The sequence below is a fragment of the Aphelocoma coerulescens genome (assembly GCF_041296385.1).
Source record: "Aphelocoma coerulescens isolate FSJ_1873_10779 chromosome Z unlocalized genomic scaffold, UR_Acoe_1.0 ChrZ, whole genome shotgun sequence".
Lineage (NCBI taxonomy): Eukaryota > Metazoa > Chordata > Aves > Passeriformes > Corvidae > Aphelocoma > Aphelocoma coerulescens.
Genome location: NW_027184085.1, coordinates 65,603,181 through 65,675,269, shown reverse-complemented (window position 1 = coordinate 65,675,269; position 72,089 = coordinate 65,603,181). Strand labels below are relative to the sequence as shown.

The window sequence follows — 72,089 nt, the reverse complement described above, 5'->3', positions numbered from 1 at the left end:
CCTTTGGTATTTTACCATCACAAGAGAGTAGTAGAGAAATGAAAATATATAGATGAATATGGTGAAAGTTTAAGAATCATGGGCCAAGTAGTGACCTGAAATCTAATGGAAAGTATTAGGCAACATTTATTATGTGAGCCACTGCCATCTCCTCCAAGAATCAGTTTAACATGCCACATTTACTCTCTTTTCTCAGGAAAGCTTCAACTGGTGATTTGCCCTGAGAGTCAGGATGCTTGAGCTCTGTTGGACCAACAGTTAAATTAATTCCATAGCTGAGGGTACTCCACTGATAATTCCTCTCCTTGCTCCTACCAAATAGGTAACAGTCATTAGACATCCCTTACCAAAAGCACTACTATTTGGTGGGATGGATAAAGAGAATTTTTGGAAGGGCAGCCAAAATCTCAAGTCATCTAGTAGGTAGACAGTTGAGTGGAGTACCTCCCAGTGCTCCTCTTAAGAAATTTTGCTGGTAGTTTCTCAGTTTTGCCATCAGTAACATATTTATATGTGCACCCTTTTAGGTACTATATTTTCATCTTTCTCCCTTCACAGAAGCAAATAAGCAAACAAACTCACTGAAGGCTATTTCCTAAGGAAATTCAGGCCCTGAAACAATGAGGTGAAGAGCAGGTCAGAGGTATTTTTCCTGGGGAGGGTTAGTTCATGGAGCAAGTGAAAGATTGCAACACCTAGAACTATCAGGAAGAATGCATGTTTTTAAACTTGGGTTGCTACAGCTTGGGCAGCCAAAATTCAGTCTGCCTAGTGTGAAGTTAGTTTCAACAGCATGGTTTAGGTTTTTTAAAATATATTTAATTCTAGTTCCTTGACAATCTCACAATGACAATCCAGATACCTAAAAATACTGAAACTTGGACAAACTCCAGTAGTGTCATGGACAATGAAGTTGATACTTGCAGAGACATTTTGCCTAATTTTTCATCTCAGAGATGAATGGAGTTGCTTAAAGAACTTATTCTTTAGCTTAATTTATATTTCTGTGGGTCAAAGTTTGTGTGAGGGACCCACAACCCATCGAATATTAGGTAAAATCTTGCTCCTTTACTGCAATAGAGAAATCAAGGGGCATTCTGAGAAACTATATTTTGGAAATGTTATTTCTACAGATCACTTTCTTATAATGATAATTATGGTATGGTTCAGCTTCTTATAAACTTTTTCTCATCAGGTTTTAATGATTACAGCTTTTGTTAAAATGCTGGAAGTATGGCACAATATGTGAAGAGGTAAGAAATCCAAAATAGTTTTGAGAAGTCTCAATCTTCTACAATAGGAATAAAAGCATAAAATTTATTGAAATTTGGGATGGATTATATTTATTTATTTTCAAGTGAAGAGCTGCCTACGTTAGGAGGAATAATAATGGACAACTGTAGGTTCTAAATGCAAAATAGTATAGCATAAACAAACCAAGTATAGCTAAACAGTAGGGCTGTGGGTCATTTTGCAGTGTAGTTGCTGGAGAAACACCTATAGTAGCATGTAATCTGAGGCAGGATCGTCTATTCAGAGATTATGGAGTATTGGGATCCTCCACTCTATATATTGCACCACAGTAGCTAAACATGTCACTGTTTAATGTATTTCTTTTCATGGGATTAGGAGATGGAGGAATATCCTCCTTTTATGGATCAGAGAATTATTTAGGTTAGAAAGGACCTCTGTGATCATCAAGTCCAACCTTTGATCACCATCTTGTCAATTAGAACATGGCCCAAAATGACATGAGCAGTCTTTTATTGGACACCTACAGGGATGTTAATTCAACCAACTCCCTGGGCAGTCCATTCCAATGCTTAACAACCCTTTCAGTGAAGAAATTCTTCCTGGTGTCCAACCTGAACCTCCTCTAGCACAGTTTGAGGCCATGTCCTCTCATCCTGTCACTGGCTGCCTAGGAGAAGAGCCCAATCCCGCTTGGCTATGTTCTCCTCTCAGGTAGTTATAGACAGTGATAAGATCTCCACTGAGCCTCCTTTTCTCCAGGCTAAACACACCCAGCTCCCGCAGCTGCTCCTCATATGACTTTTTCTCTACACTCTTCAGCAACTTCATTTCCCTTTTTTGAGAGAGCCCAGCACTATAAAGTCTTTCTTGAATGGAGAGGCTCAGAACTGGACATGGTGCAGCCTCACCAATGCTGAATACAGAATGTATATAAATATAAATATAAATATAAATATATAAATCAATCAATAAATAGTATAATATGGATGGCAGAATATAATGAGGGTTTATAGGCCAACTTCAGTAAAAAAATCTATTCTGATGCTCCCTGAATTTGGAGGTCCCTAAACAATTTAAGTGGTTTCCCTTTCTTTGTGGCTTACTCTTTAACTGTCAGGAGGAACTGTTCTTCTGAAAAGCTACATTCAAAAGTTTCAACCCTTTGCTTCAGGTGCTCAGACTTGTGTTCTTTCATTAGTAGAGTCTTCATGATGGAGGGCCTAAATCAACATCCTTACATTGATTACATTATTTCAAATGTACAATAAAGTGTAGATAAACTCACAGAATATGCTGACTTGGAAGGGACCCAAAAGGACCATCAAGTCTAACTCCTAGTCCCGCACAGGACATCCAAGAATCCCACCACGGGCCTGAGAGCATTGTCCAAGTTTACTTTAATGTTTTTAGAAATGTAGTATGGCATTTACTAATAAAATGTGGCTTTATAAGAAAATAGCCAACTCTGTTAATCCTCTGTTGTAAATTGCACTATGACTTCACAAGATCAAAAAAATGTATTATTTAGGACCAAGAATGGAATGATGGTTCTGTTCCAGTCATCCTGAAATGCAGAGATTCCTCTTTGATCTGCACCATTAGGCATCTGAAGACAGTCAAAAAGTTGGGCTGAAAGTGATTGTGTAACTTTCAGTTCTTGTATCGATTTCCATATACCTAGAAGCAGACATTGCCAGGTGTGTCCTTTTCTTCAAGTAAGACTAGATCTTCAACTCTTCCATGGTAAAGATCGTGGGAAATTTGAAATATTTTTTTCCTCTTCACAGGCTATAAGATCTACCAAGAAACTTCTAGATTTTGTTTATTTCTAACGAGCTTTTGTCATTAATGTGATACTGGCCACAAAATGCAATCAACTAAGAAGTAACACTTTTATTATTATTTTTAACCTGATTTTCCCTAATTAATTTAATTGCATATCTATTCCTCTGATATAGGAAAAGAGAAAATAAAATAAACTAAAATCCTTACTCAACACTTAAAATCTGGCTTCTGTAAATTTTCATTCCAAATGAGCAAATTTTCATTCTGATTTATTCAAACAAAGATTCACAACACCCCGAGTATCTAAAAAAAACAAATCAAAAACCAACCAACCAACCAAAACCCCAAATGCTCTAATGCGAGTGAGGAAAACAAAATTAACACGATGTTAAATATATGTGGCCAGAACCGATGTTGTTTGAAAAGGGGGTGCCATGCCAGTCAACCTTCCTCTTCTTGCCAATGACATGGAGAGCTTTCCAAGGGAGGAATCTCCTGCTCAGTTTTGAGGAAAGTCACTTAGTGTTTTTCCCTCCTAAATGATGCCTGGCACTATTGGAGGGCAGATGTAATTTTGTTTTCTTCAGGGCTCAGAAGTTAGAGCCTCCCCTCTTTTCCTCATAAATCTATTTTCAACCTGAGTAATGGCATGACTACACTGAACATTGTACAAAAAAATTATGCAAATATGGCATTTCAGGTGCTTTCAGAGTGTGTGTGATTTTATTCTGGCCAAGATCTCTCACTGAATTGCTGAGCATAATAAACTGCTTTATAAAAAAGATTTTCAGTTAAATAACACAGAGTGAGATGAAGCTTATGAAAGCAGTTGGAAGAGGATAAGAACGACATGAAAAGGTTTGAGGCAGATCAGTAATGACATTTTCTAGACAGCACTTGTGTAATGAAGTGCTCTTGGAACATGCACAACTCAATAAGCATTTCTAATCAATAAGTTAATACAAGGATTAGAAAAATATATTGGAGTGGTCCAACGTCCTCAATTCTACATACCTTTGACATTGTATCTTCATTTTAAGCGTAACTCAGTATATTTAGAGCAATGAGCAGGATGAAAACTTTATATAGCTACACATTGCACAGTGTGTTTCTTCTAAATTTGCTGCTACTTTTCTGACATTGATTACGTCTTATGTTTTACATATTCTGCCTATATATGGATAAGGGCATTAAACTACTCGCTTTATTATTTTGCTAGGTACCCAGATTAAATCAAATTTAAACAAAGTTCATACTAGAAAAAAAAGTCCAGCAGAATAAGATTTTAGTTTCGTCAAACCAAAAACCACTCAGTCTTTTCCTACACAACTCTCAAAAGTGTGATGATCTTTCATGTATTGTAGATATGATGACTATGGGTGCTTCACTGGTTGAGCGCAACTCCCTGAAGGCTCTGTTAAAAATTTCTTGTGAACCTGTATTGCACTACAAAAGTGTATTATCCAAGGAGCTAGGATGGGAAAGACAGGAGTTACCCTACACAAGAAAAAACCTTTTAGAAAGAGAAGTTTAGATTGGAAGGTTTATGATACTTCAGATGTCCTCAATTTTGTTCTTACATCAAGAGAAAATTAAGAAAAAGATAATGATTACAACAAAATGGATGTGACTCCAAGACTGCACCAGTAAAGCAAATGGTAAAAAGGAAGAATTGTCTATGTTGTCTATGTTGTCTATGTTTAGTCTCTGTCACAGAACAAATAATTCCACTGAAACACACAGCCAAGATCAGAACAGAGGTGGAGTTAAGAAACCGAGGATTGCTGTTTCTACCTGCATTGTGCTGAGATGTTCTCAGGCATCTGAAAACATCTCTCACCACTGAGCAGAGTCCCAAAGAGCACACAGAGTTTTAGACAGTCATTTCCTCATCTAGAATGATTTTCTCATTTCATTACTCAAGAAAGATTAAAATGCTTCTCTTTTTTTTTTTTTTTTCTCGCTGCCTATTCAATGAATATTCATTGCGGGAAATAATTTATTTAGAAATTTATTCAGAAATGACAGACTTAATGGCATATCTGTTTTAGGGCTGCTCTAATGAACCTGAGATTGTTTAGAAATTACCATAAACCAGCTGCAAAAAAGTGAGTTAAACTAGATTAAGGACTGTGGACATCTTTTGTAGTTGTGGCCATTGATATACTATGCAGAATTGCTTAAAGGAATGTAACAAAAATGTAGGAGTGTGAAAAAAACCCAATGAGTATTCTTAAGCACGTTGTGTCCCACACATGAGAATGGGTTGAAGGTCACATAACAATCTGCCTTTTGGCACTTCCTAACTCTACCTTACCTTTATGCACAGCTCCTCACAAGTTTTAATTCCACGGGTTTTTTTATATCTATATATATATTGCTACAGAAACATAAGCGTATGTACGTCTGCTTGTTGAAGCAATGTGCAACGGCATCAGAACTCTCGTGGTTCATATAGGTATGGACAGAGACTATTACTATCAGAGATAGTTTGATACTCAGCTGAGGAATGAGCTCACATGTGATGCACAGTGGTTAGGTAACCCAGTTCGTACAGCTGTTGAGGTGTTCTCTTTGACCGATGTACTTCCTGAGAAATAATTTGGAAACATTTTAGAGTGTTTATATAATGTTTCTGGTAGCATATTTCCTAATGTCTCTCTGTAAAATTAATGCACTTGCCTGAGAGTACAGCTTTATAGTCCTTAAGTTACAAAAAAAAGAAGTATGAGTATTAAATGTCAAAACTATTTGCAAGTGGCCTAAATCAGTGTTTCTTCACAAATACTGGTGGTACTTCAAACTCCTTTGTTTCCTAATGAGCTGCAGGCACAGACAGTTAAAGACACATCCTCTTAAAGAAACACGTTACGGACATGGCAGCTTTCCACAGGGGCTGACTGCACACAAACTGCATGGTAACCTATTTATATATTCCATAAATAATTTTTTTACTGGTGCCTACTCTCTACTGTACAAGAAATATCTGTGTTCCTTCTTTTAAGTACTCCCAAACCTACAACAACATGGTTTAAAATGGTGAAATTACTATTTAATGTCCTTAAAGGCCATATTAAAACTAGCCAGCTTTACTGAAGCATTTCAATTACCACTGCTTACCACAGCTTGCAGTAATCACTGTTTGTTTGTTTAATTTGATGGTCCTTAATTGCAGACACCACTGAAAGAACAATCCAGCAAAAAATACACTTTCTGCAATCATTCTTTTTAAGCTAGAGGAAAGAAAGTGGTGGGGAGGAAATTAGTTTAGGTAACTTACTCTGGAGCATTTTCAGAAGAGCTGACATAAAGGAGCCCTAATCTTCTATCTTCTTGGTGTAAACCAGGAGTAACCCCACCATCAGTGGTTACACAAACATGAAACCAATGTACATGAGAATAGAACTAAGAGTCACTGTTTTCAAATTAGAAGACCATTAATCAGCTTTGCTACAGGATGTGTTGTACAGCTCTACTTATGCCGCTATAAAAGAGCCTAACCTCAGTGTCAGTCACAAAAATGTTAGTCATGATTTTCCTGAGATTGTTTTTTCAGCAAAGTAATTCTCTGTGACCAAATTAAAAGAGATACTCCAGCACTCAAGTAGGATGGAACTGTTGGAAATCCTCAACCACTGTAAAATTTCACCCATTTTGAGGCCATGCTGAGTGACTGCAGGGACATGAGCAGGCTACATATGAATGCTTCCATCTCTCATGGCAAAAATTACATGGAGGACCCAAGTCATCTGTTCAGTATTGTACAGAAAATGCTACTTTGAGCTTAATCTGAAAAGGGTAAACCAGATTCAGGTTTTTCAAAAATCACTTCAGGCATCAGCACATTACTTCAGCTTGGGAGCAATGGGACTTTAGGAAAGCAGAAACTGTAGGGAAAAATCCAAAATGGAAGTGCACAAGCCAAGAGGTCTGAAAGGTCAGGTGGTTTGTGACATTGGTGCTTTATATGAAGCAAGTGGACAATATGACTTCTGGTAGAAAGTCAGCCCTTACTAGTAGAGGTATTCCCTGCTGCACTTTATGGCTGGAAAGCCTGGATGTCTATCCTACCTCATCACTTAGGTGAGGCCAGACAGCCAGACTAAATTTTATCTTACCTGCTCCACTTTAATACACTTCAAGAGCTTTATTACATGATGTAAAATACCAGTATGATATACTTCATCAAGACCACCACATCTTCTTGTGGGAATTTTAGAAATAATTTGCATCTGATCAGAATGCTTTGTGCAGAAAAATTGATTAAACCCAATATGACACCAGCAGTAACAACTTTTCTTAGGCAGCTGCACAATATCCATGTGACCACAGAACACTTTAGCCCTTGGATAAACATTTGAGTCTCTGTCAGAAATGGCTCTGGAGAACAGTAACACAAATTTTAAATTCTTTATCCCTATCTGTTGAATTGCTTGAATCTGTGGTGCAGTTTTCAGCAGTCATAGTGAACACCTAGGCTGAGGTGGAAATAAGGAAATTGTTGTGTAGCTGGTTTTGATTAGAGTTGGCAGCCATTTAAAATGAGATGCATCTTCCAGAAGAAAAGACAGTCTTACTCAGGGAAGATACATGTGATACATGAATAAGACCCTTGACTAGTGATGGGCAAATCTACTGAAAAATATTATTCTTGTTACAGGCATTTTCAAACCTTTGAAGATCTCCCTCAATTTCCTTCCTCATCTCAGAGCCAATATGGGGATTTTCAAGTAGAGGTTTTTTTCTGTTCTTCGTACACCACAGCATCCCTGGTTACAGCTGATTATTTATGCCAGAGTGCATAGAACAATCTATTGAGATGATTCAAGAGCCACAAAAAATTGCCTCATATATACCAATTGGGAAGGGAGCCTTTCTAGACTATTTCCCAACTTCCTGCTCTGAGGGCTTCTTGGAATCTGGACCATTTTCTATGCTCTTCCTGCTACATTAAAAACGACCAAAATATTTGAAAATATTTCTGTCTTAAAAAGCAGTGTGCCAAGGAACCCCTGGATTCTTAGACAAATGACCCAATTTATTGTGTTGGATTCCAAACATTTTGAACAATTAATCTCTTTCCTACAGTGATATCACCAGTTATACATACAATTTTTAAATTATTTAAAAGCACTGTTTATGTGCTTTACACTACATGTATAAAAAAAGGACAAGGCTTGTCTCTGGTGTGAGTGGCGTCAACCCTGGTCTCCAACAGTGGAGGAGACCTCATTTTGCCTGCAGTCTGGGCAACCTCGAGCACACGCTGACTGCACCAGCACCTAAGTGGAGGCTGTATAGCTGCACTACAGTGCTGAGCCTGAGAAAATACACCCTGCCTTCTCAGCAAGGCTTATCAGCTTGGGTTGCATGCCTGCTAGCTGCAGCTACATGGCTCCTGCTTTGAGTTTGCATCTAGCTGGCTCAGAGCACAAGAAGAACAAACTTGAACTTGCTTGTAAGTATGTCATGGATGTTCTATATGTCAATTCAGCAGGGGGGAAGCAGAGCATCAGAGTAGCCCCCTCAAAATCTGCAGGAGATGTGATCCTAAGAACATACACAATAAATTTTTAAAAAATTAAAAAAAGGAAAAATGCAGGTGTCCTGGGGAAATTTTTCTTTTGGTAGATGCTACAAAGTTGTTAACCCTTCCATTATCTGATTTCTTCACTAGTCCCCTTCCATTCCTTCTTCCATATTTATGAGTATAAATTGTACTCCTACTAAATGCCAAGTTGCTGTAAGTTGAACAGCTCTGACACTTACACCCACATACACCTGTTTCCTGACCAAGAAATACATGATGTGTAACTTACACCATTGCTAATTTATGATTGAATTTGGCAGTGATTTTATTCATTTATTAAATTTTTAAGTACTCTATACACATGTTCTCTCTGGCTCTGGCCTCCCTCCATCTTAGCCTCCTGCACTGAGATATTAAATGGCTGGATTTGCAGAATCCCAGGTATGACAGGACAGATGCTGCTGCTGCAGTTTAACGATGGGAGACGCACCATTCATGGTTCAATGTATACAGCACAAGACTGGAGAATAACATTGATTTTTTCATACAAGTGGACACCTAATCTGGCCAATTCAGACATGATCAAACAGAAGTTGGCAGGATTAAAAAAGTGGAAATGGGTTTTTGCAACATGTAAAGCAGTGAGCGTGAAAAAATGCAGCCCAAGGAACATCTGGATTGGGCCTGAAACAGGGCAGAGTATGGAGCAAATCTCGTTAAAAACAGAAGATGTGGTGAAAAGATGGGAAAAGACCTGGTCTTCAGCAAAGCCTTTGACACTGTCTCCCACAGCATACTCCTGGAAGAGCTGTCAGCCCACAGCTTGGATAGGTGCACTCTTCACTGGGTTAAGAACTGGCTGGATTTGCTGGGCCCAGAGAGTGGTGGGGAATGGTGCTGCATCCAGTTGGTGGCCAGTCACTAGTGGTGTCCCCCAGGGATCAGTGCTGGGCACTGTCCTGTTTAGTATCTTCATTGATGATCTGGATGAGGGGATTGAGCCCACCATCAGCAATTTGCAGATGACACAGATGGGGACATGTGGTGGTCTGCCGGAGGGGAAGAGGGCTCTGCAGAGGGACTTGCACAGGCTGGGTAGATGGGTTGAGTCCAACAACATGAGGTTTAGTAAGTCCAAGTGCTGAGTCCTGCACTTTGGCCACAACAACCCCCTGCAGCACTACAAGCTGGGGACAGAGTGACTGGACAGTGGCCAGGCAGAAAGGGACATGGGGATACTGGTCAACAGCCAACTGAATATCAGCCAGCAGTGTGCCCAGGTGGCCAAGAAGGCCAATGACATCTGGGACTGTATCAGGAATAATGTGGCCAGCAGGATCAGGGAAGTCAATCTTCCCCTGTTCTTGGTACTGGTGAGACTGTATCTTGAGTGCTGTGCCCATTTCTGGGCCCCTCAGTTTAGGAAGGACACTGAGATGCTCGAACACGTCTGGAGGAGGGCAACAAGGCTGGTGAAAGGTCTAGAACACAAGCCCTGTGAAGAACAGCTGAGGGAGTTGGGATTGTTTAGGCTGGAACAAAGGAGGCTCAGGGGAGACCTTATCACTCTCTACAACTCCCTGAAAGGAGGGTGTAGCCAGGTGGGAGTCAACTCTTCTCCCAGGCAACCACTGACAGAGTGAGAGGAAGGAGTCTTAAGCTGCACCAGGGGAAATTCAGGCTAGACATTAGGAAAAAAATGCTTCACTGGAAGAGTGATTGGGCACTGGAGTTGCTTGCTCAGAGAGGTGGTGGAGTCACTGTCCCTGGAGGTGTTTGAAAAGAGACTGGAAGTGGCACTCAGTGCCACGGTTTAGTTGATCATGTGGTGTTAGGTCACAGGTTGGACTTGATGATCTCAAAGGTCTTTTCCAATCTAGTTAATCCTGTGATGAATCTTAAAATGTCTAATCCAAATCTTAAAATGCAAAATCAAATTTTTTTTTGTAGTGTATAAATAGAAAACAACCTTAGTGTTTTCTTTCTTCAGTGTGCTATCATGCCTACAATTTTCCATTCATATGAGCATAATGTTTCTGGAATGTATCGGTGCAATCTATTTAAAACAATTTTCCAATCAAGCTATATCCTAGAGATGGAAGTTAAGTCTATATTTAAAGAAAAGGATTTAATATTCATCAGTGCATAAAATATAGTAGTTCCTGAAATATATTTTAAACTCAATTGATCAACTTCACCATTAAATCCCTGTCAAACAACCATGAAAATGGATATTTAGCTTTAATTCTTTTTCCATAATTCCATGTGAAATTTGTATATAACAATATGCATATGTTAATACACAAATATAATGCACATTCATTTGTGGGGGCATAAACCTAATGCAGGTCATCAGCGATGATATTCAGTGATGGCTTCTACTGTTTCATCTGCTGTATTTCTGAAAGACATTAAATTGCTTATTACATCTCTTCTGAGTTGAGAAGAGTTATCATGGTCAATAACATGACTGAGGTTCACCTAACCTGTGAAATGTCATATTTCAGACATGGCTTCTTTCCTGCAGGTATGTTTATCATATCTCATTCTTCATCCACTCTGCAGTAAGAGAGATGGATTTGCCTAAACCAGCCTAACACTTTAATGATCCTTCACAAAGTTGTAACGCTCCTCAATTTGATTGCATCAAATCCTGGTCCACTCTTCTGGGCCTAAACCTCAAAATTGTGTCTTCAATATTGATGCCAGCTAAAGATAAGCACAAAAGATGACTTCAGCCCAGAAAGACTTTCCAGGTTTCCCTTCATAGTCAGTGATTCCTTTCTGGGGCACAACCCTCCTTGAGAGACTTTCTCTGTCTTTCCTGATGGTAGAGAAATGGGCCTACTTCAAGCTAAAGCTATCCTTTGGAAATGCCAATGCCAATCAGGAAAATGCAAGGGGTTGAGCAGTTATGCTCGCTAGCACTTCCAGGAAAGTAGTACTGAAAATAGAAAGCTCCTTGACTCTATTGCATACAAGAAACTGAACAAAATAGTGGCTCAGCTCCTCAGCCTTTAAAAAGAGAATACTGGCGGACTAAAATTAAATGCATCAAATAAATATACAGATCATAAATATACAGATTGGATAGGATAAAAAAAGATTTTTTTATATAATTCTGTAAAAAATAATAACATGGCTCATAAAAAAGATGTTTGGCCATTATTGCCGTAGGCCTAGGCCCTAGGATATATCACTGTGTCCTGCACCCATAGGGAGGAGGAGGAGGAGAAGATCTAGCAGGCAGGAATTGTGCAGCAAGATTGATTTATTTAATTATTTTAAAACTCTTTTATAGACTTTTTTCTTCATAGTCTAATTGGACAAGGATCAACCATCCAGGGGTGGTGATTGGCTAAAATCCTAAAACATCCATTGTCAAAATATTTTTCTACTGTACCATAAACAAAACTTTTCAAGGTTGCAAGTGGTTTGGTTGTTTACATAACTCTGCTACCTCTTCTGTGAGAGAGAAAAGTCTCTCACGGACTTTAAAAATAGCAAGAAAATCCTTGCTAGCAGCATTTTTGTATCTACAGGCCATAGTGGCTGAATAAGCCTATGTGATGAACATGTTATATATGGTTATAATAGAGTTACACACTACCGTCTTACTATATCATGCACTAAGTTGATTAAAAAGAGACATGAATGTGTTGGCATGGTCCTGAGCTAGGAAGATTTGCTTAGGCACAGACTAAATTTTGTCACATGTAAGCACTTTGTATGTTAGCCCAGCTCTTCACCTGCATGAAAACTGTCACTGAAGATGCACTTTTGAAGTTCAGGAGTTTCCTTGCTCTTCCTGCCACTGGGAAATAAGATAGTGAAAAGTGATAGGAATAAAAGCAATAGCAGTGGAAGTGATTTGCAAATCTATGAATATCATGAAATATATGTATGACCATTTCCTTAGGCTGGGATTGTCTGCTTGTACTTCATGTTAAGTGCATTGAAACTTTTCTTGTCCAGGCTGTAGGATGAAGGCAACAAAGAGGATGCAGGAAACAGTGCATGAAGCAGACATGGAACCCCTTGGTACTATATATTTAGATGCTGTTTAATAAATTATAAATGACAAAGTTTTTAAAGAGATTAACTCTCCTGCTGCTGGTTTTGCTATTACAAATTCAGTTGGGTTTGGTTCAATTATACTTGGCATGACAAACATTACGAGTGCTTCCATGTGTAAAAACACATGGAGCCTTTAGATATCTTTAAGGAAGAGGTTTCCTTGAGGACAGGACTATGTAATTTGTTTGGATTTTGGTGCTTACAGTATATTAATATTTCCCTGCTCCAGGTCAAAATTTAGCCCTGACATTCTACATTAACCTCTTCTATCCTGTTATCTGATCTATCATAATCCAAATCCTATTGTATCATGAAAAAAGGGAAAGAATTTTTTCAAATTCTTGGCTATTCCTGGTCTCTCTGGCTACAAATTTGTCATTTTCAGAGATCAGACAACCCTATCTGCAGCACCAATGTCCCAAGAAAGTTTGCCAGAGAAGAAACACATTAAAGCTCACTATTTTCAGAATAATAACATTTTCTTCCCTAAAGTTTTGTAACCAGTATTTTTATGCAACCTTACCTTACAATTTGCTCTGACATTTCTATTTAGTGGTGTACAAGTTTGAAAACAAACCAGTGGGAGATCACAAGTCAGAATTATAATTTAATAGGAAAATTAAAATAAATGCAATAGTACAAGAACACTGACAGAGTCAGGATATAACCTGACACCCTGTTAGTCAGGGTGGTGGTACCAGTCCAGTTGAAGTGGTCCTGTTGAAGATCTGTAGAAAAGGGTCTGGTCATCACCTGAAGGTCCAGTAGTATAGTTCTTGTCCTCTGGGTATCCTGCAGATAAGGGCTTCTTGTGCTGTTCCAAACCCCAGATTATATCCAGGTGGGAATGCTTGGCTCCTCCCCTGGGCAGAGCATCTCACAATGGGTTGATGTAATTCTGTGAGTCATGTGGTGGGTCCTTGATTGCCCATTAAACAGAGATAGACCCGGAGGGAGTTGTCAGGGATGAGTCATGGTAGGTGTTCCAGTTTGGCCAAATTTAGAAATATATCCTCTGAGAGAAGGCACAACCACCCCTTCCCCCCCAGGTTCAGGAAAAAATAAATTTTCCTCGAAGGAAAGTGAAGGAGATAAAACTATTTATTTACCAAACACACGGGAAAAGGAAAATAAGGCTAAATAATAAAATGTTTCACTGTGGAGGAAAAAACCTGGGGAAGTGTTAAGAGTCCTCCCTTTGGTCTCCTCGGCGCTGGGGCTTGGGCCAGGGCCAGGCCCTCTGTGCCCGGTGGAAAGTCCTCCCGATGTGCTCTGAGGTTGAAAAGCAGTCCAGTAGAAAAGGGAGAAAATCCGGAATTCCAGAGAAGGAAAAACAAAGTCCAAACTCTCAGTCTCTCTCTCCAGAGAACAAGAAACTGAAAAAACTGGCCAAAAGCTGACTGGGAAAAAAAAAAAGCAAGCCGGGTGCTTCCTCGCTCCCCTGCTGCAGCTGGGGAAAAAAAACCTGCTATATCTGTGTGACCTTGAACAAACTGCAAACTGCCCTGAAAAAGTTTTGCTCAGTTTAGAGGCATAGAAAGACACAGAAATTAATTTCTGGGCATAGGCAGCGATATGGGATACACATCATAAGGTCACCCCAAGACAGTAGGAGATAACAAACACTGTCCCACCTGCTTTAACACCTTGTGAAGATGATAATAGAATACGTGCCTTTGGTTACATCTTACATTGTAACCTAGGACAAGTGGAAGGCTATTTTCTCCCATATTGTTGTTTAAACACTCGGACATCTCTCTTTTTTTAACATTTTGGTATAGTGCGTTTGTTCACTTCCCCCAGTTACTATGATTTTCAGTAAGCTTTTCATTTTGACTCATTTAGAAAAACAGATCCAAAGAGCCTGTTTCCAAAGTAAATTTTGATTCAGAGTCCTACCCATGCAGGAGTAGATGAAACCCAAAATATAGTCCTGCCGTTGTGGAATAGAATTTCAGAGAACACAGAATGGATCTGACAGAGAAATCTTCCCCGCAGCTGGAAAATATGGCTCATGATTGCAACCTGCCTTCAGTCTCAGATGCTACTGAATTTACAGAGTTAATGTCATGCTGTAACGCAGTGAGAAGAAACAGCAGCTAAGACCCACACATAATAGATAAAAAAAAGGAGGAAAAAGATTTCTGAGATGGTATCAAAACAAATTTAATTCATCACACCTATGCAAATATCAGTAGACATTTTTGTTATTAGGCTATAACACAGAATATTGTGGTGCAAATTTGGGATTCTTTATTTATGTATTCATTTAGGGCAACAAGAGGAGAATTACTAAGAATTATTCAGGGTAAAGTGGTGTTGCTGTTTGTCCTTTAGAACAGGAAGAACACAATAACATTCTCTGAACTAATATGAAGTGTTAAATCAGAGCATATCAGGCCATCTTCTAGAATTTAATTCTTAGTGAAATAATTATATCATCCTTTTTCCAAAACAGGCAACCTAGACAGAAGTTGATTAGACTGCTCTCTAGTCAGACAATGAATCAGTGGCACAGCAGGAATATAGCTCTGTAGTCTTGAGATCCATGTACATACTCGTGTAATTGGATCAAACTCCAGCAAAAAAACCCCAGAAAATGAAACAGAAATAAGTTAGGTCTTAACTCCTTACATGTATGTCAGCTGTATAAATTTCAAGTGCAGGACTTAAAATTAACCTTTTAATTATGTTGTTAGTTGCAGCATTTTTATTTTTCTTTTATGCTCTCTGAATGTCTCTGCTTTGCTCACATCACACTAGTCAAACACATCTTTAGACAAAACAAAATGAGAACAATCCTATAAACCATTTAAGCCAGCCAAAACATGGAGTGAACAACAGAAAGCGTTCCAAGATCCATTTGTACTAGGCCTTTCCTTTTTTTTCCCCATCTGGAATCATGTGTTACCCAGGCAGCCTTGCAGCAGTTCTAGTTCACTTTCTCTGCACCTCAAAATTGTTGCTAGGGCTTCCCTCTCACCCAGCATGTCCCTGCAATGGACAGATATTTCTGAGACCTTACAGGAAGGATATCCCTCTGAATTTAAAAAAAAACCAAACCACAAAATAGGTCTTCTTTGGAATACCTTTTCCAATTTTGTTCTTTTTTTTTCCATTCTTTTTTCCAACAAGAAAATGCTATTGCCAACAAAAGCATTTCCCTCACTTCCACAGCTGCCACACAACCCTGGCAGTCCTCTCATTCTCATATTTCATATTAAGATTCTTTTGAATCTGAAGTGATGGAAAAGCACCTTTACACCAGAGCTTTGACACTCCATGAAATTGAACCCCAGCAGCAGGACATTCATTCACTGCATAAAACCAGCCTTTATGGGGTGTGCTGCTGAATCCTCTGCTTTTAAATGACCCTACAGATCACTTTGCCTTCACCAGCTCTGGAAGGGCTATTCAAAACCATGATACTCTGAAGGAAAAATTACATTTTGAAAAGCAGTGTCTTCCATCTCCCTCTTTCCCCCCACTTCCCCTCCACCTTTTTCAGCTCTATAATGTTTTGCTTTTAGAAATAGAGAGGAAGCTGTAGAAAATCCCCATACTTTTTTTACCACTCTGTCTAGATGTAGACCAATTTGAATATAATAGACAATCATTTAAGAGTTGACACAGCCTTGGCAATTTGGTGGCTTAAGAAGTGTGTGTGTTTGTACTATCACTTAGGACAAGCCTTGTAAATTTTGCTGACTGCCTACAACCAATTCTTTGTTTAAAGGTGATAAAGCACAAATTCAATACATGCCTGAACAAGTATAGGGCAGTAAAAGCAGAAGGAAAGTAATTGATCCTCATTCAGAAGGCACCTCACAAATTACAAGTTCTTTGGCTCTGGGAAAGGCAGTTTGATGACCTACCCCTTGACTTAATTGCATGGATCCTTAAAAGAGGTGGGTGCTATTATTACAAAACAAGGCCAAGGACCAAATCTTCAAAGGCGAGTAGCACAGTGCTGATCACTGAAGGATCTTTCTGCATGGATCTAGCCACTTTGTGGAGATTTTAATCTCCAAATTAAAAGCCCAGTATGAAAAGTCCTGTTTTGGTCTTGTTTGTCTGTTTGATTTTTTTTTTGGTTTTGTGTTTGGTGTTGGTTTAGTGTTTTTGTAAGTTTTTTCAGTTTTTTTTCTCTTCATAGTGGCAGCAAAAGCAAAAGGTCATAGTGTCTTTTTTGGGCAGTGGATTTAGGATGTGGAAGATCTCATTTCAGTTTCATGCACATACTAAACCACATTTTCTCTTCCAATGCCATCAAACATTCCCTTGCCACCATGTTTTTATAAATATTGGGAGACTGACTAAGAAGTTAGAGGCACTCTCTCATCCTCTGATTGTTAATAATGTGGAGGTCAAGCCAAGAGATAAAATTTGAGAATAAATAAATACAAGACTTGTTAGAAAAGAGAGACACAGAAAGCACGAACAGCAAGCTCCTTGCCACTTTCATCTCCACTATGCCTGAACATGCAGGGAAGTTCACTTGTTCTGATGGGACAAGCAAAAAACTGTGAGGGGCTGTTGATTCCCTTGGAGGCAAGGAGGCCCTGCAGAGAGACCTCAACAGATCTCAACAGATTCCTCAACAGAGGAATAGGCAATCACCAACCATGTGAAGTTCAACAAGAAAGTGCCAGATTCTGCACCTGGGATGGGGCAACTCTGGATGTGTGGGCAGTCTGGGGAATGCAATGCTGCCAAGCAGTGCTGTGGAAAGGGACCAGGGGGTCTTGGTCAATGCAAGTTCAATTTGAGTCAGCAGTGCCCTGGCAGCCAGGAGAGCCAGGCATGTCCTGGGGGGCATAAGGCCCAGCATCACCAGCCGGGCAAGGGAGGGGACTGTCCCCTTCTTCTCTGAGCTGGGGCAGCCTCATCTCGAGTGCTGGGGGCAATTTTGGGCACCACAGTATAAAAAAGACATTAAGGTATTAGAGAACGTACATGAGGATGATGAAGGGCCTGGAGGGGGAAGCCATATGAGGAGCAGCTGAGGTCATTTGGTCTGTTTGGTCTGGAGAGGAGGAGACTGAGGGGAGCCCCCATCACAGTCTTCAACTTCCTCCTGAGGGGAAGAGGAGGGGCAGACACTGATCTCTTCTCTGTGGTGACAGGACTTGAGTAAATGGCCTGAAGTTGAGCCAGGGGAGGTTTCAGATGGATATCACGATAAGGTTCTTCACCCAAAGGGTAGTTGGGCTCTGGAAGAGGTTCCACAGGGAAGTGGTCACAGCACCAAGCCTGAAAGAGTTCAAGAAGTGTTTGGACAATGTTCCTGGGCACGTGCAATTCTTGGGGACAGTGATGTGCAGAGCAAAAAGTTGGACTCAATGATCCTTGTTGGTCTATTCCAACTGAGCTTACTATGTGGTTCTGTGTGTGACTTTAGACGCTTCAAAAACTGCGAAGTGGGATCTCTTACTATTTTGAATTTGGAAGAAAATTGTAAAATTTAGCACTGTGTTCACCTCTGGGGTCCCCAATATAAGGAGGACATAGCCCTGAAGGCTGGAGCACCTCTCGTATGGAGACAGAATGAGAGAGGTGGAATTGTTTAGTCTGGGGAAGAGAAGGCTACAAGGAGACCTTAGAGCCCTTTCCAGTATCTATAGCATGGTAATTGTGTGAAAAATGTGAATTGCGCAACTTTTGTCTAGGTTTTACTTCTTGACAATGAAGAAAGTGTTTAAGCTTCTTCTGGCATTATAAAAGTGCTCCATGAAACTCTGACAGTGGTAGGCTTCACAGCAATTGTATACTCTATGTTTCATTGTAGACACATTGCTTCAGCCTGTAAAATTCACTGATGCCCAAAAAGGGTGCACTGCATAAAAGGCCAGAGTGAAAACTATGTTAGGTAACTGTGATCAATAGTTTCTCAGATTAAATGTAGAAAACTTCTTTCTTCAAGGTGTAAAATAACAGAGACCATAAAAAAAATTTCCCTCCAATTGTCTCTGAACTTCATGTTGTCAGACTGGTGTGCTGTGGAAGGCTTTTCTTTCCTTCAACCTTGCCACAGGTAGGAAATGACAGGTTCATAGCCTGATTTTTAAGGCAAAGTCTGTACTTTCTGTTTTGAAAAACCTTTGTCTCGTAATTGAGTATGAAATCTCTTGTTCCAGTCAACAAAATCTAATAGGGAATGGATGTGATCTCTTTATTTGTCACCATATTTGGGGAATCTGTATCCCAATCCAACAACAAAAACATTAAATGCATCTTTTTTTGATGCAATGTGACCAACAATAACAATTCCCTGGCATGTTTTCTCTTTGCACTTAGTTCTGTGTGTCTGCACAGAAAACTGCAGCTCATTTGTATCTTACAGAATAAGTTTTTAAAATTCTAGAGCAGCTTTGTATTCCAAATGTCATGAACAGCAAGGAACATTCACAAGTAAGACCTGCTAAAATAAAGTCAGACAATTGCCATAGATACTGCAAAATCAAGATTCAAAATTATTTTGAGATGTGAACTACTTAATCAGCTACCTTCTCCAAATCTGGGGTGGTTCTTTTATGTTTTTTTTTTTCTATCGATGAGGTATTCTTTCATTTTTCCAATAACAGTGAACAAATACCAAATTTGGTGGTCTTGGCCTAAAATATAATATAGATTAATTTAGTTGAAGAGAAAGGAACTCACTAGGCAGTTCTAAAATGCCACATCTTCCATCCTTTTGCAAAGAAAATCTAGGGCTTCAATAGCCAGAGATCTGCAGGGATGAACCACGCTTCTCACAGAGATATGATGGAATTCCGTTTATTCTCTTGTCAGTCCCATAGTTATACCCTAATTCACCAAGCACGCATAAGCAAGCTCCATGCTATTGGATCACAGCTGCTATTCACGCGGCCTTTAATAGCAAGTGATTGGTTACAGATTAATATGCACTCAACTAACTAACACAAGTCTTCCTCTTTCTGTGGTCAGCATCCCCCTCCCCAACATCCTGTCGACTTGCCACATCAGCATTGCTCTTCTCCTTTTTCCTTAGTCAAGGACAGTTCACTAATATAGCTTGGATTGTGCACGTATACATGTCCCTGTTCACCCAGCAATTTCTCTACAATTCCCCCTTTTTCTTTTTGCACAAGCCAAGCCTGATGAACAACGTTCTCTAAAGCTTTCCGTATGCACCCAAAACCACAAAATATTATTGTCCCAATTACTAGTATAGCTAGCAGGTGTAATCCTTCTTGAACCAGGTTTCCCAACCACCCCGTCAGACCAAGCGAAGACAGCCACTTGGAAAAGCTGTCTGTATGGATCCGTATTTTTTGGAAAGCATCCTGCAGCTCTGAGAGCTGTTGATGGATACTCTGAGAATGGTCTGATAGGTTCATACAACACATACCTTCAAATTCTTTGCAACCATGCCCGTGAGCTAGCAGTAAAAAATCAATTGCAGCGCGATTTTGTAATACAGTATGCCTAATGCTATCCACATCAGTTAAAAGCTCATCTAATATATGGGAAATTCTATTAAATTCATTTTCTGACCAACAGGCCAATTTTTTCAGATTGTTATAGTTATGAGCTGCAGCACCCCCGGGCTAAAAATAGCCAGTGGTATAAATGCGCTCACACTCATAATATTCACTTGATCCTTACAATCTTTATCGAATATAGAAACACTCTGCTGGTGTCTATTTCGCATCCTATTTTTCCAACCCTCTGATGCCGTAATGTTTTTCCATGCTCATATAAAGGGGCAAACATTGTTAGCTTTCCCAGGTAGCAAGGACCCCCAATCGCATTATGCGGGATCCCATTCCAGGCTCTATCTCTGCATACCAAAAACACTCCAGGAGGTAAAACCTTTCCTCCGGTTGTGTTAATAGACTCAGCCCCTCCAAGCGTAGCCGACATGTTCCAACCTCTGATGGAGAGTCCTGATACGTTCTGTCTCCCTGGAAAGGAGGCCATGCTCTATTGTGCCTGATATTTCTCCCAAGGATCTCCAAATAAGAAAACCCCAGAACTGTTGGCATATTGCTTTGGAGGCACCACATTGGAGCTGTTGGTCCATTGGGTTATGTTAACAAGCGTACTGGGAAAAAGGCACCCATAAAGCTGTAGCTCTTGAAGAGGCAAGGTTGTAATCTTTGTTAAATTGGCAATAATACGGGTTTGCGGCAAGGAGTGCCAATGACTAGACCAACGACCTATGCACTCGCCCCGGTTTCTTTTGTTTTACATTTGTTGCTCCACCTCTTCATTAATTTTTTCTATATCTGTCACCCATCCTTGAAACATGTCCTTGAGTGAGATCCATGACACACCAAATAGACATATGCGAAATAAAAATAACAATCTGAAAAAATGTGCTGTCGACCCCATAGCCAGACAGAAATCTGGTTCGCCTGGTGAGCCCATGTTACCCACACATTTTCTCTTTCTGACACTGAAGTTATCGCAGCTTTATTTAGGGTGAAAGTACTTGAGAGGAGGAGCCACATGTAGGGCACCATGCCTGTGTTACAGTGGTCTTTTTACTCACTTGCAGACGTCTGATGGCTTCCTTCCCTGCCCACACTTCCAAGCTTAGTAGAAACTCGTGTGGATCCTTAAATGAGCTAACTCTAATCTGTTGTGGTGGAGTTCTGAGCACGATAGATGCACACAGCCTAAAACTTCTTGTCTCAGGCACTTGATAACATTCTTGGCACAAACTACCTCACGCATCTACATTCCAAGTTCCCCTAGTAAGCTCTTCCCCACAACCCCCACAGCATAAACGCAAGCACAAGCTATAATAGCAGCATAAACAATTTCTGTGGCGATTAGCATGCACACTTGGTGACTGCTCCCAGACTCCAAGTGGTTGTCCAAATGTGAGGTTGTCAGCCACCAAGCGAAGGTTCACTTCCCAAAGGTTGGGAACATCTACTGTATGTGCTACGTCCTGGCTCAACTGGTCACACACTCGCTGGAGCCTTTTGTGTCAACAACAGGACCGGGAGCAGGCTTGGTCCATCTGCTAGGTACCCATATCAGTCCTGTATCTGCTGCAGCCTAACTACAGGATCTGTTTGCTCGGCACCCTTCTGTTTAGCTAAATACTCTTTGATTGTCCGATGGGCCCGTTCTACAATAGCCTGTCCTGTAGACACATGGGGGAGGGATGCCGGTACTATGCTTAACACTCCAGAGTTGTAAAAACTTCTGCACTCGACCCCCCACGTAAGCTGGCCCATTATCAGTCTTTAAGGAGTCTGGTATACCCATAACGGCAAAACACACAGTCAGGTGGCGAATCACATGGATTGCCCTCTCTCCTGACTGTGCGGTAGCCCATATCATTTTTGGAAAAGGTGTCTACAGTGACATGTACATATTTTAAACGCCCAAATTCAGGCACACATGTGACATCCATTTGCCACACTTTGCATGCCTGCAGCCCTCTTGGGTTTACTCCGAGGCCTAAACTTGAGTTGTGCTGACTACACTGTGAGCAGGCCCTCACAGTCCTGTGTGCATCAGTGTTAGTAATGCGGAACTGTCTTGCAAGGCCTTTGTGGATTGGTGGAACATAGCATGACTGTTATGGGCTGCTGCAAAAGAGTCTTGAGGTGCCTTCAATAACAGGCTAACCAAGGCATTGGCTTGGGCATTGCCTTCGCCTAAGCCTTGGTTGGAGAGGTGGCTTCTGATGTGTAGTATGCTGCATGGCTCAGTCTGATCATGGATCACTTGCCGCACTTTAAAGAACAACTGTCCAAGACGTGGGTTACCGGGTGGTTTAATCAAAGCATCCTTGATTCTCATCACTACACCCCCTACGTATAGTGAATTGGATACCACATTTAATGGTTCTGTTCTCCACTGTATTAGTGCCCACGCTACTGCGGCTATCGAGTGTCTTTAACGAGTCCTGATCAGTTCCATACATCAGGTAATGCTTCCATGTGGTCCCCTCTAGCCACATGCAGGCAGCTTTTCTACTTTGTTTGCCTGCATCAGTAAATACCGTATGTCCCTCTACAGGACGCTTGGACACCTTTGTGGTCTCAAGCCACAATTGTTTCCCTAACACTTGGAGTCACATCCTTTGGGTATTGGTCAATAACATCTCCGAGGTAGGCCAGTAATGCCACTTGTAGCAGTTCAGAGTGTTGTAACATCCATTCTTTTGACTCTGCTTTCAGAGGTAAAGCTATGAACGCAGATTCCATAGCACCAATTTCGAGAGTCCTAGTCCTGGCTTTGCGAATCAAGTGGGCAATTGCTGCTCCTCTGGCCCAAATTCTCATTGGAGGCGTGTGCGATGTAAACACCCATTCCAATAGGGCAAATTTGTCATCTGGATTTTTCGGCTGCTTTGTTGTCACTTTGTTGAATGCTCGTGTTTGTTGTTGTTGTCGTTGCAGCCTGGCACTACAGATTGTGTTATCAACAGGGTCATCTCCCCCTTTTTCTTTTTTCCATGCTGGCCATTGACAGAGCATTGCAAAAGGGGAAACCTCTTGGTTAAATACAAGCACCCCTATAGGTTCGTCTGGAAAGCGGCGATCAGCAAAGGCACTTGTTATCTTGTCCCCAAGATGCTGCAAACAGCGTCGCTGATCGTCACTAAGTTGGACAGGGCATTGAAGAGAGGTAACGTGTAATAGGGGCATTAATGGAGCTATTTCATCATTCTGGAGCCCTGTTATGTTGTGTACCCATTGCAAGTCACCTATTAAAGTCTGAGCATTGTGGAGGCTGGTGACATCAGTGACAAGAGTTACTTTTTGAGGACTCACGGAGCTAGAGGTAAGCACTCATCCCAGATACTTCCAGGGGCTCGATTGTTGCACTTTTTCTGGTGCCACCACAAGGTCTCTGTTGTGTAGCAATTGAGTAATGTAAGAAACATCTTCATGAGTAAAAGGTTGTTGTTGACAAAACAAAAGATAAAAAAATAGATTATAGTATTGGAGAAGTGCTCTCAAACTGGTTCCAATGCCCAACACACATATAACTGGCACATAGTGGGAGAGTTTTTCATGCCTTGAGGCAGGACAACCCATTCATATCTTTCTGTTGGGGTGCTTTTGTTGACAGAGGGAACTGTGAAGGCAAAGTGCACAGTATCTTCAGATCGTACGGGAATAGTGAGAAAACAGTCTTTAGGATGAATAACCAAAATCTCCCAGTCTTGAGGCAACATAGTAGGAGATGGCATGCCAGGCTGGAGGGTGCCCACAGGCCACATTTGTTCATTTACCGCTCGTAGATCATGCAAAAGACGCCATTTCCCGGATTTTTTTGGGAATTACAAAGATTGGCGTATTCCATGGACTAATAGAGGACTTTATGTGGCCTGCTTGCAATTGCTCGTGTATCAGGTGCTTAGCAATCTTGAGCCGCTCTTCATTTAGAGGCCACTGCTCTACCCACACAGGCTCATCAGTTTTCCATGGAATTCTTGGGGTAGGCGGGTGTTCTGCAGTGGCCACACCTAAAAAGGTGTTGGCACATTTAATGTGGCCCCAATCTGGCTGAGGATGTCTTGTCCCATGAGACCTCCTAAACCCCCTGGAAGAGTCATGACATATGGGCAAAGAGTAACTTCTTGCCCTTCTAGTAATTTTATCTTTATTGCCTGCAAACTGCGCATGGGGGTGGTTCCTCCCCCTACGCCTTGTACTGCATCTATTACAGGGCACAGAAGCCACCGTCAAGGCCACTTTGCTGATGATCGTAACATCAGTGCCTGTATCCATCATCGCAGTAATTTGATGTGCCTCAGCGTCATTTAACATGGTAGTAGTGACCATGGGCCAAACTTTCATTCGCTGTACAAGATTGACCACTATTTCCCCGGTGGACCCAAAGACATGCTCTTTGTGATGAGTATGAACTTCTTCTCCTGCGGGCTTTTCTATAAACATGAGCTGAGCAATCTGTTGTCCCGCGTTAATGGTAAGAGGGGGAAACAAAGTATAAGCACAGATCATAATTTCTCCAGTATAATCAGCATCAATGACCCCTGGTAAGACTATTAGTCCAGCAAGTCCTGTTGATGAGCTCCCTAATAGCAATGCACCAAATGAACTGTTCATTTCTACCACGGGGCCAAAACCACCTGTGGGAATCTTGTGGACAGTGCTGTCTTTTAAGGTGACATTCACTGCTGCTGCCAGATCAACTCCCAGGCTTCCCCTGGTGGCGGGGGGGAGAAGGTCTTGGACGCTGATGCCTGGCCGACTACTTGTGTCCTGGCGTGGTTAGCCCTCACGCTGGATTTCTCGTTTTTTGAATTCCTGCATGCTGTTGTAGAATGGGTATCCTTTTGGTATTGATCACACCATACAGCCACCTTGCAGACGCGATGAAAATGGCCCTTCTGACCACAGTGAAAGCAGGTTCTTGGTTCATCTCCTTGTGATTTAGTGCCCATCTTTGTAACCACAGCGGCCAGAAGCCTCGTAGCAGGTTTTATGGCCTCTGCTACCATACTGGCCATAACTTCTCCTTGTTGTTGTTGTACTGCTCGATTGGCTAGCTCAAGCATATCTCTTACCTCTGTGCCCTTTGGAAGGGTGGCGAGGACATGTTTTGTGTTTGGATTGGCTCCTTCAAATGCCAATAACTTAAACATACTTTGCTTCGCGTCTTTTGTCATGTCTGATTGATTGACCAGAGTCTGCCAAAGCCTGTTGATGAAATATTAGTATCCTTTGGAATGGCTCTGCTGGATGGTGGCGAAGCTGGGCGGGGGCCAAGAGTCAGGTACAGCATTGAAGGCTTGGCGAGCAAGCTGTGCCAACAAATAATACACAGGCAGCAGATATGTGAGTTGCACTTGTAAGTGTCCATATACTCCAGTCCCTGTCAACATGTCTGGGCTGAGGCCATATAAGGGGTCATTTTGTTGTCGCAGGTGGTTGGCCTCCATTTGTGCTAATCTTTTCCATTCCCTGTCCCAATGAAGGAACTGGGATGGTGTCAACAGAAGTCCGGCCAGGTTAGGGCTGCCCGTAGGAGAGTTGGTATCTGCTGTAAAAATCCAGTCTAAGGCCATGCGGGCAGCATCAGATTTTATTCCACGATCCGTTACAGACTTCTTGGCCTGCTGTAGAATTTTCCAGTCGTGTTTCTCATATCGTGGCCCATTTTGATTGAGCACTACAGGGCATGTGATATTCCCTGCAGCGTGCCAGTCCCCTTCTAAGGTAGCATCTTTTATAATTCTGGACCATCGCTGCCCCAGCTGTGTGGTAGGAGGGCCAGTGGCATAGGGTGGGGGTGGTAATCTATCCAAATCAGGAGGAGGAGCGGAGGGTTCAGCAAGGGACCATTCTTGCACTTGCTGCGCTGTTTGCGCCACACCCTTTCGGGATTCAGTGGGACCCTGTTCTGGCTCCTGCTTCTGACTGAGCTGTTCCTCCACAAAGGACAGAGCACGATTAAGACGATGTTCCATTTGATGCATTGCCTCTTCCACTTGGTGAGCCCATCTTTCCAAGGCTTGTGGGTTCACGCAAGACCCTGGAGGATGAGTAGGCAACTCATTTGCCGCCTCTGTCATTTTGGTGTGTCATCGTCTGGCAGTGGAATAGCTTGTAGCTCAGGATGAATCTCTGCTGGCAGTGGAGGTGGAGGGGGCGGCCAAGCAAGGTAGAGGTGTGGTTGACAGGAAGGAAGGACCACCTGCTGCTTGTTCAGTCATGACTTCCGCTTTTTCCTCCAGTTCGTTCTGAGGCGCAGCAGCGGCAATTTCCTCTTTTGGCTCTGGTTTCAAGAGATCACGCTCCTGTTCTCGTAGGAGCTCAATCACAGATGCACATTGCTTTTCTCCCTTTTACCCTTTTATTGCACTTGGGCCCTTAAACAGTCCACTTAGCCGTCTGTGCTGTGTAGTTCCGGCAGTGGCGACAATCCCAGCCGGCGCTGCTATCGCCTCTACCACAGCTGCGGCTACTTTAGATTTGGCTTGCATAGTTTTCAAGGTATTTATAACAGTTCTCCAGGTGGGCCCTAAGTTTGTAATTTCTTTCCCTTTTCCCTGGATAGTACAGTCCCACAGGTGATCCCCTACTTCCCTCCACTCGGCTGCAACAAAGAGGAGAGGGGGTACGCACAAATATCCATGCTCCCGCGCCCATAAAACGAGCTTGCTCAGATCCTTTTCTTTGACTTCCTCCCCTTGCTTAGTGAGGATACTGAGGAGCAATTTTTGCACTGCCGCAAACTCTAAATCCATGCTAGCAGGGTATGGCGGAGGGAAGGTAGCGACCCTTCTTACTGGCCTGACCGATGCCCTTTGACTCACGGTCAACACTCTCTGCCCACAGTATCTCTGTTGCTCATCGTCATCAGCCTTTCTTTGGTAATCAGCGAGCGTATCTTCCTCTGAGGAACGGTCCCTGTTTGGGCGCCAGAAATAGCCAGAGATCTGCTAGGATGAACCACGCTTCTCGTAGATATGATGGAACTCCGTTTATTCTCTTGTCAGTCCCATAGTTATACCCTAATTCACCAAGCACGCATAAGCAAGCTCCATGCTATTGGATCACAGCTGCTATTCACGCGGCCTTTAATAGCAAGTGATTGGTTACAGATTAATATGCACTCAACTAACTAACACAAGTCTTCCTCTTTCTGTGGTCAGCATCCCCCTCCCCAACATCCTGTCGACTTGCCACATCAGCATTGCTCTTCTCCTTTTTCCTTAGTCAAGGACAGTTCACTAATATAGCTTGGATTGTGCACGTATACATGTCCCTGTTCACCCAGCCATTTCTCTACAGACTTCTGCTATCTATCACCACTTTACAAAAGACACCACCTATCTAAAGCTGAGTGATGAAATAGCAATGATCACTGAAATGCCTGATATTTTGCAACTGTATCCACCACCAGTTCCACAAGTATAGCAATCCCAAGTAGTCCTTGCGTGAAGCCAGAGTTCTGGATTGTCTCATATATAGTTAGACTGTGGCGATAGCTGATGGATGAGAACATTTTTGTATTTGCAGAGGAAAGGTACACTGCCATAACTGAACTGTCAGCTTCTACAGGTGTGCTCCTGTACCTCCCACCATGATGGGAGGATGTTGTCGGCTCTAACTTAGCCTTCACTCACTCCAGTCAGGCTGTCTTATTCCAGTCAAACAGCTTGCTTCCAGAAGAACTTGTTTGCTGACTTCTTCCATTGTCTCTTGTTTTCAGAAAACAGGGAACTTTTTCAGCTGAAAGATGCTAGCAAGTGAGTCACACTACATGCATGTGAATACCTGACAGTTTTCTACTGTGAAATGACTAGTCTGTAGAATGTAGGGAGAGCAGAGGATGTTGATGATCTTTAGTCCTGACAAAAGACGATGAGAAAACTCAAGACAGTGGTGTTACATGGTGCCAAACTGGATCTAAATGGGAATTTAATTAAGGTGAGTATGTTAAAGAGGAAAATGCCTGTTTTTTCAGGGCTGGTGTAGGGAACTTGGGCGATGGGTCTGCAGTGCTCCTAAAATCTGCACTGAGGTACTTCCTTTCTGCACAAATGCTGGATGCTTGCACTGGAAAATAGCAAATTTTCTGAGGCATTTTCACAGATGATTAATCACTGTTGATCACAGGGGCACATCCAGCTGTATTTCCTATTGTTTTTCTTTCCCTAATTGTTTATCAGAAGCAGAAATGTCTGATAACAATGTTAACTTAAAAAATTTGGACTCTTTTTGATTCTTGATACCAACCGTCTGCTTTGTATTAAATGACAAGTATATTTTAAAAGTAGAATGAAATAAGGGCTTTGCTAACACCATCTTGATTCTGTATGCTTCCTATTCATGTAGAGATAAAAGGAAGTGGTTGCTTTAGTAAGCCTTTTCTGGTTTTGCACCATGTTCATTCATTCTGTGCTCTACCAGATGTGCTATGTTTCATTTCCAACCAGGTTCCCATCTGTCCCGAAGGCTGGAGTTCGAAGGATCTCATTACTGTGAGGATGGACTGCTACTTATTCTGCTCATTTTGAGTAAAAGTTAGGAAAGTATGAAAGTGGAAAATGAAGTAGAAATTAAAAACCAAACCAACATTAAAAAAAAAACAACAACTCACAAAACCAAAAAACAACCCCCTCAAAAAACCCTGAAAACAAAACCCCACAATCTCTTCCAAAGATTTAAAAAGTGAATGTAGAGGATTGTGGGCAATATTATAGGGAGACCTCAAACAATATATGAAATTAGGTGTTTGGTCTGAATTCAATGAAAGATAATGAAGGGTTTTGATATGATAATCCCACTTAAACGTTTATAGAGTGGGGGGTGTATGTGTGTGTGATCTGTAAGGGGAGGAGGGTGTTACAATATGCTAGCCAGCCAGTTCTGTTCTCAGTAAAGTGTCAGATTGGCTGTTTTGCTAAAGATAAATTTTTCACGTTCCAAATATTCTGAGAGAAAATAAATTATACTAATAGCAAGATGTGTAGTGATTTGCACATTATCCAAGCCATTGAGTTATTCCTGACTGTCCCTATTCTAGTTCTTGATTTGTAGGCCAGCTATGCTCTGCAGCTGGAGCAAATTATATCAACAGAAGTGCTGATGTGACCACAAGTTGACAAAAGGACATGATTTCTAGTAGCAGAAAAGCAACTAGATTTTATGAAATTGTATCTAATAATGTTGTTTAACTCATGGATCTTGCATCTGACGTCTACTTTTTATCCAGTCCTTTCAGCAGCCCTTTGTTAGCAGTCACTCAGAAGAGGAAATAAAATGTAGCCATTGAAATAAAAATTGCTCTACGCTTTTTAATAGCTCAGCTGCAAGCTCTATTGTTTTCTTTAATGGATTGTATAACTGAAGTCTTTCCTCATGACTATACTCATTTGCCTTCCGTGTTTCCAAAGTAAACTACAGTATCTTGGAGTTCCAAAGCAAAGAATTGAGAGGGAGAGATGAAAGGATGAAAGGGTTTTCATATGTGCAGAATGCAAACTGCTGGAAGTAATGTGGCTCAGGAGTCAGAATAGTAACTGAGAGTCAAGAATTTCTGTAGTATTTACATTTCTGACACTGTCTCTCTCTGTGCCTTTGGTTATTAAACTCAGCCCTTCCAGCTCTCAATTTCCCAGCCTGAAAAAGGGGTTTAACAATATCCACCCAATCCATAGACACATAGTGAGTGTGAGTATTTGTACTTTGAGAGTGGTGTGTCAAGTCACAGAGAAGTGAACTATTGCTCCATTAAATTTCTACATCATATAGCAAAAGTTCTCATCATCCAGCATCTGTCCAAATATGCCAACAGTATCACATGGTTAAAGAAACAGGGTGCAGAGGTAAAATAATGGGTAGTGAAAACATTGTATTACTGTTCTCTAGCCACTTACGCATAGGTACAGGAGGCTTAAATTGCTCTTGAAGTTCTGTCACTACCTCATTGTGTAACTTTTCTCACATCTTTTTTTTCCTACATTGATTTCCTAGGGCACTGTCTTTAGGAATTTGTACAGAGCCTGGAACTGTGGGTTTCATCTATACAAAAAGCAGCAATCTGATAGAAGTATAAAGAATAATGTTGTATGAGGGTTAAAATGTGATAAAAACCTTAATTTTCTGCAGTTACATTAGCAGTAATCTCAGTACAAAAATTTGGAGAGCTCTTGTAAGACAAAAGGATTTTGTAAAACATCTAAGAATGAAATCACTGTGTTACTAGTAAAAAATGCAATTCATTTTGAGAGAGAACTGAGAATGGCAAAGATTCATCCAATATTGGTAATTTTCTGCCAACTAACCCAAGGCAGCTTAAAAATTAATTGACAGGTAATATGAACATTCAGTGGTGATGAAGTAATAAAACCAGAGAGAATCAATCATTACTTCCAATATCTTCTGAATTGTCTTCCCATATCTTAACTGTTGAAAGAATCTTGTGTTATCTCTGTGGCCTTTTGAGACTGTTTTTCAGTGTGACTTGCATATACTCTTTAAAGAATTTGGGAAAAGTTTTCTTTTTGCCATTGTCCGAGATGTACTTGTGCCTTGTAGGCATGCTCAGCAAAATGGAAAAAAAGGCCTTATTAAATCATCAAGTGCTAAGAATTCTTTCAGCTGTGGAAGACACGCAATGTACATTGCAGCTGAAACAAATCATACAGTATAACCTGTTAAGGATGTAATTGAGATACATGTAATCATTAACCTTGGAACAGACTGGGAATCAGTTAATGAATCAAATCAGTACCCTCTCAACTGATCCATAATAATTTGAAAGAGATGAAAAATTTAACAGTGGCTTGTATGTGAGGTTATCGTGGGCTGCAATTAACCAGCCTCCGGGAGATAATGTTACCTAGTTACCAGAGGGTAAGTGTAATTTCCGTAGATCTTTTGGAAAGATTGTTATAATGACAGGTGCCAGACAATAAAATGGGTCAGAAAAAGACTTTAGGCGCTGGCTGTAGGTAGGTCAGCTTCCTGCCTCTCCAAGAAGACCATCTTCCCCTGACATTTTGCGCTCTTGGTTAGAGCTGCTGATTGATGAAGACGTTTCAATAACCTCTCTGCTGAATGTGTCTGTTCTGAAAACTACTGAAATGTTATCTTTATTTTAAATACTGCTGAGTAGAGCTCACTAGTTTGTGCTTTTTTTCAAGGTGTAAATGAAGGCTACAATATATGCTTAAAGCTGCGCAGCTTTCACAGTGAGAGTGAATTTCCTTGAAATATACACTGGCCAAAGAAATAAATACAAATGAGAAATAAGATCCAAAAATACATGGGAAATATATGTGCCTAGGTGGCAAAAGTTAACGAGCCTATTTTCTAACACTAAATAGGGTAGAAGGAGGAAAAAACCTGTTGTTTGCCTCCACAGCATGTACTCAGTGATACCCGTGCACAGTAGGATAGTTAGCTACCACATGCAAAGCAGAAAGCAGATGGTATGGTTAGTATAGATCACAGGAACGTGAGTATCTGTGAGTGTGCATGTCTTTGTATGTTCGTGTGTAAATCAGCAAGGAGTTTGACATTGACATACTCCATCAAGTCTAGTTTATAAGGAACAAGTAGTGCAACATTCTGTGCATCTGGCAACTTAACTAGCTCTGTCAATCTGTGGATACTGCTGACATTGTACTATTAGCATCACTTCCATCTGTTTTGCTTATATAGGGCTTCATTTACTTTCACCATGTGAATTGGTAGTGGGTAGAAATGTCCAAAAGTCTCTGGTTCCAATTAAACTTGCAGTGTATTGTGTTTCACAGTATTATCAGAAAGGGGAGCATGGTTGCAAAGATTGTTACCTGTTTCTTCAATGGGAAATATCAGTGCACATTGTGGAATACAGAGGCATGTTAGTACATCGTATTTCTCTGTGACATATTTAGCCCTTGTGTATTTTCCTATCTTCAGAGATAAGGAAATTATTTTTGAGACAGGAGTCTCTTCTGGTAATTCACAGTCAGGCTAGTCAACCCTGTGTAGAATGCTTTTTCCTCTTTGGTATCTTCTTGGTGTCACTTGATGCTTTAAATTAAACCACATTAATGATCTCTGTGACAGATATTGCTGCCCAGAACCATGGTAGCAAAATTTTAGTCTCCTTTTCCCTGTCTCCTCCATTACTATAAGTGCAAACAATTAATAGGAGTGTTCTAGTTTAGGCAAGACTTCCAATTTACCCTAGTTCTCTGCACTCACCTACCTCTAAATGAATAAGGGAAATCAAGCGTATTGTTTAGTTTTTGTAAATGGTGACAGAACATGAAAATATGTTATTCAACTGAAATCATAAGGCATACTAGATGAGTATGTTATATTAATCAACCTGGAGCTTAAGCAGGTTGGATAACCTTCACTGCATGTAATGGAATCCTTTCTGGCCAGGCATAGTCAAGTCTACACTTTCATATATCATATATAGAAACAGTCACAATCCTATTTAGGAGAACAAATTAATTACTTACTTGGAGACCAGACTGACATCTGTCAAAAAAACCGCTGTTTTAAATGATACATAACTTTTTGTCCTGGGGTGATGTTATGAAGCCGCTTTATTCCTTACCCGTCCGCTCAATGCCCAAGGACGCTGTTTCTCTAAGATGGACCCGGGGCCGGGGCCACAGGACCGAGTGCGGGGCGGTTTAACGGGGCCCAGCGGCTCCAGGGGCTCGGCAGGGCTGGGGAGGGAGTGCGCCGGGAGCGCTGTGCTGCTCTTTGGGTTTCCTTTGTGTTCCGGCTAGCTGGGAAAAGGTTCTTTTGGTTTTTCTTGTTCTTTTTTGCCTTTCCTTCCCCTTGCCTCACTGCCTCCCTTCCCTCCTCGCCAGTTGGGGGAACCTGTGGGCGTGGCCCCAGCTGGTCTAAGCCTATGTGTCTGTTCCCTCTCCGGGAATTTGTTGTATTTTGAGAGTTTGTTTAAATCCTGTTCTACCCTGTTTTGTTTGTGTGTTAATAAACAGTTTGGTTTCTTTTTCCCACTTTCACTTCTTGAGACTCATTTGTCTCATTGACGAAGGAAAAGGGGAGGCCCTTTTCCCTTCAGAGAAGACACTCACTCCAGAGTGGTTTCTCCTGAAGTTTTGTTTCAAAAACTGAGACACTTTTCCTTAAACAGCATCCTGTACAAGCCTATCTTCAGAATTATAGAATGTACTTTATTAGAAATTTAGCCATGCAATAATTGTTTATTGGAAACCCATCCAAGATGGATTTGAAAGCAGCTGTTATGAAACTACAAGGTTTCCCCATGGTATTTGGTATGATCACTAGCTCTTGTTCTCACAGGGGACTTTAACTTACCAGATGTCTGCTGGCAATACAGTACTGCAGAGACAAAACAGTCCAGGAGGTTCCTATAATGTGTGGAAGATAAACCCCTGTCATAACCGGTGAGTGAACCAGCTATGGTATGTGCTAGTAGGTGACTGTGGACAGAGAAGTGATTGTGAGTGATGTGGTGGTCCAAGGCCATCTTGGGCACAGCAATCTAATAAAATTAGATTGTTTTCAGTCGCAGATAAGCAAGAAGAGAGGTCAGCAGAACTGCAGCCCTGTACTTCTGGAGGGCAGACAGAGTGCCTCAGAGTGCCTTCAGGAGGCAGTCCTGAAGGGTAAAGGAGTCCAGGAAGGCCCGCTGTGAGTTAAGAAAGAACAGGTGCAGGCGTAGGCCGTCCCCATGTGCCAAATGATGAGCCAGCAGGGAAGAAGACCAACCTATCTGAACAGAGAATTTTGTCTGGAACTCAGGGACAAAAAGAGAGTTTATGACCTTTGGAAGAAGGAGCAGGCAGCTCAGGTGAACAACAAAGATGTGAGTTTATGCAGGGAGAGAATTAGAAAGGCCTAATCCCAACTAGAAGTTAATCTAGGTACTACCATAAAAGAAAATAAAAAATATTTCTATATATACATTAGAAGCAAAAGGATGGCTAAGTGGAGTCTCCAGTCTTTATTGGATGTGAGAAAAACACAGTGAAAAAGGATGGAGAAAAGGCTGAGTACTTAAAGGCTTCTTTGCCTTAGTCTTTACTAGGAAGCCCAATTGTTCTGGGGGTACTCAGCTTTCTGAGCAAAAAGACGGGGACAGGAAGCAAAATGAAGCCTCTATAATCCAAGGGAAATGGTCAGCAGCCTGTTAGGCCACTGAGATCCACAGCAGTCAATGTGGCCAGATGGAATGCTCTCTAGGGTACTCAGGGCCAGGTGATGAATAGAGCCAAATCCAGTTGTGAGTGGATCACAAGTGACATTACCCAGGGCTCAGCGTTGGGACCAGTTTTGGGGGTTTTTATTAATGATCAGGATGAGGGGATCAAGTGCAACCTCAATCAATTTGTGGATGATCCCAGCATTGGTAGGCATGTTGATCTGCTGGAGGGTAGGGGGCTCTGCAGAGAGATCTGGAGAGGCTGAGTGAGTGAGGCCGATGGTATGAGATTCCACAAGGACAAGTGATGGTTCCTGTGCTTGGTTCACAACAACCCCTGCAGTGCTCCAGGCTGGGGCAGTGGCTGGAAAGCTGCTCAGCAGAAAGGACCTGGGGTGCTAGTCAGCAATGGCTGAACATGAACCAGTGTGGGCCTTGGGGGCCAAGAAGACCAGTGTCATCCTGGCTTTCGTCAGCAGTAGTGTGGTCAGCAGGACCAGGGTAGTGACTGCCCCCTGTACTGGGCACTGGTGAGGTTGTACCTCGAGTGCTGGATTCAGTTTTGGGCCTCTCACTGCAAGAAGAACATTGAGGTGCTGCAGTGAGTCCAGAGAAGGAAATGGAGCTGGGGAAGGGTCTGGAACACAAGTCTGGTGAGAAGCAACTGAAGGAATTAAGAGTGGTTTAGCCTGGAGAAAAGTAGGTTCAATGGTGACCTACTCATTCTTTCCAACTACTTAAAAGGTAGGTGAGGGTTGGTCTGTTCTGACAAATAACAGGGCAAGAGTAAATGGCCTCAAATTGTGATAGGTGTGGTTTAGATTGGATATTATGAAAAAAATTCTTAACCAAAAGGTTTATTCAGCATTGGAACAGGCTGCCGTGGCAGTAGAAGAGCCATCATTCCTGGAGGGATTTAAAATACATGATGTGGTGCTGAAAATACGGTTTTATGGTGGATTTGACAGTGCTAGGTTAGAGGTTGGAGTCAATGACCTTTGAGGACTTTCCCAAACTAAGTTACACTATGGTAACAGATAGGGGTTTGGTAATAGTTCAAAATATTCAGGCTAGATTTTCTTCATCTTCCAGGTTTAGGAAATGCCAGTTAGCTGTGCAGACATATTCTGCAATGCAGAATAGGAAAAATATAATGGTAATTTAGAAAAGCCAGAACACCATCTATTCTGACAAAATGGGACCGCCTTGAGTCCCAACTATTTGCCTGATCTCCAGAGCCACTCAGGAAAATTAAAGGTTTTCAACCATGGTAATAAACCCCTCTTGTTCACTGGTTTGGTGAATTTATCTTAATAGAGTAACCTTCTGTCAGAATATTCTGATGTCTTTTCTCCTACAGGCGAACTATTATGTCATCCAGACTAGCTAGTTCAACTAAATGCGGACAGGACATCTCTTTAGTCCAACAGTTGATACTCAAGACATCCCTGATGCTCTGCTCTCATAGTTCAACCAAATCACCCACAGGCAAAGATCATGGCTTTCCCTCTCTGCCCTTAGAGGAAGGGAAAAAAAAAGACTTCTTTTTCCCCTATGTCAAGAAGTTTCTAAATTTTCAAACCTTAGACACAGCTCTCCAAGAATAGTATCATATTTGTTGCTAATAAGTCAGAGTGAGCTGTCATTCTTTGTCCAGTGGCTAAAAATGTCACTATGAAAATTATTGCAGTGGAAAAAAGAAGAAAATCTGCCCTAAGCCAAAGGTACTCAATATCTCTGCTGAAGTTCTCTTTCAAATACCAGATGTTCAGCCTGAGGTAAGTGGCTATGTCATGACTATGATAAATTTGAGATTTGATACTCAAGTGCAATATACTGACCTAAACTGGGAATGACAGGCACAGTACAGGAAGCCTGAATTGCATACACTTAGATACCTAAACAAGATTTTGATTTTCAAAGCACTTTTAAATTTTTTTAATTTTTACGTTTGAAGGCATCCAGACCTCCTACTGTCTCAATTTCAGGAAGTGCATTTTGGTGTGACGAGACTAGGACATTTTCTTCTGGTTGTCAGGTACCAGTCCAGGCAAGATCCAGATTTCCTTGGGTTTCTTCATTTAGTCATTATTTCACTTCAGCTGTTTACAGAAACTCTTCAGCAGGAAAGACAGCTTCTGCTCTGACTGTCACGGCATAACACCATCATCAATTGTGCTGGCATTGGTCTTTACTTCATAAACTTGTTATTGATACCTTAAGGAATGGAGGCAAAAGATACTTTCCACTATTTGAGAATGAATCCTGCACTCTATCTTAATAGCAACCAAGGGAATACAGAAAGGAAAAATGTGCAGTATATACAACTTACAGGGCCTCTCTCCATTGGCATTAAGCCTTTCCCTTTCCCTAAAACCTGTAATTGCAAAACAAGAACCTTACTGCAACATTCAGGGACCTTATTTTCACATGTACCTATGCAAGGTGTTCAGAATCAGGGTAGAATTTTGTAAGTATCTTTCTACATATATTTTCTATGCAGCTGATATAGTGTATATGCTTTTGAAAAGATGGAGAGTTAGTTGTATTTTTTTTTTCTTATCTCCAGTATGATACCTGAAGAGAGTATTTAAAATATGGGTTTCAGTATGAATGAGGAAAAGGAAGCTCAAACTCCTATACAGTGCTGAGGTACAGCACGTAGTTAACTCTAAGACATCCATCCTTGTAGCTGGGTGCAGTCTGTGCAGTGAAACATCAGGCACTTAACAGGTGTAAGATAGAGTTTAAATCAATCATCCTGGGATGATGGTCATGGATTGGGACTTTGTGGACATTCTGTTCATTGTTTTCTGTGTCTGGAAATATACAGCAACTCTCATGCACTGTTTTCCATTGGCTGATCTGAACACATGACCTACTCAATCAAAATCTTCATGTGTGGCATATGATGGGACTCCTTTATTTTTCAAATGCATCACCATAACCACTTCAGAGTTGTATTTTTTTCCAAAGAGCACAATTATCAGCAGATAATTCACTAAAACTCAACTGAAATACAATTTTCACTAAACTGATTAGGAAATAAAGGGGGATATAACTCCCAGAAAAGGAGAGAGTAGTTTAGTTGGGACACATAGGACTGCAGACACTTCATGTTTATGGAAACATGAATAAGTTTTGCCTTTGCAATTCCATGCATTTCATATTTAAGAAGGAAAAATACTACTCATTCTACATTTCTGAGTAGTAAATGACTAGAAAATTGTTTGAGGCCCATAGGTAAAAGGCAACATAGAAACCCAACAAAATATTCTTATTGTGCCACTATTGTTTTATAGTGTGTAAAATAAGTGCTCATAACCTGAAGCTAGCACAGAGTTACTATTTTTCATAACTTAATAAGGAACATATGGCCAAAAAAGGAAAGTAAACAGTTTTTGTGAATACAAAGATCTGCAGATGCACAGCATAAAGTTAGTTTTAAAAAGAAATGTGAGTGCTTGCAGTTTATACAGGGCAAACCCTAGGATTCTATTTATTCATCTGCTGTTATTTCCTCCTACTGCATTAACCTGCTTTCACTCCTGTGTAAGGGTATGCCATTGCTATTGTGTCTTCTGCATGGATGTTTAGTGTACAGAAATTTTGCAGATGAGACCTTCGGCAAATATTTATGTTTGAACTGAAATGAAGCAAAAAGAAGCTTGATACCCTCTACAATATGCAACTATGGAAGAAAAGTATGTAGCTCAGACTGAGATCTCCAATGTGACTACCCTATTTAGTAGATTACAAACTACATCAGTGGTGGCTCAATGGGCACATCCTCATGACAAGTACTGCAACATGTCTTTCCAAAAAGTGGAAAACTCACCCTGAATAGTGTGTGACATGATGATCGTGGTTGTCCTTAAGGAAACAGCAGATGAGATCCTTCATGACCTGATTCTGGTCTCCCAGGTCAAGGGGGTCTTCCCACTCTACTTTCTCCTACTACTATATATTGAAAGAAAGTGGCAGTAGCCCTACAGTTCTGTGGGTTCTTGCTGTGTTTAGAAAGTCCTAGTGTGTTTTAGAAGGATACATTTTGCTTGTAGTACAGGCTTGATATGGGCAGACAGCTGCTTACACGTGAAAGATGGGAAGGACACCTATTAAGAAAGACTTAATTACTTGGGGAAAGATAAGATGGTATCTCCATGGACTTTATATTTTGATATTTACAGAGATTACAATGGCAGCTCCTTGCAGGCTTTTATTAGGTATTGTGTTCTTGCCGAAACCTCTGTAAGAGACTCTGTTATTGGGAGGGTTATAGACTGAATTTTTCCTGTGTATAACAGCACATTTGAAATTGTTCCATGTGTGTATGATTCTTTCAAAGGAGAAAAAATAGTTAGTTACCTGTAAGTGGAGATGTCTCCAGAAAAGTTTTTAAAGATGTGAAAAGATCACAGGTAAAGGAAAGTGACAAAACATGTACCAGTTCCAGAAACAAATTAATCACTTTCAAAGAACGGAGTTTTCAGAACTCATGTTGGAGAAAACAGTTGCAGCCAATATTCTAACCTCTGACCTGGAGTTGATCGATGACTGAGAGGAATGTTTCACTACCTGAGTAGTCTGAGCCTCAAGACCTATGGGACCTGATAGCATTCCACCTTTCCAGTGAGCTGTAGGCCAGCTAGGATGGAATCTAATTTATCTGTCAATGAGTGTTTAAGCTGTATAAGTTGCTCATGTTTAAGCACATTAGTGAGTTTGTGAGTCTCTGAAATTTAAACAAATAAATACTTGAAAGATTCACCCAAACTATATCTGGAGACTCCCGATATCATCATGATGGATATTAAGTGTGCCTGCTGCCATGGGTGCAGGCAAATTCTCTCCGTATCTAAAACATATAAATATTTTTTTGAGGAATAGGTAGATCTACACACATGGGAGTGTACTGTATTTATACCTTTATTATTTTTTATAGCAGGTTTGAAAGCAATATGAATATGGTCTGCAGAGAGATAGTTTACATTTTTTTACTTCATTGCCACAGAAAAGAAAAATAAGGATGAAGAGAAGAAGGAAGGAGAAGATCCCCTCTCCAGGACATTCTTTTTATCCTTCTATTTTCTTTTTAAAGTCTAGATTTACTTAAATATACAGGAAGACTATCTTTCCCTGTAGGAATAGTTCATTAGTTTACCTAACCTATGTTTTGCAACAGCAGTCGAACTCTCATTTGTTTAAAAGCCTCTTGATGAACAGTAATGGGCACACTTCTCTGAGAATTTTCTACTTTTAAAAGTTTAATTTATGCGATCTCTGAAACTAAATGCATCACTTCCAAATCTGGCAAAACTGTTTCTTCTGTGAAAAGGAAGCAATATTTCTCATTTTCTCTCACTTTCCTGTCTATATCTAACTCCATTTTATCAAACATTTATAAAAGTTTTAAACTTTGCTACACGCTTGCAGGCATTTGGACTGTCTTCTTGGATGTCTGAAGTATTTGACTGCAGGAACTCTCCATTTGAAAATTCCTCTGATAGAAAATGTGTGGGTATGTGTGAGGGAAAGAAGGGAGGAGTTGTTTTTAATTGTATAAATGTGGTGGTTGATTAAAGCCAGGAGGGTGCCTTAGTAATCTTAAAGCATATTTTTCAATTAAAAAAAAACAAAGAAAAATGTTGAATAACTCAACATTTTAACTATTTGCTGAAACATAAGTTTATGTATATCTACCACCTGTCATCTATTTATTTATCTGTCTCTCTGTCTATCTCTCTATTTTAGTGTATCTCTAACTGACTTTCTAAAGCCTCAGGTTTCCTACAGTATAAGCAAGGTACGATAACCCTACCTTATTTGAGCAAAGCAAAGGTGATTTTGATTATATCTAGTGTATCTGATATGGCAACTTGACTAGTTACCTCTTATTCTCTTGATTAATTTCATGAAAGTGCATCTAATTTGGAACGGATTCTCATTTTTCTCTTCATAAACTGTGCAAATTGCCACATCTGTAGATCTTGTTCACTGGCATAATAACCAAAATAATTTTTTATTCCTAACATCTACAATTTAAAACATTATTTCCTCTTTTAATAATTTCTATGGACTTTTATTGAGGTTTGGATTTTGAAAAGACACTCTAGAGGTTGCCCTGCAAATATACTAAAACATCATAAAATTCTCATATTGAATTAAAATTTCTAGACTTCAAAGTTTGGTTAAAACATGAAAGGTCTATGATAGTTATCTGAGATTCCATTGGATTTCCCGATGAGCTCCTAAGCTTCATGACAGTTTCTTGATCTACTTTGATTAAAAATCTAAGGTATGATCTACGACAAGATCTGCCTGGATTATTCTGACAGCCTCTTCAATCCAAATCTCCCTTATCTGAGAGTGTCTCTGATGTTCTTAATATTCTATATTATAAAACTAATAACGGTTCAAAGAGAGACACACGGCTCGTTAGAAGAGTGATGACTCTCAGGTGAACTACTGGCCATTTAGCAAAGGCCAGGGTTTCCCCAGAGAGATCACGCTCTGTCAGCCCAGATGGCAAACACCTGAAATCTTTGACTACAGGCAAGTCAAGTGAGTAAATAGCTCCCTCTGTTCTATATCAGTAAACTGGCAGTCCCATCCTTTGTTTTAGAACAAGACTTCAACATATGAGCAATGTGTGTGTCATATGACTGTGAGTTAGTTCTCATCTACACCCACTCATACTTCCTTCCTAATGGCAAGTTGTTCCAAAATATCTTGTCAGCAGCCCCTTTCCTGCTGCTTCAAGGAAAAAAAATAAAATAATCAAATTTGTTGTCCATTGGTTCATTTTACCCAGTGAACTAGACTTGTGTATTTGCCCTTACCAAGGCTAGATCTTCTTCCTGTTTGTGAAACACTCATCAGCACAATGTCATGTAATGTGACATCGTTCACTAGCAGCCACTGCAGAAGCAGTCAAGAATGGAATTTTGGACAATCAGAGGAGAACTGCACAAATATTTGGCTTTTGTGGTTCAGGAAAGGGAATTTTTTTTTTCTAGGAATATTTTAATTTTGGCATGATTTCATTTAAGTTCACTTTTCTGGATCAAATTAAATAAAAAAATAGAAGAAAATATTTTGTCTAGGTTGAACAAAACATGTCATTTGGCCAACAGGTTGCATCATCTATTTTTAAATTTGAAGTCACTTAAAATGCAGTTTAGTTACTTTTTATGGCAGTTCAAAGCAAAAACCTGATATATTTAATTTTGAAAATATGCAGGTGTCCCCAAATTCTGTTTTTTCTGTGTTTCATTCTATGAATTAAAAAATTACTTGTGCTTCAATACCACCTCAATACTTCCACAGATCACTGCATGATGATATGTAATATTACATAATGTGAACTTTGAAACAAAACAATGTCACTCCGTTTTAACTTGCATAATTATACTATTCAAATAATGCACTGAAAAAGATCTTTTAGCACTCTAATATTTTTATCCCAAGGCTTCTTCTCTTTAAACTCATCCTATAACTAACTTCATATTCTTTTCCTCTGCTTGCTTTGCCCTTCTAGTATTTTTATTCCGAGCATCTTTCTTTCTAATTCCTACTGCAATTTCTAACTTAAATATCCCTACTATTCCTGTATCAACAAGTTAAATGACATATTCTGCCAAAATAACATTGTTTTTATGAGTTGCAGCATGCCAGTAAATCTGCCTTGTCTGCCTAGACTATATAGTCCCACTAATTAAACATACATATGTGTTTAGTCCTATGGTTAATTCTATGACTTCAGTGTGACTCAAATGCCTACATTTGTCAGGTTTTTTCTCTCAGGTTTTTGAATAAAGGCAATCTGAACTCCTTTAAAAATTCATGGAGGAGAATTTCTTTCACTGGTCAAATGTAGAAAACATAAACTGAAATCTCATATTGGAAAAAGTTCTCTAATTTAGCTTTTCTTGTAATCAGTAACATTGCATTGTCTTTCTTATTCAGATGACCTTGCCATCATATTTCTTATGCCTGAATAAAACAGGATTTATATTGTTCAAATAATGAAGTGAAACTAATATGCCAGGGGAAAAAGAATTACCATAGGTATACCTTTTTCACACTGTTGGAGATTTTGCATACCGACTCTTTTCTGTATTTTTGGCATCTGCCATTAAAAGCTTTGAAATTCCTATATTTATGGGACAAAACCAGCTCAATAAGTCACTGGAAAATAATCTATTTCTAAAATAAAATTATCATGTAATTGAGTTTTTGTATTCTAGATATTTATTCAGAATGTATTACAACCAACGTGGTGAACAAACATAGGTACAAAATTCAAGACCATTTTTTCAAATTATATTTATAATAATGTAAAAAATGTCTGTAAATCCACCCTGAAAAAAAGACTACATCATGGTCATATTCAGATGTCCATGACTCTCTCATGACTAGTGCAATATGGCATCTGAGCTTCTGAGGCACGGGTTCTCATTTTTGGCTGCATTACTGTTTCTCTCCTGGTGAAACTGTGAGTTTTTAGGAGGCTGAGAAGCATCTACTCTGATTGACTTTTTCCTCAGATGTATTCATCACATAATTGTAATCAGGAGAAACCAATTTGTGTTGTTCCAACTGAAGAAGAGCATTTCCAGCATTGTAATTAAAAAGGCTTCATTGCTAATACACTGGGCATTTGTCTTTTCTGCAGATTTAATGGCATTTTGCGGTGTGATTGAGTTCAAGAAGATTGTGGAACACCTCTCCAAAAACTTTAATACTTTACTCCTTTAATATAAAGGGTTAGACACACATTTTTCTGTGGTAAAATTTTATGTCAGTTCTCTAATACAGCCCCTTTATTAGGCCGCACTGTGTTTCAATAGGTTTTTACAGTCATCCTGTCAAAAGCAAGATACCTCATTTTCCTGTGTCACTTACTTTCAAAGAACGTAGTGGCTTTCTCAGCTGTCTGTAAAAGTCCCAGTACTACAAATGTCACTGACATTTTGAAAACTCCTTGCATCACTATTAATTATATTAAAGAGTAGAAAACTCTGGCAAGTATAGAATCGGAGAAGGAGGAGAAAAGTGAATTATGAATAATGAAGTCACTCATCTTGAACTTATTTTGTATATTATCTTTCTATAATAACTTGTATTTCTAAGAAAGTTGCTCTAATTTCTAAGAAAGTAACACTTGTTTAAAATAAATAGTCTCTGAATCTTTTTGTGACCTTTTTCATGGTTTTCCAATAGCATTTTAAGCAGGAAATGTTGCTTGCCTGAAAACAGATTTATTTCAACAAGTTGTCAGTTTCCTTCCTCCCTCAAATGTTTAATTGAATGATGTTGCACATACCCTTAGTTGTGCAATATAATTACATAAACAGGGAGAAGCTTTAGGTTTCCTTACATTGAAAGGGAGTCCAGAGGTAGCTGGATGCTGGAGCTCTTGGTTGTATTGAAAAATACTGCCAAGAGATTTAGCTTGCTGGCAGGATCACGTACCAAGAACCCAAAGGATGACAAAAGTGTCGATCAGATAAGTCAGCTCCTGCTTAGAACTCTCAATTTCTTTACACTCTGCGGGGACATGTAGGTACACAGCTGCAATAAAGCTTTCTGTGTACACTTTCCTTCACCATAAGGGTGTCCCCAGAGAAGCAGACCCATCTGAGCCCAGGCTATTCAGGCATATTGACTGCTTGATATTTGTCACTCCCACATAACTGCATCATTTCTTGGTGCTAAACTCATTTGTGAAGATAGAGATATGGTGGGAGATGACACCCACTAGTAGCAGCAAGTGGTAAAATTGAAAGAGCTTTCATTTACTCATTTTACAGTGTGACCTATTGGGGTTAAGTTATTGATTGTCTCTTCTATTTTTAGAGTTGTTGTGTTTTTTTCTTCTGCTTCTGTGTAGTTCCTTAGCCCCCCTCCAGATGATCTTTGTTCCTGTGACAAACAAGTCATAGTAAAGAAAAGGCAGTTGGCATGAGTGCTGACTTCCTCCCAGCTCCCTCAGCCTGAATTTAACTTCACTATGGGTCACCAAGGGAGATCCAAGAAAAGGTTTTTGAGGAAAGATCAACAGGCCTTGTGTGCCACTAGCTCATATTGTCATTTTTCCCTCCAGAGTTGTAAGTGGTCTTCAGTTTAGGAAGAAAAACTGTGTGTCCCTCCTTGCAAAAATGAGACCCAGAATTTATTGCACCTATTGTTTGGTTTCAGCTTCCAAAGCTATATCTAAAGCAAAGAAAGCCAAAGGAAAAATATGTAGGCAATCTGATATTTTTGTACTATAATTTATTTTTTTAAATTATGTAGCTGTTGTTTTACTGATACATTCTTGTCCAGATTATCATGAGTGTTTACCACTGATTGCTTGAGTTAAGCAGTAATTGTGTATAATTATTGTACCTGCAATAAGCAGACCAGGAGTTAAAGAAATGAGGGATATGCTATACAAAGGTCTAGATTTAGGAAGAAGTTATTTTGAAGGTTGATATACCCAGCAGCATAGAAGGAAGTAGTGAGGAAAAATAGGCTGTGCTTTTGTACCAGCAGTGGTTATGAATTCACTACAGTTCTTAACTCTACAATCATCTGATGTGATACGCCTCTGCACTGTGTTCCCAAAACTCCTTGTTATAGGACCTTCTGCAGCTCAAGGTTATGATATCCAAAGACCATTTTCCTTATGATTTGCTATAGCATGGGAATTTCTTGTGTGCTGGTTTTGCAGACAAGGAGTTCTGGTCAAAGGTTGGACTCAATGATCTTAGAGGTCTTTTCCAACCTAAATGATTCTGTGATTCTATGACTCCTGAAGCAGTGAGTAACTAAAAGAATCAAATATACAAAAGGCAGTAGAAATGATCCAGTCATCCCATTCTTAACATCACATCTTGGATTTGCCTCATCCACTCACATTCAGGCAAGTCAGAGGAAATATAATCTTTTCTGCCAGTAAAATCCGGGCATATTCACAACTGCCCAATTCATCTTATTATTCAGCAACTGAAGATCCAACTCATGCTTCAACAAGAAATCTGTTTGGATTTTGTTTGGTTATCTTTCATGGTCCTATCCAATTAAAAAGTAGGTAAACAATCTCATTTTCCCAGTATGTTAGTGGTAAGAAAATTCACCTACATGAACTGGGGAGGAAAATAATAAAAATTTTAAAAAATGATAGATTTGTTACTTCTCTGGACACATTTTGCAAGAAAGGTCTGGGTCTACCATGTATTTTGAAGAAAAGGATCAGAAACAAGATTTTAATGAAAGACCACCACCTACTCATATTCCAAAAAGAACTAGTGCTATCTATCCTTCCAAAGTTTCTCTACTTGACATGCTCATTTTGCTAGAACTCATTCCTAGGTATCTATCCTACCAAAAGCACCTCAGTCACTGTGGTAGTTTCCACTTTTCATTTAGACCAATTTCATTTTACTAGTTTTTTCTTGCCCAAGGTTATGGAAGCTGGCTGTGCTGGAGGTGTGAAATGAATGCAGCTCTTTGAAGCACAATCCACCTTAAGCATCATCACTGTCTCTTTCTGCCTGGGTTGGAGCTATGGTTACTCTGATTACTCCAGAACAACCTTCATGATGATTTTGTCTTGAACTTTTCAGTGTAAAGAAAACTTCAAAAAAGGCACACAGATCTTTATGTATGGGCAGGAATTTTGAAATTTTACCTAGAAAATGACACAGGACAATGTATTTTCACTGGGAAAGGACACTGCTACTAAAATTTCTTAGAACAATAGGAAAAAAAACTTAAGAAAAATTCCAGTGCAATGAAAAGCATTTGGATACAATAACAGCTAAGTCAGTGTTTTTAATGAAGTCAGTGTTGTTACTCTTCAAAATGCCTGTTATTTCAGAAAAAACCCATCAAATTTTAAAAGACAAGAAAAAATTTTCATTCACAGTCACTACTGTTTTGGACAAACACTGATGATCACGTACATGTGCATTATACAACGTGGGTGTTAACACAATAAAACAGTAGCTATGACTTTGAGAAATTTAAAAAACACAGGTAAAAATGGAAAAGCATGTTGCAGATTATTCTTACCTGCATGTATGTGGATGTATCTTGAACTAGTTTTACAATAGCACTGATAATAGCAAGATTCAAATCCTCAACACTTAGGTTAACAAAAGTGCTGAGATTCATGTATTTACACAACTTGTTTCTTGCACAAATATGGTATTTTCATTAGTTTAGTAATATTCTGACTCCTTTAAAGGTTTTCAAGCTTTTTCATTTGATTGCTCTCTACTTCCCTGCATTTGTAAACTGGCAAAAAGCATGTAAAAAATTTGACTCAACTCTTAAGCAGAATAAAGAACTAGCCTTGGAGCACTTCCCTTAAGTGCTAGAAATTCAGTTAAAGGCAGTGAAACTGACATGTCATTCTCCATGATGACAAATGAAAACTTTGAGAAAGAAAAGGAAAAAGCCATTTACCAAGCTTCCCTCTGTCTTTTCTTTCTTTTCTATGTAAACAAGAGAGGTCATATCTTTCTAGCCTACATGGGCATTCATTCCATTTATGATCTTGGCTGCGAAAACCTTCTGGGGAAGTATTTATGGGCAAGAATGCTCTCTCTGTTGCTAGGGGAATGAGGATAGTTGAACCTATATTTGATCTTTTGGTGTCCATCATACTTCATATTTTTCATTTCTCATGGCATGTCACACCAGTGTGATAGAGTAAGGTGTGTGGGCACCTTGACCCTGCTATTACAGTGCCTCTACACTCCCCCCCCCGGTCACAGTCAAAGACTTTCCAGAGGTACCATAAGCAGGAATCTTTTTGGACTGTTGTTTGTGATGCTATTTATAGAGCAAATTGTGACAAAAATAGCTCTCAAGCTGAAACAGATTTTCTTCTCTAGGATAGGAGATGACCTGTCCCTCCCTGCATTGCTCTCTGTGATGATTCCCGAAGTATTTCAGTATAGTGCAGTTTCTGGATAATATTGCATGTCGTATTGTGACAAACACAAATATGTATATTTTACCCCTCAATTATTGTCTCTGGGTCTCTTCTCACAAAAGGTCTCTCCTCTTGGTGGAGGCAGAACAGACAGTGAAAAAGGCAATAGGATGTTTGTGACCCTAGTCTGTGACTTTCCCTATTTCTGTAGAAAACCGAAAAATTTCCCAACTTCTTTCTGCACTCAAATGCTGTTTATGGAATCAATTTCTGAATGGGTATGAAATAGTTATGAAAGAAGGAATTAGATGTGAAAAAATATTGCCTCAAGAAACAGACCCGAATAACTTTCCTGCTCAGGAAGGACACGCTGGGAGAGAGCAACTCCTACTTTATTTTTTGCTGACTGCACTTGCATGGCCCTTACTGAGTGACTATCTGAAGCAAAATATGGCATATTGTGATTTGTTCCGTGTTTGAAGTCACATAGAAGATAAGCAATCTCTTCTTCCCAATATTTTTACGAGGCATCTGAAAACCAGTAAAATAATTGATATCACAGTATTTTCAGTGGAAAGTGTGCTAAACCCAGAACTTCATTTCTTCTGATGAATAGAGATCACAAACTACAGCTTCAGATATGCTAGTTTGTTTACATCTTAACTAGCACTTAAGAATAAATCCAAAGGACTCTTCAATGCTCTGAGATAGTAAATTAAATTAATCTGAGTTATGATATGATTAATTTTCTTTCTTTTTTTTTTTTTTTTAACTTTCTTAGACAGAGTCATAGAAATGTTAGTTGTATGGAACTTCTCAAGGTCACCCAGCCTCCCATTTGAAAGGGGAATATTGCTAACAAGATCAGGTCAGTGATGGATTTGCCTGAGTTTTGAAAATCTCTGAAAACAAGGATTCCTCAGCCTCTTTGGGTCCCAGCTAGCCTGCACTTACCTCCTGGTGAAAAAGTTTTCCTAATGTCCAACATGAAGCCTCTGACTCACAACCTGTGGCCATTGCCCTCTCTTATATCGCCTTGCAGTACCTAGAAGAGTTTGGCTATGCTTTCCTTGTAACAGCTATTCACATATTAACCAGCTGTTGTTATACTGTCCATTTGCCTCCTCTTTCCCAGACCAACCAAATTCAGACTCCCTAGCTTTTCCTCATACATGATGGCTCTTCTGGAGTCCTCACACTAGAGCACTACAGCTTCTTCACAGTCTTCTTGAACTTTGGACCCAAAACCAAACAGAGTACTCTGCAATCAACCTGCTGGCCACACTTCTCTTGAGGTAACTCTGTATGAAGTTAGTATTATTCATGGTGAGGGCTCAGTCAGCTCACCTTTGTTTTGGTGTCACTGCAATCCTCAAGTTTCCTTCAGCTTACATGAGGAAGCAGGATTTGTCACTTTGTCAAACACACAGAAAAAGTCCCCAAAATTAAATAATCCAGTGATATCTTCCATAAGAGTTAACATTTATCTTGCTCTCACTTTAGCTCACTGATTTCCCTTCCCTCTGTATTGTGCACTAGAACTTTTTCTTTGGTTTATTTTTTCATCCATTAGCAGTAGGGCTGTTGATCTACCTTTCTGGAGTGCTATGGGAACAGCTAAGGCTACCCTGATTCTAGCACATGGAGGCATCATGCATAAGTTGGACTGGGGTAGGGAGATATATTCAGGTCTAGGGGAACATGACTAATGCCAGTGAAATTCCAGGAAGGACTGATTTGACATTTGTGACTGCAAGAAGCAAGTTTCAGACACTAACTTAAATTAATGTTTTCTAAAACAGATTAAAGGGAGGACTAAATCCATTCTAAATAAATTCAGAGTTAGGTATACAGTGGAATGTCATGTTTGCTTCAAACCTCAAATAAATGCTATATGCAGAATATAGTTGTTGGTATTTTTTCATTTCTCTCTTTCTGTTCCATTTCACAGCAACAAACTTCAGTAAATATAGAAAATGGGGTTCATTATACTGTGTAATACCTTTCAAGAATTCTGGCAGAAAGGTTTTCTATATTTATGGTTCTATCAAAAAATGTGGCTAAAAAAGAGAAATGGTTCTGTCTCATCAGGAAGTGAATCTGCCAAATGTTATTGCTATGGGAAATCTAAGTCACATTGGATTATCACCTGGCACCATCAAAGCTAAACTACCGTCAACTTTAAAAGGAAAAAAAAAAGATCAAATTATCATCAGTTAATGATATATATTTAGAATCAGATTAATTCAATCCTCTCATAATATAGTGAAAAGAATATGTTTACTCTTCAGTAGAGGAATTTATTGCCACTAAAAAGAAGTTAATTATTAAGAAAATCAGAAAAGGTTGAGATTTGCAACACAAAGATCAAGGAAGGAAAAAACCAATGGGATGAAAGGATGGAGCTAACATTTTTATTCAATTGATAAAGCAAAGTGTTAATGTAATTTTGGGGTATGCTTGAGGTCCAGTTTTTAAATTTACATCTAACTGCACCATCAAATGAAGTTTTGCAAGACGACTAGGCAATCTGCAAAAATCTAAGATTCGCTAATAGAAAAGATCAACTCTGCATTTTTAAAATTCTTCTGATGGTCATAAATAACTTGGTTGAGCTTTTTAACAAAAAATATACATAAATAATATAGATATCCAACCTGCTTGGCAATCCTAATGCCAGAAGTTGCAATGCAAATATTTGAAATAACTTCTCATATAAATTTATATATATCTATCTCTGTGTTTGTGTGTGTGTGTATACACGCCAAACTTTTTATAAAAATTAAACCACTTTTTCTGAAAGAAATTCCTCAGAATCAATCATAAGTTTTTAAGTGTCCACCAAACCATATACATGTAACCTTCAATTCATTCCTCCAATTTTGCCAAGATGTCTGCATTTGGCTAGAGCTTAGGAGCAGTGTCTGCATTTTCTAAATGCTCAACATGCCTTTTGTTTATTTGAAACCTGTCTTGGCAGCTGGAGAGACTGCCTCAACTATTTGGAGAGTTTAAGACAGGGAAGCTGGCGGGGGTGTCTCCATGCGCTGTGGGAGGTAGTGCAGCTTGGAAATGTGGACAAAATTGTTTCAGGATGTGTAGATCTCACCATCTTACAGACTACATCTACAACTGAAATTTAGAGAACTCTGTCAGTTAGGAGCAAGCATGGGTGACCAGGCAACATCCTGGCCAGCTAGTCATGGCTACCAATTTGACTTCTAGAATGGTATCACATAGTATCCAGCCTAGTATTTCATAGAAAAGTACTATTAAATATGAAATACCCTAATCATGGACTGCTGTTGCCAACTTAGCAAGACAGCATGAAGGTTGAGAAGCCTCGGATTGCTGATGCACCACCAGGAGTTGATCCATGAAGCATCAGGGCGAGAGACAACAAGATGGCAAAGCACATCTTGTATTGGGACCAGGGCTGTGGTCCAAAATAAAAATTTGTTTGTGTAATTTTTACTCCTATACATGTTTCTAATCATTTGACTTGTTGCATGGTGTATCCTGACTCAAAAAAAAAAAAAAAGTAAATATGCTAAAAAAAAGAAAGGATGTATGTAAATTTCTAATGCAGTCAAGCTAGCTAGTTCCCTACAAATCAAGAGATACATTCTGTCACTGGTGACAGTAAGATTATTTTTTCTCTACTAGGATCCTCCATCTTTCTCAGAGAGTCCAACTGTAATTAAAAAGATGGTCGTCTAATGTTAAGTAAGGTTAACAGTATTTCCCAACATTTTTATTTCTTTTTTTTTAGGTCATCAAGGGCAATGTGATGGTTTTGACTTTGTTCAAAAAAGAGTCAGCAATAGTATTTACAGTGCTGCTATGGCACAGTGAAAAGTCAATAGTGCTATATTTTCAATAATGATCTTATTTGGTCAATGGTGGCAGCCTTGGTGTACATTAGTTTAGCTGCTGAAAAACTCAGGGGAGATAATGTATTTACTGTAGGTGGGTTCTGTTGAGCTTAAGGGGAATGTGTGGGTTCCCAGTCTCTATTTCTATAACATTAACTTTAAGATTATATTAGGACCAGTGCTGTGTATAAGCCTAAATTGTTATACATTTGCAGCAATTTTATGTTAGAAAATACAGACTGACACAAAAATAATGCATTTAACTGAGTCCATGCCTCATACAATGTAAAATTTCTCTGGTCTTTCTCTTCCTGCTGATGGAGTGCTCCTGCTGTTAGAAGTAAATCCCCTATTGATGCCTCTGAGAACAAGAGAGAAGCTGTTTTATGGTAAGTGTGGGGATAACTGGTTGTTTTTTAGGGCCCTGACAAGAAAATTAACACAGAGAAGAAGTGGGGAAATTTTGACTGATATGCTCTGTGACAAGCGTCTGCCTTACATGTTGGTGAAAAAGGGGTAGATGGATGCTATGCAGGTAATAATTTTATTTCTTTGCAGATCAGTGCTTCCTTTCTCAGTAGAGTCTGTTAAGTGTGACATACTGAAGACAGGTGGGGACGAAACACCTTGCTTTTAAGTACAAACCTTTTTTCCTTAAGGTGATTATTCTGATGAAATCTCTGTGACTCATTTTCCACAAGCTTTTAAATGAGAATCCATAACACCTTTAAATTTCCCAAGGAGAAAACTCTACAATCCAAGGAGTATTTGCCAGAGAACTGAAAACCCCTTCAGGTTTGCTCATCCCAAAAGATGTCATGGTAAACCAAACTGAGAAATGATCACTAACCAATCAGTATTTTCTTTACATTTCTAGTTATTCACTACAGAGAACTATTAACAACACTTCCTTTGTAAATGAAATATGTTCTGAAGCCAGTCCTGTGAGCTAAGGCTCTCAGATCCTGTCCCTGTTTCTGTTGTTGGTCTAGTGCTGTATGGACTTATGCAGAACACTTGAGCAAATTTTTTAAGTGCTGATGCAATGTATTTGGGAGAAACAACAATCACTGTTATGATAATATATTTTGGAAATGGCAACCCCTACATTTCTTCTTTACTTTTTCCCTAAAAACTGTTTATTTAGGTACCTATATAATAGCATATTTAATGTCTTCTTTTCAGATTTCCCACACTGAAATATGTTACCTTGTAGCTGGAGATGTAGTTTTTCTATATCAGTAGAAAAATTAGGAAAATATTACCGAAGGAAATTTTTCAATTTACAATATGAAGCTGAGGTCTTCTTACCACATTTGGACAAAATAATGTTATCAGGGAAGCTGACCTTCCTGCTTATGGCTTCAAATTTTTATCCATTTAGATTGGACAGGAATTTCAACCTTATCTTTGAGATACCTGAGGAAAATCCTACTAAATATTATAACACTAAAGGGGTAGGATTGGTGAGTTTTCTTTCAAGCTTATAGACAGAGAGAAGACTGTCTTTTAAGGTGATTTTAGCTCGTGGTATGAGTTAAACATCAACATAATTTTACACAAGTCAAAGTATATCTGGAACAAGCAAAAGGTGGCATTTTTGACTCCTGCCTGCACTCTCTCATTTACTTAGTGGGAGAAGAGCATTTTCCAGGCAATCCCGTGCACTTTTTTTCCACTTTTCCATAGTTTTTATTGCCTGGGGAGGGAGAAAGCTGCAGCCTGCAGAACAGCTAGCACAAGCCTGTGAGTTAATGTATATACCCCTACAAAGCTACTGACTATGTAATTTTTAAATTACATCATTTGAGCCCTGTTTACAAGCCTATGCTTTACCAAATGATCTTCTGTGAATCAGAGGAGGCCTGTCTTTCACTGCATAGATACCCCACTGGAATGCTGCTCACCAATTTTAGCAATATATTTTTTAATTTTTTTTTAGCATCAGACTGAATGTGATCAAATACCCTCCAGCTCACAAGTGCTTCTCTAGCTGCTTGCTGTGTTTTTCTGCTGGAGCCACAGCCTGATGCACATTCTCAGACTTGCTGATGTCGCCTGATAAAAGAGGACTCTGGGATGGAGCCCAAGCCTGCCCACTGGCCTGCGCAGCTGAAAACCAATACTAGTTCCTATTTAGATCAACAGCATAAATGCCAGTGTATTTACAACATTTTAAAGGATGGTTCAGAAAGATAGAAGTTAAAAAAAATAGTTGCTTTCCCCAGTCCTAATGCTAGATTCGCAGTGTTTACAAACAGCTGTTGCAACAGTCCCAAGCTCCAAAGAAATATGTGACACATCTGAGAATCTGACAGTCAAACCCAGCATTTGTTGAGTGCATCCCTTGTATGGCTTGGCGTAACAGGAGATGCGGTCCTCCTGGTATTTGTCACTGTGGCAGCTGTGTGCATGGAAGTGGTAGCAGCTATGCAGTTATTTGCTCCTTTATTTACTGCAGCAAGTAGAAAGTGATCCTGCAGACAGGGGAATTCAGACAGCAGAGAGATGGGAGCAAAGCCCACTGCAAAAAAAAAAATATATATAAATAACTTACAAATAAAGGAGTCCAGCAGGGGTTCATGGAAAAACTTGGGTGTTAAAGGTAACAACACAAAGGTTGAAAACTAGTCTTGCACACTCCCGTTTCTCACTTCAGGGAGGTCTTAGGAAAACAGCAGTCCTACACGACTCCTACACTGCATTTCTGCCTCACCATGGCTGTTCCTACCCCCACTTTCCATCTCACTCTGACACACTGCTGAGAGAACTGGCTTTTGCAATTCCTTCTGGGGCTGAAGGCAAAGCAAAGACTTCAGATCTCTTCCCTAGAGAAGTGTTACAGTGTTAGGAGCAGAAGAAGTCATAGAAGCAACATACTACACAAATGACGCAGAGTGAACACAGAGCTACATGCAGTTGTTTCATTAAGAAAACACTTCAAGCCAACTGAACTGTCTTCAGCAAAGGGATGATTTTATGTGCACAGAATATGTTAGGAGAGGAAGTGGCTGTACACAAAAAAATACCAGATCTTGCCTGTTCCCAGCAGCAACTACTGGGTAAAACCCTGAGATCTTTGTGTTACAAATTGTTGTTCCTAAAGCAAACGTATCAATGGCAATGCCCTTGTGCAGGTAGTTCTAATTTCTGTTGAATTTTGTATTTAGTGCAGGGCTCTAAAAATATTATCTTTAGGTTACATTCTTTATATAAAATAAATGGCTTATGTTTGCCCTACTAACAAAACCCTGTAGCTTTTAAAATGCTTGGAAAAAGAAATGCCTGGCATTTTTTACATAAGTAAGGTTTAGAGAAAATAGATGTCAGGACCCAGGGATATTTTCACTTTTATCCCGTTAAACTTTACAAGTTTTAACTGTGCTTCTGAATTCTTCAGAGAAGACTTGAAATTCACAAGTTCATACAATTCGCAGAGCATCTGTTGTGAAAAATAAAGAGATTGTGACTTCCAATTTAAATAACTAAGAATTCCACTATTAAAAATAAAAACCTTATTATTTAAAATAAAGCCCAGAATAGTCATCATGGCAGCAGCATAAAAAAATCTGACTTAAAAATTTCAGAATAAGATGGGAATTGGTATGAATTGGAGGACTCTTTTTAGTCCATTAGAATTACCTCTATGTACATCTGCAATGTAAAATTAAAAATTAGGTGTCTAGCTGCTGTTAAAGCCATTTAGGAATTATGCACCAAGACCTGGATCCCCTAAGTACCAAAACACCTATTAGAGTACACTTTACAGTTGCTTAATTTGGATAAAACAACTTAAGCCTTTTCAAGAGCTGCGCCGCAGCAGCCTTTTGGGATTCTGAAAATCTTCTGATTGTAAAGCCTTTAACTGGGTAGCAGAAGAAACTCTTTAATAGATGGAGAGCACAAGGGGAAAAGAGGATGAAAAGAGGGCCTTTGTGGGGGAGGACAGAGGATCTGCTCTTGGCAGAGGAAACTTCTGAAGAGGAAGCTAAGAAGACTGAGGACGTGGGTGACAGTTGGTGACATGAGGATGTTTCAATTGCATTTCAGGGTTGTTTAGCCCTTTGTGCACTGAAAACGAAGAATAAATTTGCATGTATCAAATTCAGTGTGAATTTTGCACAGCCCTAGTTCAATAGTCTAAATTTCTAAGGCTTGCTTTTGTTAACAGCGTCTCGTTGTTCTCCAAGCTTTATGAACAAAGCTCTGTGAGTCCAGGTTCCCTTGACAGATTTCAAATGGGGACATAAAATTATATATTTTTGACCTTCACTTCCCCAAGATCTTCCAGAGAGCAATGGCACAGTTGGGACACTATCATTCCAGTGCCTCACAGTTACAAAATGCCACACCAATATGGGCCTCAAAAATGAATGTCAGGTAGTATGTTCTTATTTATATATGCAAAAACAAGCCCAAAATAACATAATGGTCTTATTAGAGGCAACAAATCCTGGGGTGAATCAGTAATCAGGAAGTCCCTGCAATGTTGTTGCATTGTTCTTTGTCAGACAAATTATTTTGCCAAATTTCTTGGAGGTGTGGAGAATTAGGCTTTTATAATGGCCTTTTCCTTAGCATTTTCATTCTTTTTACATACTTCAGTATCACTAGCTGCTTTAGCTATATTCACAGAACATCAATTCAAAATGCTCAAGATAGTCACCTAAGGAAGGGAGGGACTTGTTTAAAGAGGTTTTTAGAAAGGTGTTTTAAAAGTACGATTGGACTGAGGAAAACACTACCCTAAAAAGGATGGGGGAGAAGAAGCTTATGGTCAGCTTAAATGTGGCTGTTACTGCAGTCCACTTTTTTTAACAGAACACTTGGAATGTGGGGGAGAAAAAAACAACCTCAAAGTTTCTTATTATTTGAAGAAACAATTTGTAAATATATGTGCCAGGCTTTACTCCATTTTGCACTTCTGCATTGTGTATAAAATATTTCCCTTAGCTACTATGTGACCAGCAAATTAGATGAAGAATTTTGCTCAAGGTTTCAGGGAAATCTTTGTATCTCTTCCCTATCCCTACCAAAGCTTCCTGTGGTCAATCTACAGTACTCTCCGCTACTGCAAAACTTTGCTGTAAACGCAGGCTTCTATGTCTCTATAAGTGTCTTATGGCCAAGTGCCTGCAGAAGAGCATTGTCCACTTCAGCTTATATATTTTTCTTCATGTTTGAAAGATAAACCTTAGTTTGCCAGAGCTTGGACTTTTTCTCTTCATTATTGCTCCCTACGTTGTCATGGTTATCATCTGACATCCTCTCTAAATTCTTTTGCTATTTAACAACTCTTGTACTCTGTTTTTTCAACCTGAATATACAGGCTGCTTGAAACTGGAGTGGGAGAAGGGGAAAGCAAACATTTGTGTGCAGAGAATAGTGTTAACAAGGGGCTGAAAAACATTTTTGACCTGCAGAAAACCTTCATAGACAAATAGACTGTGTGCTGTGACCAAAATGTCACTATTTCTAAGGTGTCTGTCTTCTACCTGCCTCATATAATGGTCACTCAGGAAAGGATTTTGGCAGTTGGTTGACCACAAAATATAAATCTGATTTTTTGTGTTATTTTATTTGTTTTACATGGTGGTTAGGCTTTCAAACTTTTACTGAGAAATTGTAAAAAAAAATACAGGGAGAGGGAGACAAAAAGAAATAACCCAAAGAGACATTGAGAGATAGAAAGGACAATTTGTACACACAGACAACCCACACAGGCACACCAAAGATTCAAAAAATAAGATAGCAGAGAGGATTCATAAACAGCCCCTGAAAACACAGGCTCCCTTTTCCTTAGGAAATCACACCGTCCCTTTGAGCAGCATCCTAAGACAGAGTGATGCAGATCTGTCATTATAAGGTGTGCTGGTGTGATGGCTGTCTACAAACTTGGCTCTGACCCTGCTCAGCCAGCTTCTCTCCCTGTTAGCTCAGCAATTTCCCAGGGGTCAGACCTGTCTTGCCGTAATCACATGCTGGTGCCGCAAGAATGTTTCTTACCTGTACACTGTATCTTGTAATGAATGCAGACTAAAATCTAAACCACTTCAGTTCGGGAGCAGCCATGACCTCAGGCTTGACAGCTCAACACCATATTTGTTTGTATGGAGTACCTGATAAAAAGGATACCAGCTGCAATGAATACAGCAGTTTCTCTCTCTCACTGTTAATTTTATGAAACTTGGAATATGGATTATTCTACTCTTTCAAAGGGTTTAAGCTGGAACCTTCCCTGGGTTACCAATAACTCTGGGAAGATCTATGTGAACTGCAGCTGGCCAGAAGAGATTAAGTACAGAGAGTACACATTTTGTAAAGCACTTCACTTAGAGGCAGAGGAGAAAAGTCAATATTTCTTCTAGAGTTACACACTTGTCCTTCTAGCACTTGTCTTATTATTCCTCCAATTAGGAATGAGTTGTGTTAAATTTAGCATAAAGCCTTGTTCTCTGTCAGACTCAGAAATAAAGGGGCCCCAAGCTTTAGAGCACCCCAAAATGTAAATTAAGGATAATTTTCAATTTCATAAGTTTTAAGATCTGGTTAAAATTATTAGAGAGATGCTTCTGTCCAAATTAAGGTGAAAACAAGACCATATGCCAAAGTCAAGAGTATGGATTTTATTCAACAATAAAAATAAATGTCACAAGTCTCCTTCAAACTCAGCAGGATTCTTTTTTTCTCATTGCTTTCATGCCATCAGGTGCAAGAAATCACAACTTTAGGGCCTCCATGATATGCAACGACTTAATCCCACCACCCTTCCCCCAAACAAAGCATACAAAATCTAAACAATGATGTGCAGGATGACTAGGATTTAATTCAGGTAGTTTTCTGCAGCTGTTTTGTCATGTTTTGCATGCAGCTTACATGAGGAAACTTGGAATCCAAATTTCAAAGTATTTATCTTTTTTCCTTTTTTTTCCCTCTCATCTATCACGAAAGAGACATAATTCACAAGAGAAGGTTCCTAAAAGCAGCTTACATTTTGATAATATTAGCTAAAGCACCTACAGTGGTAGTTAGTAATTTGTCATTATTAAAAAAAAAAAAAAGGTTTAAAGTCTTTATAAGCTGGTATTTTTGGTATATTTTACATTATAATTTTATCTAGCTTGGATGATAAATACATCCATAAATACATGGATAAATACATTAAGCTATTTGGTTTGTCTTCACTTTGAAAAACAAAGATATTTTCCAAGCTATTTTAGAGGTTTTGAAAGGGACATGCATGTAGGGACAGCATGTCGCACATTTTTTCAGAGTTTCCCATTTATATGGGTCCTCATTATCTTGCCTCACATTGGTAGATCATTTGCTCTCAGTAAGAAATTCGTGCCAAATTTTCTCCATTACAAATTGCAGTTAATCTTTTGCCACTTTTCCTTGATGAGTGGGTTTACTGCCAGTGTTTTTCATTATAGATGCATCAGAGGCAGCATTCTCCTCATGCGAAACTCATGTAAGATACCTGGACTAAGTTAAGCTGAATAGGCAAGTGGGACCTGACTCTTGTAACTTTGCAAGAAAGGTTCATAGCAGAGGAATTCTGCTTGATTTACAGTTGGGTAAGGGAGGGAGAGTTCCCTTTGGGGACCTTGGTGTGCCTTGGCATGACCCCAAAGCATGAAGGTGAGATGCCTTCCAATGGGGTGGCATTGCCTTTGGTCTGACTGCAGTTTGTCAAGGGTTGCTAGATTTTCTGTTGGGTGTTTGACCATGGGAGACAGCTGAAGTTGAGCCACCTCTTGCCTGGAAACCGCCTGGTAGAGCTGGAGGTGATGGTCCACTTTTTTCTTTCCACCAGTGCAGAGTTGGAGCAACTCTTTTGAAATTACTTTAGAGCTTCTTTGTTTGTGGAGGCAGGTGGTGGTAAAGAACCATTCTGTCTGTCTTTGTTTGTTCATTCAGCCTGCCTAGGTAAGTACAAACCCTGTATTGGCAAGTATAACTTAGGGCAGCCTCACCTTGTAGGCAGTAACCTTAACATTGACCTTCCCTGCATGACTCCTTTGTGAAAGGAGTGTGAAAAATCTGTGTCTCATGAATGATCAAAGCTCTTTTTTACTTTCTTATTTAGATACTGAATTTAGGCAGCACAGCAGAGTGAATGACATTTATGCAAAGTGATATTATTTCTCATATTTTTCCCTAAGCTTGAAAATTCTGGCATTGATTCCTTGCTCACTTCCCACTGCACTAAATTGGTACTTCTCAGATACTGACAGCCATGCACATAAGGTGAATGAAGATTGAGACAATTGTCAATCTATCTGGTAAAAGTGATGGTGCTTCAAAAGTTTTTTGTGCAGATTCTATTCTGAAGCTGGTAAGCATTGCTATTACACTCAATTAAACATTTTCCTGACTGGCTGCTTTCACTTTGATTGCTTTCTATTTTGGGGAGGGGGGAAATAAAGTAAAAATAATTATAAAGTATATTTTAAAATGAACACAAGCAGCTCTATTTGCATGTGAAAATTTATATACTCGGGAGAAATAGGCTGAAGTTTGCATTGACAATCTATTTTGGCACAGATCTCGAAAAATCACATGGAAGAAGTTTGTATCTGTAAAAGAAAATTTTATAGACACACTAAACTCAAGAAATTGAGTTAACTAGCCACAGGAGAGAAAAAGCTAAGTGAAAACGCAGACTAACTGAAGCCTTTGGAAGGACACTGCAACTTCCACAACTGGAGGAACAGGAGCAGCACAAAGACATCATCAAGACCAGCAACACCAGACTTTTGAAATCCTGATTTTGGTCAACGTTTCTAAAGTGGTGAGGTCTCACTCAGCAATCTGGAACGGCTACAGCACCTCTTAAGAGCCTGCAACATGCTATGCAGATGGATCTGCATGAAGTTAATGCTGAATTGAATTAATTTGCATAGCATTAGTTCTCACAGACTAGTAAGTGTTTTTCCGTTCCTTTGTACATTGTATTTCCAGCCAGAAACTTTTTTTCTTTTTTCTTTTTTTTAACTGCAACTCTCTTCAACACAGCCATGGCTCAATGTCTGACCATTGCTCTCTAATGAACATCAGTATTCAGAATTTCTGTTGAGTCAGAACACAGAATCCGAGCCCTTGACAAAATCTGGACTTTTCTGTTATTTCTACTTCATCATGTACCTCACATTGTGATTGCATTACCCTCAATAAATATCCCCCTCAACTTCAGGCTGATGTCCTTTGAATAAGACACAGCTAGGGAGCTGTGTGAATCTCTTCCAGGGGAGACAGAAGAGAAAGGGAAGAGGTGAGAAAAGACCAAGTGAAACTTTCTGCACAGCCCAGTAGCGAGTTACTTCCCCTTCTGCAAAACACTGGAGAAGACCCATAGCTGGCTGTGCTACACCACCAAAACTAAAGGGAAAATAGATTGAAGAGAGACCCAAGTCTCCGAACAGAATTTTCAAGGTGTTTGTCATGTAAAGGATGGGCATGGGGTGGATAGTTAGGGAGAAGAGACCTCTGAAATGGAAGCAACCAGTGCCAAATGGAGACATCAGGCAGGCAGGACTTGAGGTCGGAAATGCAGAGATACATTGGGGCAGAGAGGATGTCACCCAAGTGTCAGAGAGAAAGCTACCTCCTCAAGAACAGAGGAAAAGTGAGAAAGCTGGTCTAAAGTCCTGGAAGTAGTAGGAATATATTTTTCGAAAAATTGCAAACGAACAGATGCTATTTTTCAAGGGAAATGGCTTTAGTATTTTCAACAATCACTCTGAAATGCTATACCTTTTCTGATACATGAGAAATAGTTATTTTTCCTGTGTGCAGCCATTGTTTTTGTTAGTAGGAGGAAGAGGTATTGAGTAAATTCCCTGAGGTATATGCTGCAGGCTGTGAAATAGAGATGACTTAACAGATGAGAAGGTCTTTAACAATAGACTGAGAAGTTGGATGCTCCTTACCAAAGCTGGACCAACACATGCAGGATAACCTGCATGTGTGAGGATCAGCATCTGGGGAGAGGCCTACACCCTCTTTGTGCTTCCTGAGGAGACTCTGTAGTCAAGGCTCTATAGCTGCTCATAAAGATGCAAGACAGGTCAGTGAGAAAGCCTGGCTAGCAAGGTCTGTTACCAGAGCTGCAGAGAGTGTCAGACGTGGGAATGCAGGAAATGATGGCCCTTTTGCCTCAAGAAAGGCAGGCATTTGAACACCACCACTTCACCACCCCTAACCACCTCCAGGAAAAAAACTGAATTAGATGTGGGAAGTCAGGGAGAGAAAGTCAGATATAAAAAAAGGAGAGAAACAGGAGGTTATACCAAGTGCCAAAGGGAAGAAAAGTCTAAGCCTTAAGCTAAGAAGGGGGGAAAGGCCAGGTCTGCATTCACAAGGAAGGGAAAGAAAAAGGTTTGAGCACAACATCAAAGGAAGGAGAAGGACAAGCTGAAATCCAGAGAGAAAGAGAGGGCAAAAATAGAGATATGAAAGAAGTACAGTGTGTTAACAGAGAGCCTGCTGAATAGGAAGCAGGATAATTCTCTCAAAAGTTAAAAATTTGATCTCCTTGTGTTTTCAAGATGTTCAAGTACTTCTGTAGTTAAAAATGGGAACTGGGTTAGAATGCACAGAACATGCTATAATCTGCTTATTTTAGTAAACTTGAAAGCAGGGTGGTTGTTTGTGTCACTTCCATTACATTATTATTGATACCACAGGGCTTGTATCCAGAAGCAAATCTTAGCATGTTTTGGCTCTCAGCATGGACACAAAGGGAAAGAAACCTACTTGGACCACAGACACCCAAAAGAGTGAGGAGGTGTGCTCCAAGAAAAGTGAATATTGTTGGTTTAGTGGCAATATCCACAAAGTAAAACAATTTGTTGTAGTGAGTAAAATAAAATATCCAAGACAGTGACAATTTAAATATTTGCAGGTGAAAATTAATGAAGACAAAGACATTGTCAGATCCAAAGATAAAGAGTGAACTGACAATTTTAAGTGACTAACACAAAATTACAAGAGTAAACATTCTACCTAAGAAGTCTAAAGTCTAAATTAATCTGCTGCAAAGACAGGAATATGCAAGTACTTCTGATGCTGTGTGTGAGGACACTATTTATGCCTAAGAAGAGAATATAATAATGTTCCTAGATACATACTTTATAGTGGTAGAAGACAGGAGGACACATAGCTCCCCTGGATAATTCCTTAGAATATGTCTTTTGAAGTGGTTTGATGAAGACATGCTATCAGTTTCATTTGCTCTCTGCTGTTGAACACAGTGGACAAGATGCAACATTAGAGAACAACATACAGTAGCTTCACAAGAAATGTGCCTTTATCTTCAAAGTAGCAGATTTATTGACTTTAATAAGCAGAAAATATCTACATGGACATTAGACAAACACAGACTAAACACAGACTGAGAAAAAGCTGATAATTGTATTAAACTGACTGCGTTTTTGTTACATGTGTTTGGGAAATTTCCAACAACAGAGTGCCAAAAGGCCTGGTTGTGAGTCTGACAAAAATCCCACAGAACTGAAAAAGATAAATATTATATGTTTTTTTTCCAGACAAAATTGTACTGCTTTGTATAAGGGTATGTTTCTTTAACTTTGCTTGGGCAGTGCAAGGTTTACCTTTATGGGCAGTTCTATTATTACCCAGACTGATGTCAACACAGCTGGCACTCTACCTGAACTCTTGAGAATGTACCATCTACAGAGGTGGGCAAAATGCTGTAAGGTTGTCCTTTAGGAGCAATGGCCATGGCTGCAAGGTGTTGTTTCCTGCAGGGTTCTAGCTCTGTGCCTAAAAGCAGACTTGGTAGGATTAGCATGTTATAAAGATTTGTAAGGATAGATAATGAGGATTTCTGCTCACATTTCCAGTAAGTAATAAGAGTATAACAAGGTTTATGGAGTGGAATTTTAGAAGCTTTTGCTTTAGTGCATGACCAGATGGTGGTGAGAATAAGAGTGGTTGGGCTTCCGCGGTGGAAATTGTGACTGACTGGGTGATGAAATAAAAGCATTTGGGAAAGAAGAGTGGGAAGGCACTGGACTGCGATAGCTCGGAGATGGAGGAGTAAGTCTGGGATAGAGTCTGCACCACTACAGCAAATTTCAGGAAACTGCTACGTGTAGGATCTCTGTTTCACTGGTGGCACAGCTAGAAAGTATGCATTGCAGAAGGCACAATTCTGAATTGTGGGAAGTGAGGGAGGCATAAGGACACATGCAGATTAAGGGAAAAACAAAATGTCAAGAGGCTCATCATTAAATAAGCACCCTTCCTCCAATTTAGTAAGTGAGGTGGAAGTCACATAAAAAAAAGAAAAGTGGTCATTACATTAAGTCAGTTCCATAGCATGCCTATATATACCTGCAAGGGGATTGAATTTAATGTTCATAAGGTGCCCAAATTGTTCCAGTACCTTGTTGATGATCATTCAGTATTTTAAATATTGTGCTTTTCATGACACTTGCATGAATGCATGTGCATGCATGTGTGATTAACTGTAAAGTAAGATCTCCCAGATATACAGAGAGATTTCTGAGGACTGATCCCATAGCTCAGTAGATCTAGTTCAAACCTCAGGAATGAAACTCTTCCTGCAGAAATAAGAAGTATATACACACTGATATAGATGCACACACTTGTATACCAGTACATGCCATTGTACTGGGGTGTCTCAGTCACTGAGACTGTGGTCTGTACACCAAGGATCCTCTGCTTTTGGGGCAAATCCTGCCCCAAGATATTTCAGAGACATGAAGGTATGGTAGAAACAGAAGGAGGTTTAAAAACCAGACTGAGAGTGGAGGGTGACTCTAATCTTAACTCCTAGCTTTGATAGACAGAGGAGGCCAGATGGTGATTTAAGGGCAGTTAGTGTCAAGGTAATCTATAATTACCATAATTTTGTATTTCCTGAGATATTTTAGTTTTTGTTATAATGTCAATGTTATTTAAAGTGAATTAATCTGGTTTTTGTTTGTTTTAGAAAAGAGACAAAATTACAAATTTAAGAAATATATCTAAATTCTGGCAGCATTCAGGAGACTCAAGATGCAGCTCTGAGTGGGCCTCTGAGGAGGTAGGGCCAGCAAGGAAGGCAGACTTTGAACCAGGTCTTTACTTTGACTTTATACCTCCTCTCTCCGTGTTTCTCTCACATAAGCCTGAGTAGTGGATAGGATTTTTTCTCTTTCTTTATTTCTGGAACCAGCTGAGTGGAAAAACACAAACTCTTAAATGCCAGCTAGTTGTTTTCCATGGCTTGCACTTTCTACACATTCTCTGTTTTGTACTTTAATGCATGCTAAAAAGTTCAACAATTACTGTAAAGCTTGACATAAGCACATCCACCTAAAATTTGAGCATGTCACATTGCTTGTTATGGAAAGTAGGTTTTCAGGCTCCTGTTTGTTAGGCACAGGTAGCTTTTTCCTTCATCATGCTGAGAACTCTGAGCAATGCTCATCATCCTTTGTGTGCATGATCATGCCTGATGCAGTGATCTTGTCTTTTTTGCAGGTGTTGGAGAGTGAGACAAAATGCTGCAGACTGCAATCCACTGGTCTTACTTAGGCCAGGAAACAGGTCTGTGGGTGGAAAGTGGAAATGGTAGTGCTAGCAGTACAAAGCAGTATAAAGGAAGTCTCACCAGAAGACACTAACCGAAAGGAAGTGCACATGGAAACATGCCGTCACCCACACCCAACTTCAACAAAACCTCATGCAGCTGAAGGGGGTTTATGGGATCTCTGAAGCATAGCTTTCCACAACTGTCATTAGACCAGTCTGTGTGGGGGGGGGTGGGTTTTATGGTGCTTTGGGATTTTTCCCTCCTTTTTTGCTTTTTTGACTTGTAGTCATAAGCTCTAAGCTTCATGTATGTGTGTATATAAGTGCATAAAGAGAGAGAGAAAACATGTACTTTTTGTCCTTTATCCTGTCCATGTTCTAAAATAAGATGTCCCACAAAACAATTTCATCCATGCAAAAACTGAACGAAAAGTCTCTGAAGATATCCCACAAGTGGGACTCCTCTTAGGGTCAAACATCTAGGAGTCGAGTCACAGTCACGGTTTGGCTAATACAGAAATCATGATCTTGGTCCCTTGAAACTGATCACCAACCACAGCTGGCATCAGCAGAAATACAATCAAGATCAAGGGAGATTTCACTTTTACAGTCTGGAGCCAAATCCTCATTTGTTCTTGATTTTTTTGGTAGTTTTTATTTAAAAGCTTGTCCTTGGATATCTGGGTATTGGACTCTGAGGCTAAGCAGCTCTAGCTGGATAATATATTTTGAGCTAAGTGTATAGCTAGCCTGCTTTAAGTTTCATTTGAAGAACACTGGTTAGATGCTATTTTCAGATCACTATAATCCCACCTTTGATGAATTTCAGTGCAGTAAGCCGAGAGCATAAGTTGTTGACATTTCTTTGAAAAAAAATCCATCTAACTCAATGTGTTTTGCCCCCTTCCTATATGATTTTTTCTGTGTATTTGCATTCAGTGCACCTTTATTTACATAAGGTCCAGCTAAAAATGGATTTTTAAGTCATTTGCTAAGAAACTGTTCCTGTTCAGTTTGAATGAGCAAGTAAGTGAATGAATAAAGTTCTTAATTCCAACAGGTTGTTACCTTTAGTGGCTTTTTAAAAGAACCATGAGCCCAAAAGCTCAGTTGCAAAGAGGATACATAGCGTGTTTCCATCCATCCAGAGACCAGGAAAGCTGCCATCTGACAGTGATACCTAACATATGACAGCAACAGCTAACACTAACACAAGACATCCTCTTCTCCCTATCCTTTCCAAGTCCTTCTGTCTGCCACTGCACATGCCCAGATATAACCCAGCTCCTCAGTGCTGGGTCTGCTGGTTCCAAAATCTTGCTACGCTCATATTATGTGCTACATGGCTTAGGCAATGAGAGAAGGCCAATGCAGTCATCTATTAAGAAATTGAAATGCGTGATGTGGGAAAGATGGCAATGGTTACCAAGATTGTGCCTTAGAGATGAATGCAGAAATATACAAATGTCACAAGTTGTATCTGAAGTCCTTATGACAGGACAATTCACTCCTTGGACTGCAAGGGCCAAATAACACAACCAAAGAAGGTTCCTCTTCATTTATTTAAGGTCATGTCAATAAAAGACCGAAACCACCCAAACCTCCCAACTTGTCATGTCACTGAAGTTACCTTAAGGCAGAACACAAGCAAAGCAAGGGAAGACAGCATTCATGCTCAGTCCCCATTCTCCAACACAGCAGTCCCCTTGCACCACAGAATCAAGCCCTGTTCACAGGAATGCATGTGAACCTGGCCATCTCCTTGCTGCTCACTCCCTTCTCCTCCCAAAACCCACATGCATCCATGCCAGGCACAACGCTTACAATGGATCTGATGATGCAAACAGAATGGGCAGGTTGATAGTTTGCAGCTGGGGGGGGATGGGGAAAAAAAATAAGAGGAGAGAGGAAGGTCTTCCAATTGCTTATGGTTTTCAGTTTGGCAAGAGGTAAACAAAACCCCCAGAGGCATCATCTCCTTCAAAATTGCCATTTTTATCTGTGCTGCTCCACCAAGCAGCTTGGAGTGGTACCCACAGTACCCTGGCACAAAACCACAGGAGGGTGAGGTTCCTGCTTCTGATGGGAGCAGAACAGGGAAGCTATTTATTTTGGGTGCAACTCTGCGCAGTGAGTCATGTTTCGACTGGAAAATTGGCCACAGCTTTCTTGCAGATCTTTGTTGCCAGCAAACTGGCATGCTACCCAATTCCTCCCAGCTCCCTTTCTGCACCCCCACCCCCTTTCTCAGCTTGGTATGCCTTTACATTATTAAAGCCCCCATTTAATAATAGTCATTGTGCCATGTTAACCTTGAGAGTCAGGGAGAAAGGACAGTGAAGGGCATAGCTCTGTGCTATAATGAGCATTTGGTGCTATAGCAGGTGGGGAAGGCTTTGGGGATCTGGGCAGATTAGAAAGAGAGGGGGCTCTAGCAGATGTTGAAGCAGGATGATGTATTGCTGTTCACTCTGGGATTCAGACAATACCAGCACAAAAGTAGAACAGGGAAACGGGGAAAAAAATTGATCCCTTCTGATGCAAACTGGGCTGGAAACCAGACATGCTTGAAAGTGAGCATTTAAAAAAGACAAATATGCTTCCAGGCCTAGCACCTTCTCCTCTCCGTTATTGCCAGATTTCTCTTTTAAAACACCATTTCAAGTTTGATTTATTTTACATTAGTTTAAGCCTTGAAGCATTACATACTTCTCCTTCCTTTCCCCTCCTCTCAGGCTGTAACTGAAAGTAAATGCATCTGAACTTCATCCTCTCCAACACACTTCACAGGCAGCCCGGTCAGGACAAGCAACTGTAAATAAGGTTTCACCTACATGCCAAAGGTCAGCAACACTTAGAAATTCAGACTGCATTTTCTTCAGCTTTTATTGCAACCCTTCCAAAATATTTTAATGGTGTGATCCTTAGTCTTGTTATCCCATATAGCTTCAAAAGTAAATGACGCATAATTGCCTATTATCTAGGTGTGCATATATATGTATGTATGTGTGTGTTTATATAAAATTTTGTCAAGAGGACTAAAAAGCAGATTTAAATGATGAAACTTTGTCCTACAGAGGGCTAACACCTCAAGAGGCAATGGTGTTTCTGTTGTAATAAATAGTCTGCAAAAGATGAAAGAAAGTCAGGCTTGGTTTTGACCTTGATTTTCTGTAATGCAAATCAAAGTGAGATACTGGGTGCACAACAAACTGAAAGCAATTTTTTTTAAAACAGATACCTCCATATGAATACAGGACCCTAGTTTTGGAGTCCCACTAGAGTTGAAAATCTAGGCCTAATTTCTGTTTCTGTTTGCAAAAATATTGCCAAGAAACTCACATCTTTCTGAAGTTTATTATATAATTAAAACTCTGCTCTGAGAAATAATTTCAGATCAGCAGATCATCCACTTTTGCATTCTTTATATGTGAGTAATACACAAAATCTGGGTTACTTGTTCTTGAATGCTACAGATCTATACACTAACTGATGAATGCATCTGAAATTGCTCCTGTAAAGGAATTTTTCTTCAGATTGTCCCACAGAGAGGTGTGGGTTGCTACAGCAATTTCTGAGAAGGACCTCAGGCCAATGCTTTCCAGCATCCTGGAAATTCTTAAACCAACCCAGATTTCTGATTTCAGAAGGCTGCCAACAACTCCAGCAACAAACACCTTCCCTATCAGAAAAACACAATGGAATATCACAGGATATGACTATATGTATTATCTATTGTTATATGTATGTATTATTGCACTGGAGCCGGTTGCCCAGCGAAACTGTGGCTGCCCCATCTCTGGAAGTGTTCAAGATCAGGCTGGATGGAGCTCTGAGCAAGCTGGTCTAGTGAAAGGTGTCCTTATGCATGGCATAGGGTTGGAATAAAATGATCTTTAAAGACCCTTCCAACCCATCCATTCTATGATCCTATGATTTTATGACCTAGAGATTGTCTGTCAAGACAGGGAAATATTCTGATTCCTAGAAGAACCACTTCAATATTTAGATGGCCAAAAAATGGTGCATAACAGAAATACATAGAAATTAAAGGAAAGTGGAACCAGTTGGTGATAGTTCATAGCAGTCTCAAGCTTCTGTGAATCCAAAACTGAGCATGAGTTTGCAAGGACTTTTCTGATAGCCATCAGCCAAAGCCTTCCATCTCCTCCAGAAGCTGTCTGCTATCCTCCTCCTCTGTACTTGCTGACTGTCAGAGGTTGTGCAGATGGTCTGCTTACAGCTTCTGCCCATGAGATCTTGCAGGTGATGGCAGGGAACATTCTCTGTTCCCATATTCCTCTTGCCTGGGAACAAAGGGATGCAGTGTCACTTTCAGTGGGGGCAGGGGTTGAATGCATGAGCGAGGTTTTCTCCTTTGTTATATACATGTTTAAATAAAATATCTTTTGTGAATTTACTCAGCAACAGCATTCCCTTGCCTGAATTAGTGGATTAGAATTAATTAAAAAAAAAACCAGCTCAAAGAACCTGATCACCACATTTACATCGAGTGTCCTCTTCACCATTCCGACACTCTGGCAAGTGGTAATGCAGGGAAAAATCAAATCTCTTTCTGCCACTCATGTCCTTTGTGGTACAGATGCCCTTCACATCCACTTGTATTCTCTGATTTTATATGTGGGGTTTTTTTGTTCATGTCTGGGAAATGTAACCAAGCATGAAAATTAAGTCAATTATTAATGCTTAATAATGCTTTATTTATCAATCATGCTTTTATGAGCAATTGCATTACATGATGAGCAGCACCCAAAGGCACAGTCTCCATAAGATTCTGGTTGTTCCCTGTGTCCCCGGCTTAAACATGCAGGCCCCAAAACAACATATGGAATACACACGGGGTACTTTGAAATAGCTGAGTACTTTTGACAAATTTTAATTAGTGTATTCTTTCAGCATTTAGAGGCCTCAAGTTTGGGCTGTGGGTTTTGCTAGGATACAGCAAAATGATAAAAATCAGAGTAAAATGGAAATTATGTGGCTTCAGGAACATAACTGCATTTTGGTTTAGGCACCAAAACAGAAATCTACAATTTTGTCTTATCATGTATCCACTGACCACCAGCCTCAAGAGAGGTGTTTGAAGCCAAGTGCCTTCCTTGTGGACCAGATCACCATCATTCCTGGGCTCCAGTGGGTAGGGCACATCACACACAGGCACTCATGGAAATGAGTGAGCAAACAAACCCAGGAATTCTGAAAAAAACTGACAAGAGGACAGTGATGGACTCCATTGCATGGCAGATATATGTTAGATGTACAGCTTCTGGAGTCAGTGATGCTTGGATATCAGTAGAAGCTACGATTTAAGAAAGTGAAATGAGAAAGGGAAAAGGTGACTAATGGTGCTAAGTAATTAGATCTATGGACACAGCAAAAATACAAGAAAGAAATATTTGATATATAGTTTGATTTATTAGTATGCAGGATGAGCTTTGAGCAAAATAAAAAAAAAAATCTCTGAAATGAAAGGAAAATATGTTTCACAGTGGAAAAAACCCACAAAACAATCTAGAAGTGCTGACTGGGAATAACAACAAAAGCCAGATGGCATAAAATGGCATCTTTAGGGATTATGTGGCATAAGGAGCTGCACACAAAACCATGCTCTGAGTCCTTAAAAATCTAACGCCACTTACTGGGCATGCTCAGTGTCCTTAGGTAGCCACATTAACTTACTTAATGTGCTTTGGCCTTAAAAGCTGAACAATCATCTCTACCATTTAAGCTCTCTGCCCTTAGTTATCCCTAGCAGTTCATCAAGCTTTGTCTGCTGTGCTGTTATATATCCTCAGCAATCCAGGATATTCTGTATTATCAGAAACTTCAAAGAGGATCCTTTATCACAGTTAACAACATAAATCACCTCGCACACCATGCATAAGACTCCTCCCACTCTCTTGTTCATTTATTTGGAATGGTAATGAAGCTTTAAGGAGCTCACTTAAGTTTCTTCTAGACAGATCTGCAATATCACTGAAATGTTTTCCCAACACATGAATATAAAGGGACAGGAAACCTATTTTCATCTACCCACCTTCAATTGTGCTCTACTGGTTGGGAGTGTGAGATTGACTTATAAACACTGTAACCAGTATTGAACTTCATATTTGTCAAAACTTAAGTTCTCTGTGCATTTAATTCCAAGAAGGCCCTGCCTACTCCTTTTCATCTTTCCACCAACAAGGAAACTAACTGCAATCAAAACCAAGTCCACTATCATTTACATTACAATTGTTAAAAGTGCCATCAGTAGTTCAGACATCTAGACACCATATTCCATTTTTTTAATGGAGATTTACAGAAATCTTCTTAACAGCAAAGAAGATTTCTCTCCCCAGACCTTCAGCTTCTAAAATCAGCCTTTTCTCCTTTTTTTAGTGACAGATTTATGCATATAAAAAGAAATAAATGAATCAGCTTTTTCTAGTTACAGTGTAACCCGATGCTTATTTGGATCAAATCTGTAATAGAAACACTGTCCCGTGGAAAACCTCTGCAATAAGCCTGTTGTATTTCCAGATCTTTTCTTTAAACAAGAGACAATATCTTACTTATAATAATGAGTCTGTAATACTAATTTCAGGACTTCGACTTTTATTTCTCACTCATGAACAAAATATATGTAAATATGATAATCTGGTTCAATATACAACTTTCTTCCAGACGGTTTGGATCCTATTGGACTGTGAACCACAATATTCAGGGATGGATCAGAAGTTCCCAGTATCACTGGAATTCTAGACATCCTGCTCAACCCACTTTTAATTAAAATTTAAACTGTGCTGGCCTTATTTTGAAAAGCTTAGTTCACTGTGAAAGATTACACTACTTTTTATTTTTAAATGGTGTGTGAATTTTGTTACTCATTAAATGTGCCAGATTGACAGTCCTCAACCCTCCTGTACCCACAGAATGGGTGGAACAGCAATATAATCTCCCAAATGTTGTCTGGCATTGATGGGAATAATTTCACTTGGCTTCTAATTTTGATAGAAATAGAGTCACTCCACAGAGCAGGAAATGAACTTTCACAAGATAAAGCCTCCCAAAATACTACTGAAAGATATTTATTTTATTGACTGTGAGACAGGTAGGAAAAGTATCTGGGAGTGAGGGAAGGGGAAAATAAGCACTCATATTTTCTGTAAAAATTTGAAAAATGTAAAATCACTACATATCTGTCTGAGATTTCCAGTGTGAATTTTCCCAGAGTGAGAGAACACCTAATATAACAGCATATCGATCTCCTATGGATTTTTGAACACAGGGTACATTATGAATAAAAAAGAACATAGCTGTTCTCTGCTGTTATCTATGAGTGGAAGGAGACCCTGTAGAACAATGGTAATTTTTCTCCATTTGCAAACAGCTCAGAGCTCCCCTGTATTGCCTCAGAGTGTCAAACAATTGACCTGGAAATCACCTCTGCTGGAAAATT

At 39.8% G+C, this 72,089-nt stretch overlaps 1 long non-coding RNA gene across 1 annotated transcript; it reads left to right on the top strand.

Annotated features, from left to right (window-relative positions):
* Positions 1-40,777: 40,777 nt before the first annotated feature.
* LOC138103475 (uncharacterized) lies at positions 40,778-55,105 on the top strand. The gene is made up of 6 exons (XR_011147732.1): positions 40,778-40,822; positions 47,968-48,054; positions 48,322-48,481; positions 50,853-50,912; positions 51,385-51,450; positions 53,004-55,105. It is a non-coding gene; the product is annotated as an uncharacterized lncRNA (long non-coding RNA).
* The last annotated feature ends 16,984 nt before the right edge of the window (positions 55,106-72,089 follow it).